Source organism: Anoplopoma fimbria, chromosome 20 (assembly GCF_027596085.1).
Source record: "Anoplopoma fimbria isolate UVic2021 breed Golden Eagle Sablefish chromosome 20, Afim_UVic_2022, whole genome shotgun sequence".
In the NCBI taxonomy this organism is placed as follows: Eukaryota; Metazoa; Chordata; class Actinopteri; order Perciformes; family Anoplopomatidae; genus Anoplopoma; species Anoplopoma fimbria.
In genome coordinates this window covers 1116500-1188588 of record NC_072468.1, presented here as the reverse complement: position 1 = coordinate 1188588, position 72089 = coordinate 1116500, and the positions used below count along the sequence as shown (strand labels likewise).

At 40.0% G+C, this 72089-nt stretch overlaps 2 protein-coding genes across 2 annotated transcripts; one reads left to right on the top strand and one right to left on the bottom strand.

The window, feature by feature from the left end:
* Window positions 1–9432: 9432 nt before the first annotated feature.
* twist1b (twist family bHLH transcription factor 1b) lies at window positions 9433–10839 on the top strand. The gene is made up of 2 exons (XM_054622034.1): window positions 9433–10243; window positions 10475–10839. The coding sequence occupies exon 1, from the start codon at window positions 9447–9449 to the stop codon at window positions 10215–10217; it is 771 nt and encodes a 256-aa protein (XP_054478009.1). The 5' UTR covers window positions 9433–9446; the 3' UTR covers window positions 10218–10243; window positions 10475–10839.
* A 22950-nt stretch (window positions 10840–33789) lies between these two features.
* hdac9b (histone deacetylase 9b) lies at window positions 33790–53953 on the bottom strand. The gene is made up of 11 exons (XM_054621528.1): window positions 53663–53953; window positions 46389–46630; window positions 45837–46020; window positions 44462–44585; window positions 44223–44344; window positions 39187–39318; window positions 38741–38856; window positions 37174–37296; window positions 36411–36588; window positions 36062–36276; window positions 33790–34266 (listed from the first exon to the last, which is right to left on the bottom strand). The coding sequence occupies exons 1-11, from the start codon at window positions 53769–53771 to the stop codon at window positions 33940–33942; spliced, it is 1872 nt and encodes a 623-aa protein (XP_054477503.1). The 5' UTR covers window positions 53772–53953; the 3' UTR covers window positions 33790–33939.
* Between the last annotated feature and the right edge of the window lie 18136 nt (window positions 53954–72089).

Genomic DNA, 72089 nt, shown 5'->3' with positions numbered 1-72089 from the left:
GATTTTTTGGCATTTGTTTTTTTAATAAATGTATTTCTGATGAACATAAACATGCTGCTATAAGTAAACATTCATGAGTCCAAACAGTTTGACTCTGATTTCTGAAGCCAACAGCCATGGGGGCATCCACAAATCACTGTAATGAACAGAAGCATTCCTCTGTCCTCTGGGGTATATAAGGCTTCATTTGGTTTGCCTGCATGATATATGTGGAGGGCAAGAAGTCATTTAGCTTTCAATTTATTAGCCTGGTGATTTATGCATGCTGCAAAAGGTAGTGTTGGTGTCTCCTACATCCCACCACTTTTTCCACACCCTCCTTCCCTTTCTCATTGCACCCTAATAATTTGGTAATAGATGATGTGTAAGAGGAGAAAGTTCAGCAACTAGAAAAGTCAGAAAGAAAGAACAAGGGCTCATAGTTTCTATAGTCGCACTTCATTTATCACTGGTGTTTTTGTCACTGAGTAAAGGATCAAATAATTAGACCACAGCAACCTGCACTATAGTTGGAGTCCATGTGCATTAGGAATAAAAGGAAACCCTACCATAAAACAGCAATTACAGCAGAATCTTGCGTAAATTATAAAATGGGAAACATAAATTACATTGATAGGTATACTGATGCACAATATGCCTGAAAACAAAGCCTTTTTTAACAATATAACCACGGATCTAAATTGTAAAAAAAAAGAAAAAAAAAAAAAAGAAAAAAAAAGGAAAAGTTTTGTAAACCCGTAATAGTTTGTGGGTTTCCAGTTTTAGCTGAAAATGTTTGTGGTGTATGTTACAAGGTGTTGATCGTTGCCCAGAGTTCAATGCCTTTCTGCTGACTAACAGTCTGCTTGGAGCCTCTTCCCATGACCACCGCTGGGAAGGAGGAAGCTCTGTTACCAAATGACTCACAGTGAAAAAAACAACCTGAAGTGTTTGGCAGCATTCAGAGCAGCTTTGTGAGTAATAACCATCCACATCCTTGGATTCCTCATTTTGCTCTACCTCAATCTCACTTTTTCCATCAACCAATCTAACAGAAACAAAATTGCGTCGTTGCAGAAGGGCACTGTAATCAAAAATAAACATTGGGGCTAATTTACAAGATATAAATTAGCCCCAATATTCATGATAAACATCTGAGAGAAGCATCTGCACGTCAGACCACAACAAAGTCCCTGATCCACTGAAATGGCGTTTCCGTCAGTGGAATAATAGCAAAGTCTTTCTACGTTTCCCCTCAGTTAGAAAGCTAGTTTATTTTTGTTGATGATCACATCCTATCTTGCAGAAAGAGGTTTTGTCAGGTGTGCCACGATAGTTTGGGGGAGGTGCAAAGAGCGTGTCTGCCGACAGGCCTGATGTACCAACCGTGACACTCCCAGTTCGTCAATAATCTAAAACACAGATGGAGGAGGTCTGGGAATGAGACTTGGGAATGTTAAGGATTGCAGCACAACATTTAGATGAGCACTTCACCACTGGGCTGTTTTCTTCTCAAAAAGTGCATAAATCTTACAACACAAGCTCCATTAACAGACTGCATTCCATCCTCAAATCTCTGGCCTATGGGCCATTATTATAAACTACTGGCTCCTGTATAAAGTATTACTCTGAAAACCTTTAGGGTAGCGAAAGAAGTATTTACACCCCTGGAAAAGGTAACAATCAAACAAAAATACTCCATTACTTGTACTCCTTGAACCTAAAATGACAAGCTCTGATAGAGTGCAACAGATAGGCTAGGCACAGGCTATTTGACTTAAAATTAAATGATTCCTTGCTCGATTTTAAACTAAAAATCACACATTAAACATATTACGCCTATTGTAGCTGCTATAGGGCCACACACTCCCTTAGAAGACTACAGTATTTCTTCAGATGTGGCGAAACCAGTGAATATCTATTTCTTGTTCACAACATATTGTACGGTGGCCCACAGAGCTCAGCGCACTGCAAATTACGAAAACACATGCAAATAGACAAAACCGAGAAAAAAAGCGAATCACAGAAACATCTTCAACAATCTGACAACACTTGGCTGCAAAAACAAACTCGAAAACGTGCTGCAAGGAAGTAGCACACACGACGGAAACTGTTTCCAGGGGACACTAAACAGTGCTGCACACGACTACCTTTGGCCAGACATGTTTTTTTTGTATTTTTAGCCCGCCAATTCAATAATCTGGGAAAATACATTCAATTAATTGTGAAACAGGTTAACTTTAAGTTTACAGACTATGGCTACTTTCAGAACTGTCGCCAAGTAACGATAAAGGTCGAAAATAATTTCAAAGTAGTTTAATTAATTGGTTTATAACAAAATAAATAATATTTTCAAATAGTTGTACAGCAACTACAGACACTACATTATAATGTCACTCAATATTAATCACAGTAGAAAATGAACTATTGACAAACCTTACGCCCAGGTGCTAAACAAACAAAAGGTGCGACGACTCCCTGCTGCTTTTGGGAGACACCGGCATTACTCTTTCAAAATCAAAGAACCGCCCTTTATAAAGTACCTGGCGAGGTACAAAGTATACAGCCTTAAGAAAACACATACGAAATGAACCAAACAACTGATTATAAGTATGCTGGACTATACCGAAGGTCGGACTCATTAATAATAATCCAGGGGCTCCCAAACTTCCTGCCTTTTTGTTTGTAATGGGATCATTTTACATCTTTGGTCAGAATAAATATGTAAATTGAAACATCTGATAAATTATGAGGGGAAATAAACTAATTTATCAATCAATCAATTAAAACATTATTTGTATAGCACCTTACATTGCAACAAGGCTGGGAAACATTGGTAAGTCTTTTAAAAAAAAGAAAATTGTATTTTGTAATTAAGTTTTTTTATTTAAATCTTAATCTTTAAAATTACTAATGACTCGAGTCATCAAATAAGTATAGTGGTGTAACAAGTAAACGTAGTGGATTAGTATAAAGTATAAAGTAACTCCAATGGAAATACTCATGTAAGAACATGTCATTTTTACTTAAGTAAATACTTTCCATCACAACCACAGATTCTTGTAGAATAAAGACACATTCCCGTTTCCTGCTATAACTTAAAGAATGTCCAGCAGATGGTGAGAGCAGCCAGAAGCTGCAGGTGTCTACACTTCACAACAGCAAGTAATGTCTTTAACAGATTTGAGCCATCAGTCAAATCACTTTTATCCTGATAGAGAAAATGTAAGACAAAACCTCAACTATAGTATGGTATTATATACTCTCGTTAATGCTTATCTAATTGGAAACATTGAAGGTTATAATCAAGCTGAATGACTTCACATCTTGAAGAGATCCCCAGCTGGGTGGCCGTGATCACACAACTTCCACATTGATGAGTGAAAGTAAACAACACCCTTAAAATCTACAGTCAGCTGAGGTAAATCCCTCAAAGAAGAGTGTCTTCTTCACCAATTTCTGTCAACCAAGAGGGAGAACAAGAGTACGCTGAAGGGTTCCCGTTCCAAAAACAACATAGCTGGAGAGGTAGCCTATTGTGTCCTGACAGATTGGTTGGACTGAAGGAGGAGGTGGCCTCTAACTGACGCACAGGGAGGAGCAGAGGTGAGCAGAAAATCTGGGGGAGTTGGGAACACAGCTGCGGTTCAGAGGAGAATTAGTGCCATTACTACCTTTCATAATACAGAATTTAGTGCCTGCAAAGGGTTGTTGGACTGGCTTTGAATTTATCATGCTGCATGCTTGTTGGGTGGATATGGAATAGGAAAAACATAAACCATCATATTTTTTATAAACCTTTGTCTATCTAATTTCTATCTATCTATCTATCTATCTATCTATCTATCTATCTATCTATCTATCTATCTATCTATCTATCTATCTATCTATCTATCTATCTATCTATCTATCTATCTATCTATCTATCTATCTATCTATCTATCTATGTTTTTTTTGGTTTGGAGAGGGGGTTTGGCAAAAGACGGGAGACCCTCCTTTGTCCTGATCACTCCCCAGGTCCTCGGCCCCACACCTCTGCCCATCATCCCCCCTGTTCGCTATTCATCCTCATGTGCAGCTGGAGCACTCTGTTTGACCTCCTCTCTCCTCACAGAGTCCTTATTAACAGGGACTGTGGTGGGACTCCTCGCAGCACTCGCGGTTAGAGTGAAGAACCACACTGGACTACTGACATTATGCTCATCACTCACATTCGTGCCCAAGTCTATGTGACATGGCACGTTACGCTGCTTTCCAACATTTGCTCTGCCAGGGTTATTACGCTGGGCTTTATGCCACAGATGAAGATAAACCCTGCTGTAATTCACAACAAAAGTTCTCCTTTTATTATTTCGTATTGGGAGCATGACTGATGACGTTCCAACCAGGTGGTCTTTGCCAAGTCATCTTGTCAGTTATGCTCAATTTATGAAACAATAAAATAAGAACTAGCCCATGGGAACATGACATGAATAGTTTCTGTTTTTCTTGTTTTCATGATTGCTATCCAGCATGCACCTGCAGAGCACTTTTGGATATGGATGTGCTCATGTGAAAAGACTCTGTCCATTCCACGCATGCCATCATTTACTGTAAGAGTTTTGCATGAAGGAATAGTTTTGAAACATGACCAGGAGTTGCCTCTGCTGTTATAATTAGTGTCAATGGTTATATTGTGTTGTGTATTTGAAAGCATGTTTACTATCATGACTTTTATATTATTATTAGCACATACAGTGCAGTCAGGAAAGTGACACATATTTGTCATCTTGTCTCTGTTCCCCAACATGTTTGATATGATAGTTAAGCAGTAAAATATGGTTAAAGTGCTGACCATCAGCTTTTATTTGAGGGCATTTACATCCACATCAGATGAACTGTGTGGGACTTGTGACCTATTTTCTTTTCAGTAAGCATTTCATCGAGACTATTTTATTGCCAGAAAATAGTTCCTATAAAAACAGTTGACAGCGAAGTCTGTGGATTATCAAGGGTAACTGGAGCATTGTTTCTGACAAGATTTGAGTTTCACAAAAGTCATATTTTAATGATATGAGCACCAAAAACCGAACTGCATTGTATAAGGGTGCCGACAGATATCACAAAAAAGATACCAAAACCAAACTGTCTTTATAGATACTACGTTTGTGATGTGGTCAAAATTACCTTTTAACTTTGTTGACTGGCAGTATAGTGTGTATAACATGCAGCCACAGTTACCATTGTTCACTGTTTTTTTCCTATCTAACATTCCTTTTACTGTATGTAGAAGCCTTTTTTCCCCCTATTATACTGTGGGCCTTTTTGTTATTTTTCTAGTATGTACTAGAACTCTGTTTAGTCTACCCTTATTTATATAAACAGGGTGGACAGAATATTAGAGACACCTCATAAACCAATACAATTTCAGCAGCACCACAAACCGCAGCCAAAATTAGGTTTGACTGTTCATCAATAGATGTATTCTCCCCCATGTAACAGTGACAAACGACAAATCCCATTTCCTTATGAGCAAGATGCAGCAATATCTCTTAACTCACAGCAACACCTGTCAAGCTCCTACAGTCCCGCCACAATATGATAAAGCTACTGTAACTCTGTGAACAGATATTTTCATTGCATGGGTCGGTGCACTGGTCTTCATGCTGCAGCAGCTTCAGTGAATGTGTGTGTGTGGTCTGCTGGGTGGCAGTGGGCTTTATAGGCAGCCAAAGGCATGGCTCAGTGGTCTCAACAATTAAGTTTTAGCAGTGGCTAGGGCACAAAATATATGAGCGGACATTCATCTTCATTGACAGGAAGTCAATGTTATGTGGCTTAAATGGAGAATTCAGTGACTCTCCGTGCTTTTGTTTTACTTTAAACATAGTTTGTGTTGTTGTTTTGTGAGTAAAGTTAGACCAGTGAGACACTTTCTCAAACACATTGAGGAAGGCTTATGTTTGTTTTGTGTGTGTGTGTGTGTGTGTGTGTGTGTGTGTGTGTGTGTGTGTGTGTGTGTGTGTGTGCGTGTGCGTGTGTGTGTGTGTGTGTGTGAAACAGAAATTGTACTGCTGGGATGCCAGTTCGTCCTCAGACCCCACATCTCCCTGAGCTTCCAAGCTGTGAAAACATTCTGGAGGTTTGTTGGTTCTTCGTGGCTAATAAGGTGTCATTGTGCGGTAGAGCTGTCTGATATCCCAGTCATTAGCACGACGTGAATAGATTTAACAGAACATCTATTACACCCACACACGTGCATACCAACACGTGCAGCTCTTCATGGGCCTTTCGCTCTACAAAAATCAATACCATTTATGAGATAAGATTCCAGTAAAGGGCAGGCTTTGCTCGGTTTTCTCTGACATGGTGAACTTGTGCTCTGCTACAGGAATACGGGACTTGAACCACCATTAGAACCTGCAACTTCAAAGCACTCTGCTTTCAAAGGCTTTATTCTACAGCTAACTTCAGGAGTCCTGGTTCCTATGTTTCCAGACAGCTTATAACGGCCTGTTTTCATCCTTACCCCCTGATTCAACACCCAAGATCCTGTCTAATCATGCACCTCTGGACTGCTGTTATCAGAAACCCCTGATATGATGTCTGGATTTCTCTACACAAGGGGACATTTTGAGACCTCGGCTGAGGAAACATGCTGTCATTCAGCTCTGCTGGTTGACCTTGTTAGTCCTGAGGGTTGATTAGAAGCTATCTGGGACTTGCTCTTTGAAGAACGCAGCCCCTGTCTTTTCTCATCCCATGCAGTTGATCCATCTTGGCGAGCTGGCACCACACTCATTGCGGTTAAAGTTTAATGGAGTGAACATGAGCATCGTGGTCAATTGTGGGAGCCTCGTACATGTGGAGGACTGTGGTTTGTTATTTCAATAGATATGAGTAGGCTGATAGAGAAACACTGCCTTCCAAGGCCCGAGCAGAGAAAATAGACAGGTCTCTGTGGATCTGGCTGTGGCTCAGGACTTAGAGAGTGAAAGCCTGAGTTGTCTGCCTTGATGTGACCTCTGGGACGGTGGTTAATGACGCTCCAGGTCGTTCATGACTGGTGTGTCAAGTTACATGAGTCAGAAATATACACTTGACTCTATCATAACACCAACTCACTACTCATTGATAAGGACAAAGGATTTTTTCTTCATCAATTATTAGCCAACGCTCCAGGCCGAGTGGACAGCAACGTCGGTTAATCACACCGCAACACCATCAGCGCTGTTTATCTCCTCTTCCTGTACTTGTAATTGTCAGGCCCTGACAGTCTGTGACTGACTGGTGAAGGTTTCGTCTTTATTAAAGATCAACACTGGAGGAGTTGTCCTCTGATGACATCATATATTCCCGAGAAGCAGCTGTGTTTTCTCAGAGTCACTTCAGCAGCAAAGAGCTGAACTCTGCAGAGCAATCTGCCAAGAAATGTAAATGAGGGAGTTGTTGCTAGCTTTTGCATCATTATCATTTTTAAAGTAAGGGATGATGGTGTTCCCTAATGGAAGAGGGGTCTAAGATTAGGACCAGGCCAACAAATTATCGCTGGATGGACTGTTTTATTGTTTTATTTGCTGTAATCATAAATGTGTCTCAACGAGAGAAAAACAACAAAAATAAAAAATCGATGTTATGATATGAGACTAGATATTGTCTTAGATTTTGAATAACCTGACATTGTAATTTGGCATAAATGATTTCCTTTCCTGGTTTTAAAGGCTGCATTACAGTAACGTGATATCATTTTCTTAACTTACCTTAGCTTGCCTTTACCCACTCAGTCATTATATCAACATTACTGATGAAATCGAATTTGGTAAATCTTTTATATAAGCACCAATGTTCAACTCTACAATATCGTTGAAATATCGATATCCAGGTTAGTCAAAAAATACCATGATAATTGATTCTCTCCATATTGACCATCCCTAGTTGCATGCCATCTCGCCTCATTACCTCTCACCTCTTGACTGTGTACCAGCACATTGGCCGAAGAAGTATGCAGATACATTTTCTCAAGGCTCGCTAAAAAAAGGACGCAGAATAACACATTGTTTGGTTAAAAGCTATCAAGATTAAACATCAAAATCAAATCTACTAAGTTGTTGTTACTTTTGTTACCAGATACAGGAGGAAAATGATGGCAAAATGATTCAGACAAGGTGGTTGGAGCTCCACCTGCTTACCTGTGAGGTGCAGCAGGTAGAGAGTGGTGGGGGCTGAGATCAGCACCATGGACAGGGCCAGCGAACAGGTACACTCACCTTAAAGAGGCTTCAGCTGCTCTTTTTCATGCGTTTCCAGTCAGCCTTGTCAGCTGCATACAGATAAATTACAAACTTTAAGATATGAAATTCCACCTTTACTTTGCAACATATTTATATAAATGAATGAGTAAAGATTTTGGAGCCAGAAAATGTTACAAATTTGACATTTTCTTTAGTGAAAACGTAAAATGTTACATTTAAACAAGCCTGTGTTTCACCTGGAACAATACTTCACTCTCAGGCCTCCATGAGGATGTAAATAGATGTTCGCTGGTGTTGCGACCTCTGACCCTGACTGCCCCCCTGTTTCCTGAACCAGATGCTGCTCCTGTGGACCACAGCCATCTCAACCTAAACAAAGTAATCCTCCACTAAACAAGATGGATATTGTATCGCCAACCTAGTAAATACCAGAGGGTCTTAAACACAGAGCTGCCCTTTCCTCATCTCTGACTAGAACCAACAGGGAATAATCAGTTATTTTATTGTTTTTATGGATGAACAAAGAAACATGAACTTTATTTAACCACAGTTTCCAAATATTTTATGTTAGGATTTATTACAGTATACAAAAAACATGCCCTCTTGTGGGGAATATAATTAAAGCAAGCAGCAATCCTCCTAGGAAAAGTTTGAAAATCTGCAATACTGGCTGCATGTCAAAAATGTAAGATCTGGATCATATGTTGCCTATATATAAAGGTCTTTTGATCTCACTTGGTTTAAGAAAGACTAGATGGAAACATAAATCCAAAGTCTGTGAGAGTTCGGTCTGCTGAGATACATCATTTAAGGTTGCACGATACTGTATGTGTCATCACATACAATTACTAAAGATTATAGCAAACGTGTAGCAGCAGTGATGTGACGGGACAATGGGCATTTTATTGTATTGATGACGGTTTGTTAGGGGATAATAAATACACATTGTTTGAACTTAGACGCACAAAAGCAAGGCTGTTACAATGTGTTCATTTAGATCATATTGTGCTGTTTTTTAAACGTGATTCGTTTCGGAGGCCCAATAGCACACATGCATAATGAGACAATTTACAGCTCGCTTTATGTGAACTTCTGATAAAAATCATATTTGAGTCATGATGATTTATATTATAATGTTTTTTTGTTTTTTTTTGTAATAATGATGTTAAATAACAGGTTCCTCAGTTGTCTCTTCTGACTCTGACTTGCTGTTAGGAGTTCCTGATAGTTCCTCGGATGCTCCCACCCCTTACGCTTCACGCAATTCATCTTCTCGACCAATCGTGTCCCTCCCCAAAAAGTTTACGCCATGCAGCCTATAAGAACTGCCTAAGTTTCTCAAGTATCAGAAAAAGACTTGTCCTCCCAGGAACCCATCTATGGATACTTTGGTGTCTCCAAAGCCACACAGACGCACAGGTGGACCAGCTCAGTGACTTCCATGAGAGGGGAAACCAGTTCTTGGACACTTTCTTGCCACCGTCTGCCCAAGTGGAGATGTCTGAGGAAAATCTGGGGGAAGAGTCGAGCAGCTCCCCGGTCTCTCCTGTGGACAGCCTGAGCAACAGCGAGGGGGAGTTGGACAGCAGACAGCCGAAGAGGTGTGGGAGGAAGAGGAGACCGAGCAGGAAAAACGGGGAGGACTCAGATAGCCCGACCCCTGGGAAAAGAGGGAAGAAGTCCAGCAGCAGCAGCCCCCAGTCGTTCGAGGACCTCCAGTCTCAGAGGGTCATGGCCAACGTCCGAGAGCGACAGAGGACTCAGTCTCTCAACGAGGCGTTCACATCTTTGAGGAAGATTATCCCCACTTTGCCTTCAGACAAACTCAGCAAAATACAGACCCTGAAACTTGCAGCCAGATACATCGACTTCCTCTACCAGGTGCTGCAGAGCGACGAGCTGGACGCCAAGATGTCAAGTTGTAGTTATGTGGCCCATGAGAGGCTCAGCTACGCCTTCTCAGTGTGGAGGATGGAGGGTGCCTGGTCCATGTCAACATCTCACTAACATCTGGAGAAATCATGCCCTAAATGGTAGGCTTGGGGGTTTTTTGGGGTTTTTTTTTCCAGTTTAAAAACGCATGATTCAAGTAAAATGTAAAAAAAAAATGAAGAAAATTGTTATTTAATGGATGTATCCAAAAATGATGCAACCAAAGTATGTCGTGGACTTCTCTGCACAGTTTAATAATAATAATAATAATAATAATAATAATAATAATAATAATAATAATAATAATAATGAATGCATTGTCTAACCTACAGGTGACTGCTGAATATCTACTTATCACATTCTGACGGGACAAATCTGGAGTCCAATGCTGGATACATGGGATCACTATTTAAACCAAAGACGGCAGAAGTTCTGGGGGATGATTTTTCTTTGCAGAGGCCCGACGTGTAGCTCCATACACTCCCATTCTGACGACGAATGCTGAAAATATTGTGTTGGTTTTTAAGGAAGAGACATTTCTAATGCATGTGTTGTTTCTGTGGAGGGTCAAAGTGTCAAAGCAGTTGTGAGACTGTCAACTGGTGGTGCAGCTCACATTATAGACTGTGTGGATCTAACCTGTGCAAAAAAAAAAATTCAGAATACATTTATTTATTTATTGGTGAAACGTGTTGCATTGAGGAATCGATCCTGTGTCTCAAATACAACATATATTCCTATTTTTTACTACTTTGTTGTTTGTAAATGTTTGTATATGTTTTGCATTAAAGAAAATGACCATTAAAGTGTTTGCCTTTGACTTTCTTTTTTTTTTTTTTTGCAAACTTAATTTAATTGTTCATGAGGCCAAAACATTTGGTGCGCAACGTAAATGTTACATTAGATTAAATAACTTGCATGCATGAATCACGTGGCCTGTACTTCACATCAGATTTAATGACAAAAGCTTCCACTTTATCTCCAGTCACTTGGGAAAACAGATGGAGTTATTATTGGCTTGAGCAAAAGCGTTGGGGGAAACATGCAGTGATTTTTTTTTATATATATATATATATATATATATTGTTACATATCCAAAAGTAAGAAAGAAAAATACATTTTTCTTGTCATTTATGACTTTAACTTTTTAAGACACAATTTAAACACGGGGAAAAGTATTATCGAAAAAAAAAAACTGCTTTAAAAAAACAGAGTTAGTCTGTATAAACGAAGTTAAGATTCCATTTTAATTAAAACTTTTAAAGCCTCGTACAGTCTCCAGTTCACTCTCCCTTTTCCTGGATGTGTTTACAGTTGGATGAAGGACCTGAGACTCACCATTATAAGTACATAAGTTACACTGGGGTCATGTCAACCTGCTGCTGGACCTTTGCTTCAGTCTCTCTTCTCCTGTAGAGGAATACAAACAACCAGATAAGTGTTGAGGATTTTACACATTTTGTCAAACTAACTCGTTTTTCAGTTTTTTTGCAGCATAACATTCATGATGACAAAAATGCAAAAAAATCATATATAGAATATTGGGATAATCTCTTGTGATTTTTAAGATATCCAACATAACAACCAACATATTCTCGATTATTGTTAATGAATAAACCTTTCACAGGCTGCTGTTATCGTGCTGTGATCTGGGAAAGTGTTTCTCACTGTCCAAATCAAAGTGTGTGCTCGTTTGAAGGTGTGTAATTGGCTTGCGAGGCATGTATGGAATTCCCAGATGTCTATGAAATGTAAGGAGGCCGTGGAGGTACAGGCTGCAGGTCTGCACATAGAGGCTATTCTCACTGAAATGTTCACACACACACACACACACACACACACACAGTCCAGATCAATAAACAGCGTTTCCTAAACCTTGATACAGTTGAGTTTTTACTCATTACCAGATAAATGTACAGAGCTTATAATAAGTTATATGTATCACAAAATAACTAACGTTTTATTCTTTTTTGAAACGTCCAGTGCTTATGCAATGCAATAGGTTAAAATAAGTTTCCTCTCCCTTTTTTTTAGGCAGAGAGGAGTTGGCAATTGACACGATGCAGAGGCACAGAATGAAACCTATTTAGAACAGATGTTAGTATTTTTTTTTTTAAAAAGTCACGTGAAACGAGCAGATGTTCAGACTGTGCAGAGAGCAACGCATTACTCTGCAGAGAGAGAGCTCGGAGGAGCATTGCTTCCACACAGACACGAACTGTGAGTCTGTAGTCCTACATTCAGATCCTCCATAGGCTTGATTAAAATGGATTAATAAAAGGGCCACCTGCAGGGAGGAACATGGAGCAGGCTGACCGGCAGAGACAAAGGTAGGCAGTGAGACAAAGGTGGGCCAGTCTGTGAGACTTGTGATTGTGTAAGATGTTGACTTGCTGTTTATTTTGCTGTAAGATTTGAGAAGATCAGGATGTTTTTTTAAAGCTTCAAACTCTATTGGGCCTACTGCCGTCGAAGGTCTTTGAAGTGTGTGTGTGTGTGTGTGTGTGTGTGTGTGTGTGTGTGTGTGTGTGTGTGTGTGTGTGTGTGTGTGTGTGTGTGTGTGGGAGGTAACTGAGAAATGGGAGAGAATTTATCATCCAGCTATTGGGAGGAAAAAACAGAAATGCATGACACATATAATCCCTGGACTGAGCCTGTATACGAGAACTGTTGTGTCATATCATGGAACGATAACTTGAATGATAATAAATAGATTAACTGCATTATATCAGATTACATTTGAGCATTTTCTCTATTTCTTTATTATCTGAGTAAAATGGTTCGATGTGTTCAAATGAATCATTTGCTCTCAATATCTTTATGCAGCTTAGAAAAAGTTAAACAGTCTGTAAGGTTCAAGAGATTTAACCAAAAGTTATTAAACAACTTCTATTATTAGATTAATTAGTAATACAAATAATATTAATAATGATAATAATCATTATTATTGTTGTTATTATTATAGCATAATATTGACAATGTATTAGGCTGTATGCGACTGGCCTAAAAATTCTAATTCTCGATTCTGTTTAGATTTTCTTTCAAAATAAAAGCTCTCGGGTTTGTAACCAAATATCGCAGTTCTTTCAGGTGTACCAGCAGCTGACAGGTGATATATCACGTCAGACATGTTCTTCATTAATTATATTAATATAACATTTTTCTAATTTACTATTTTAGCTTCCCGTTTTTGCCTCTTTTTAATTATGTCAAGTTTCATTACATTTTTTTTTATAAAAAAAAGATTTGCATTTAAAACATCTTTATTTGATTAGTTTTAAGTGCAGTTTACTTGAAATAATATGGTGTAACTGATAATAATGTAAGAGCCCGTTAGAATAATGTATATAACATTTATATAACAATTAATATTAACTCAAGAGGAAGTTAAGTTTGTTTAATGTTGTTGCAATAAAACGTTTATTTCTGAGCTCAACCGGTTTAGACTTTACGGCCATTTCCACAATTTTAAATGGAATTCCAGATTTTCCATTTTGGGTTTCAGTAAAAAAAAAAAAAGAAAGTCCTTTGGTTGGTATTCAGACGTTTTCAGGCTCACACTCAGTTTCATCCACACCTTTAACAATACCTCAGAAAGTGAAAATTAAAGCCAGGAGTAGCTGCTGAATGGAGATAAGATCAGAGGACAGGACTGTGCTTAAGGCAAGGAAACACAAGAGAGGCTGAACAGAAACAGTGCATACCTCCTGCATATGGAGTCTGCTGAGTCTTGAATACATTAACATCTAGAAGGCAGCTTTTTGTTGAGAGGGCATTTTATTTTATACACACATGAAAAGCCAGAGCAGTTGTGATCCACGAAAAAAAGAAATGAATCAAGTTGAAAGCAGCCATATTTGTCTTAAGGACAAAAACAAATCTAACTATTTTGGTGTGACAAACTTTGTTTCTTGAGAAAAAAGTTGAAGCAAACTAAATGCCAGGAAATACATTTGAAGACATACTTGGTTGGGAATGTGATGTGAATATAAAAAATAGATTATAAGACATAATCTTTGTGCCAGATGGCAGCTACAAGTACCTGTTAAAGGTCTGCTGACCTCATGCTGTAGAGAATAAGCAGCTACCAGCAGCTGCGCATATCTTTTCATATGACAGCCCCATGAGATCAGGCGTTAAATTATGAAAAACTGTGTGTCAAAGAATAAAACATGGGATATATCCACTTCATTTTTCATCAGATCACTGAAAGAGGAAGATGATGATGATACTTCTAATTGTTTTAACCTGTTTTGGTTTAAAGATTTAAAACTGAAACAGAAAAACAACCAGCATTGTCAGATTAATTGAGTTTCTTTGTCACCAGATTTGTGCAAAAACATTTATCTGTTTCAATACGAATCAATCAAAGCTTACATTTAACTGTATTTGTTAACACATATTTCAAGCTTAAAATGAGAATCCTGTTTTACATCAAAAACATCCAACCGAGGATGCCTTTTATTTCTGTTTTGCACAAGCACAGGTGTGTTTAATAGAATTCAGAGCTGGAAACTCACTTTCTATAAAATGCATCAGGACCAAAACATTCCCTGCTTCAGAACTATTATTTCTTATCATTTTTTAACAAATTTCAAAAGTTCAGAAAGTTTTACAGACAGTGTTTTTCTTCATCATCAAATCAAAACATATCTTCTGAAGTCACAGATAACACTCTTAATAACCAACTGCATGTTCTAGAGAGTTGTCGACTAACAAATCCGATCAGTGGGGAAACACGTAGGGAATCTTACTTTCAAAAGTATTTTCCCTGGAATATAAAACATTGAATTTCTATAAATCAGTTCTCTAATAGAGTATCTGTAACCTGGAATCAAGAGGAGAGGATACTTAATGCCAAAAAACATTTGATGTCTAAATGAGGTAGACACCTGCGCTGCACTTACTTGATTCTGAAACATAAAACAACAAAGAGGGCTGATTTGGTATTTGGCTTAAAAAGTATTTGGCAGATTTACTGATTAATACAGATCATCTCTAACTGCTTTTTTTTAATCTCTCATATTGCAAAAGACAAGACAAGAAAACTAGTGTTAGTCATATAATTTAGTATTTAGGAATGAATGTGAACTTGTAGAAAGAAGAACAAAAACCTCAGTAGTGAATTACACATTACTGAGGTTTAAAATAAATCTCCTTTTTTAAAATAAACATTAATTTGCAAACAAAATAAAGCTTAATGTCTGAAAAGTTGTGAGGCCCTCAAGGTAAATTAACATTATCAAATTTAGAACGTTGACACCAAACTTTTTCAGATATTTTGATAAAAGTTGACACTACAGGAGGAACTGTGCGCCTTTGGCTGTTTGAGAAAATGTTAAATGGAGGCTTGTTTAAATCTTTTTGAAGGCTTGGGGACCCGCACCATGTTTAAGTTGGCAAATTATAGATTTCAACTGAAAATGTGAAGCCTTAACAGGTCAGCGTTTCATCACAGCGAAAGGCACACCGGTCATGAAGAATGACGCCCTGATTAAGGCATGCGATGTGATCGTATCCAGGACCAGAGATGTCCTTTGAAACGCGTCCAAAGGGCGCAGAAAAGACGTGTGCACCTTGTGTTTAACCTTCGCTACGTGTGATGTGTGCCACCCAGGCTGCAGACAAGACACGGATCAGTGTGTTTTAGGGGGACGCACAATGATGTCACAGACAGGAAAAGGTTGGAAAAGACTTGGCACCTCTTGGGGTTGGCCAGATCCCCATTGGCTCAGCAGAAACGCTGGAATAATAAACAGGCAATCAGAAGGCAGCGTGAGCGTACACAAAGGCATTGCAAAACTTTGCAGATAATAAAAGCAGATTTTTCACCGGAGGGGTATGATTATTTGTGTTCTTCAGTTGTCCATAAATAGAGGGCCTCTCACAGGAAGTATAAACATACAGATGGAGTGGAGGGCAGTCGCAGTCCAACGTAGTGATTTCAAACATTCCTGTTTATGTTCAATCAAGATGGAGTATATAACTGTAGCCCCAGTTTGAGCATGAAACACAAAGGATTATTTTCTGAGGGGGAGAGAGAAAAAGAATACCTCACTATAGAATGTAAACTGTTTGATGAGCGTTTCACTTATAATGGAAACTGAACCACACATTTACTAAAGCTTAAAAAGCACATGCATCAGTTCTCTGAGTTAATTACACAACCCACTGTGAAAAGTTAAATATATTTATATAATTATAAATTCAATACCATTCTCTTATAATAGAAAAAATATATATATGTGATGTATGTAAAAGTTTTTTTAAAATTTCAACTGATTTAAAGTGATGTCTTCCTGGATGTGAAGGAAGGCAGAGCACAATTTGTCCCTTATTGAGGCGATGAGTGTATTGCCCCGGGGCTAATAGGGCTCTAATGATGCAGCTCCTGTCCCCGAGGGCTCTCCACCACTCCCCGGGTATTAATCCCATTGCCTTCATTAACCTGCTGGCCCACCAGTCCCACCAACGCTGGATATCGGGACTCTGACGTCACGCTGATAATTGATGGGTTGTTACCGAGAGTAACAATGATCTCTTTATTCACTCTGAACCATCTTAAGTAAAACTTAAACTTAATTAATGGACTTTTTCTTTGAAGATTCCTTTCATACTCCTCCCTCCTGCCTGTCATTGAAATTGAAGAATTTCTTCATTTTTTAACAAAATTCAAGAGGACTTTTACTCTTAAGTGGCTTTTTACAAATGTATAACAACACAGAAATTCTGCTAAAATCAAATATAGCATCAACAATATAGAACTGCTAATGTGAATACAAATTTGCATTCTGAACAACCAGCTGTGACGTTCAGAAGCCTTTTTAGAGTGAATGTGACATTTTATCTTGTAATTCAAGAACTTCTTTAATCCTCTTTTTGTTGCCATAAGTCACTGAGGAATAAAACGGCTATGGATTTGGGCAAGTTCTCACCTGGCTTTAATGTTCTTTACAACTTATGACTCATCATATGTTTCCTCACATCCCAACAGGACGACGGTACAGCACGCTGACTCTTCACACTTGTGTCAGGATCCTTCAGTCCACCGACAGAGGAGCCACCTGGTCAGATGACAAAGACAACGACATCAACAACAACAGTAACAATATGAAAAACAAGTTTGTTTGTTTTTGATACATATAAGAAGCTTTAAGCTATTAGTTTTATGTTTTTTTAGGTGATACAAAAATAGTTTTTAATGCTTACTATTAAAAACATTTTGTATTTCTCCGATTACAACTTATTTGTAATTCTGATGCATTACTTTATAGAACAACCAGACATCAATGTATTATTTTTATAATGGATTATCACTCCAGTTTGTGACCTTAGTGCTAAATCAAGTTCAAAGAGGGCTGCTGGTGTTTGACAGATAGTTTTTCATAAGGGCAGTGGGAGAACAGTGTGTTTGGTCAACCTCTGGCTCCCTCTTTGATTCGCAGCTCTCTGTGACCTCTGGCAGAGCGACACCACTTAAGGCCCTTCATTCAGCCACACTGGTCAGTCTGATAAGATCTGGGTGATAACTGACTTGACTTTCAATCTCTTTGGGTTTTTATTACTTGGCATTTTACACAATAGCCCTGCCTTTTTATATTCACAACTGCACATCAAGACAATCCTTTATAGAGAAGACACACTCTGGTAAAAGACAGAAATGAGATTAGAGAAATGTTATATGAATCAGTAAATGTGAGTGGTTGGATTCGTAACCAGTAAGACCACATAAGTCTATCACTGAAACATGCTTTCACCCAACCTTTATTCACTTCAACACTACGTGTCTAGATTTTTAGTATATGAATGATAATAAATTCACAGGCAGACTTACTGAATATACATTTTACTTGTTTTCTTTATATAGTTTGTTTGAGAGTTTAATTCAATTTATACCTGCAACATCACCGACTGCATGATTGTATGAAATCATGTTGTCTATGAGTTTAGTCGTTGACTTGTGTTTCTTTTGTATGTATTCATCCAAAGTAAATAAAACAGAAAATAAAGCTTAAATCTCTCTTGCAATGAATGCAATCCCTGCTTATCATTTGAGTGATTTGATGCAGGTGATTGGCAGCCATTCGTGATACCCTTTTAAAAATAAACGAACAACATGTTAAAGTATTTCAAGAGGCGTGTTCAGTTTTTTTTAACCAAATAGTCTGGTACCAGCGTACATTATCCGAGAGCAAAGAAATACATGTGGCCCATAAACTTTCCATGGAAGACGTCTGAACACAACTGGAAACCCATCAGGAAAAACAGCGCTGTGTTTACTTTGTATCACAAGTGTGTTATTATCACATTATAAGACCGAATAATGTATTGTGATTAGACTGCTTTTTTTAGGACCTAACTCAAAGAGTTAATAAAATAATTATCTTATGCAGGAGAACGGCTCATTATTTCTCAACGCATACAGATTCCTGTGCTTTTAAAAAAAAAAGTTCAGTGAGCATAACAACCAAAAAGCTAAAATGTACAGGTAATGTACAGAGAGGCTCTTTACTGTAGCCTTGACAAAATACTGTAGAAAGTTGGTAGTTTCAACTGTCCTTGGCAACATGTGTTTAGGTAAGTAATTCAAGAAATGTTTAACAAAAGAAAGGCCTGCCAAAGTATCGCTTGTGTTGCAATGAGTCACTTTTCTCAAACACGCATATGTCTGCCCTGCTGTATTCATGTTATGTGGTATTTTGGTTCGTTTCCCTGACCTTTAACACTTGCCCCAGAGAGATGCAAATGCCCAAAGAACATAATGGTTCCCTTCCTGTGTAAAAACTAGGCCGTAAAGGAAGATAATTAGGGTTGTCATGACAACAGGGTCCAGCAGGCTGACGGTGCCGTATTCGCTTGCAGAACTTCAAACGGTATCAAAGCTCCACCAGGGCTAGTACAGGAGCTCTGGTTTGAATTAGGGAGCGACTTCCACAGTCTCCCTTCAAATTCAAGATCAATATGGAACACCCCCTTCAAAAAAAAAGGAGAAAAGGAGAAAAGGGAGAAAAAGGGCCCAGCTAGTCCTCATCCAGACAGACCTAGAGATCTGGATTTCATTAGAGACAATCATCTTATCTGTTTCATCTCAGTGCTGCCCCAAGGGTTGGCAGGCAGACCAGTGGGCTCTTTGCAGTTTGAGAAAGCCTGCAGCCAGCCAGAGGCCTGTGGATCAGGTCATTAAAACACTCCTGCCCCTGCTGCTAGTGATAAAATATGTTCATGCTTTTGTAAATAGATTTTCTTTTTTCAACCCCACAGGACACAACTTTTCCACTCTGTTTATCCCACGATAAGGATGTCTAAAGTTGTGAGAGGAGTCAGCCAAAACATTGGTAGTTTTGTTCTCAGGTGAAGCTTTCGTGAGAATCTGCAGCTGTACTCCATCACCAACGTGGAGCCCGGTTGCTTCAGTGCTCCGGGCGTGTTAAGGCCGGTGTCACAGCGTATGGGACAGACACCTGTCAAAGCAGCATGTACAGTTAGAGCCTTAACAGGGCCAGTCTTTGCTGAAAGATGGGAACTCTAAATAAGAAATCGTGTCCGGTAGTTAAGCTCTCTAGCAGACTATAAAAAATACATTTTGGTAAATACAGTTATTGGCTTTAATGCCGAGAATTGGATGTGAAGAATTGATGCCACTTTCACGTCCCTCCATTCGATATGTACCGAGAGCCGGAATATAAATAAGCTTAATTTAGCATAAAATTGGTAAGAAGGGGAAAAAAACAAAAAGCCCTAAAGCCAACCCTGTCAGCTTTAAATTACATTTATATATAACAAATTTGAAGCAGAACATTTAATTTAAAAGGAACCTTATGCCACATGATTATTTTGCCTATTGTTTTATTTTTCTTAACACCTTTACGATTAACTGTTAATTAATCTGGCAATTCACAAATTGTTAATATTAAATATATTCTCTGCAAATAGTTAAATGACAATCAATTTGCAGCAATGTTTAATTACTGAGCTTTAGAGTTGCTGGTAGGCAGATTTTGTTATAATGGCCAGTCCCTTGTGTATAGTCCTTATGCTAAGCTAAGCTAACTAGCTGGCTGTAGTGCGATATTTACTTTGCAAACGCGAGAGTATTATCGATCTTCTCATCTAACTGGCTAGACAGCAAACAAGTGCATTTCCTAAAATGTCGAAATTATGTCTTCAAACTAAATGTCAAGCGTGCTCAGGCTCTGACGACCAGCACTTGTTTTCTTTGAGAGGCCAGAGGGGACAGTTTAGGTAATCTAGTAGGCTACAATTTGGCTAAGAAAATAGCTGCTTATTCAAGGAAGGGATGCCCTTTGTGGTTGAATGGGGGGAGTGGAACGGTGATGGCAAAGGAGCAGAGAGGGATATGAGGCCCATGCAGGACCTGGAGCTGAAATCGAGAGCCCTCCTCATCAGGGGTTAGGGATCATGGGCAGAGACTTCCCTTCATCACAGCCAAGCTGAGAAATGCAGAGGACAGCATGGGTCAACCCAGACAGCCCGCTGTGTGCTGTTACCATGGCAAACATCCCAAGGGCCAAAGAAAATAGATGACAAGTACAATAATATGAGGTGTAATCACGAAGGTCAGTTGCCTGCAATGTGCTGCCTCTACTTTCAAGGCCCCATATTCTCCAAAAGTGAAAAAAGTCAGTGTACATTAAGTGAAAATTACTCAGTAATGTGGTCATTTTTCCTCCATGCCTCTAGAAATCAGGAAACAGTTGAGGGACATGCTCTAGAGACTCTCTATGAGCAGCCATTGAGAGATTCCAGTCCACTTCCATTGGGAGATATTTACTTTCCGGCTCTTTGTACTGGGTGCCCTGCTGATGGAATCTAACATCCTCTTTAAGGGGAAATTTTATGACTTATTAACTGTCAACAGTTCATAACCTCCAAGGAGCTATTAAACGTCCTCCTGTGGTCACACCAGAAATGGCAGTGTTTGATTTGGACTGGGAAGATATTTGAATGTTTTTGCTCTTCTCCACCCTGCGTGCAAGGGCAACATAATACCCACATCGGCCTCAACATCAAATCATTTCATCAAGATAAGGATAATATTGTGTTTGTTTTTGTTTTGAAACGAAGTCACAGTGCGGATGCTTGTCTAAGAATACAGTTAATCAGTTAATGTTAGAAAAAACACAGAGAGGAGACAAATCAAGCAACTAGGAAAGCTTTGTGAAGATGCAACCCTGCAAATATTTAATCACCAATAAGCCAAAATACTATATCATAATATAATTTAATAGTCCTTCTCACAGCTGCAGGTGAATAACTGCAACATTAAGGCATAAAAAATTGCTTTCCTTTTCCACATTTTTTTTTCATTGAGCTATATCATAGTTATATTTGTACTTGAGAAATGGTGTCAGCGGTGCAACTAAATCATTTATCACCAGCCAAGAACAACCAGGATGAATAATTGAGTCCAGATGTAGCTGATTCAAGCTTGATACCAGGGTTCATTTCCTGTCTGTGCTTTGTAAGACAACCTATTACACCTCCCAGGCAGCTGCCGGGTTTGCTGGCCCAGCCTGAATATCAACACTCCTCAGGTGTCAGTGTAAGAATCACACAACACACACCAACGCTAGTGTCCTATTTTTAAGTCATATCCTGACGAATAGGGAGAGTTTATGCTGCAGTAAATGTATAAATGTGTGTCCTGTTTGATTATTTTTATTACATATTTATCCTGATGAACCGCAGGTGAAATGTAAATAAGAACATGTACTCGAATAAGTACAATTAAAACGTACCTGTACTTATCTTGAGTATCTCCATTTTGTGCTACTAGATACTTCTACTTCATAACATTTAAGGGACTATTATTGTTGATTTTACTCCACTAAATCATTTAAATGATTAAACGATATATCGTTGCTTGGAGATTTTACATATCAGCTGGTAAAATATGATGCATTGATACAGTTCAAATTAGCCGCTTAAACCTTTCAACCTTTAAGTAATAATAAGTCAGTAATTTAACACTGCTGCAAGCCTTACTGTCCCTTAATAAGTACTTTTACTTTTGATACTAAAAGTCAATTTTGTAATTCTTCTGTGCACCCTCTTTATGATATACATGCAGGACTTTTACTAAAGTTAAATATGTCAATATTTCTTTCTACACCACCGTTGTAACTAACTTCCTTTATCAGCAAACATGGCACGGTAGGATCGGGCATTCTACAGCTATCATTATCATAAAATGGAAAAACAAAATACAAAAGGACACAAACAGCGACCCACGCACATACACTTGCTTGCAGTAGCAGTTCTCTTGTTTATTTTATATGCTAAAGGGTCTGGGGGGCCATAACTCTCTGGCTGCCTTAAAAGCATTCTCTTCCGGCCCTTTGGCTCCCATGTGGTAGTAATTACGTTCTCTGGCTCGGACATGCAGGTGACTGACACTGAGTGACCACTCCTCAGCACTCATGCATGTGCTAATGAAGCAGAATTTCCTGGTTGTCTTTCTTTCTTTTTTTTTTACAAAGAGTGTTGGACCGCTTTGACAGTGACACTTACCAGTTATATAATATAGTGTATCTGTTGAGTGTTTTAGCAACTTGAACTTTGGTATTTTCAACTCTTTTTTTTTTTTTTTTTCACTGAAAAACCAGGTTATGCTCAGAGTGAAATGCAATTGCATGTTGCAGGTGGAAACTCTGCAGCCTTTCAAGCTGAGATTTGTTATTCATCCACTCGCTGAAATCTGTATCCATCCAGTCCAGCATGAATTGCATACAAGTTTCAAAACAAATAAACGCTAGCAGAGGAGGTTTCTATGTAAAAAAAATCAATCTGTGGAGGGATGTCAGAATTGTTAGGAAGAAAAGGTAAATAGTGAAGTTGAGGGGCCTGCAGACTTTAATGTAGTGTTTACATGTAATTAGTCTTTGCAGAATGAGATTCCTGACAGCGGGGCTGAGACGGCGTGGCATGATAAAATAAACTCTAAACAGGGCTGTCTCAAGACATCCTCCATCGACTATAAACCATGCTGGCCTCCACAGTCCTCAACCAAACCTCTCTAATTTTCAAAATGGGTGGTCGGATTTTTTCCACATCCCGCTCTCACTCTTTCTCTAGCTTTCCTTTCTGCATTTTTTACCTTCATCTTCTTCTCTCCCTTTGTTTGTTCTCTCTTTATTTATGCCACTCACTTCTTTGCATTTTTCCTCCATTTCTGTTTAGTTCCTCGCAGTGTTTGTCCCTCAACTTCCTGCTCCCTCCCATCCAGAGTGAACCCGGGTTGGAGCTACAACTTCCAGCTCTCCGCAGGCCCCTCCGGACCTCGAGTCGATGACACAGTCCACAGACATGCGTGCAGATGGGGCGACGACTGGGGCTCATTCAGAACTGTGTCACTGTCCACCTGAGCAAACAGAGTCTTGGGGAAGCAGAGAGAGAGAAAAAGAGAGAGGCGGGGGAGAAACTGGTAAGGAGACTAGGAACCAATTTGCGAGGGAGGGCTGGCAGAGTGACAGCCAATGTAAAATAACATTAGTCTTCCGCTTTGGAGCCAAGTGAGCGCTCCTTCTGGACACAACTCCGCTTCAGTGTTGCTTCTTATTCTTTAATTTTTTCTTCTCCTCTCTTTTTCTTGCATGGAGCTCCCTCCAATGGAAACACATTCCTGTCATGCCTCACTGCTGCTCCCTGTTTAGATTTCTCATTACAAACAGCATTACACGCATGGGCTGGAGCTGGCCGGAGCACAAGCCGGGGAGAGGCCGGGGACCTCAGTCCTCTACAGCTTCCAGGAGAGAGATGAAGGTGCTGGAGAATTAAAAATACAAAAAACTGAATCATAGATGCTAACTTTTTACATCCATTAGCTCTGAGCATAAGAGAAAACGAGCTGAAATGTATATCCATCATGGGAAGAAAAGGTTTTTATTCTAAATTGAACTTGCACTGAACTCGAAACATTCTAACGGCCTTCTCTTGCTGCTAAACTTCAAATAAAACTAAAGAAAGAAAGAAAGAAACCTTGGGAAATTTAAAAATCTTTCCATTGATATTAAACTGTCACCAGTACCGCCAGTTCATCTTTTGATTTTGAAACTTCCCTGTTATGTTGGTATATGATGAACGCCCAATTTCCATCTAGACGATTTATGATTATGAAGTAGAGCTGCCTCACAGGATACCAGCACTTTATGGAAAGCAGGCCTCCTTCTTTCTCTCCGCTTCTCTCTCATCTCTGTCCAAGTGCAGCACCAGAGAGCCGGAGCTGCCATGACTCCTCAGGCTGTCTGTGTATTGTTGATGGACACCTGACTGTTTCTATTAGCGTGAAAAACTGGGGTTACAACATACTACCTGTGCAAACATGATGCGGAGGAGAAGAGTGTAACGCAGTTATCGCTCAAGAACGGCTTGGTATCAGTAATCATCAAGGATTTCTTACTTCTTAGGGATAGAAGTGAGTTTTTCTCAAATATCAGCCAGTGAAATAAGGCATAACCTAAGCATATAAATCACTATGGATTCTGCCCAATATAGAGCCAAATATTTTCCGCCTGAAACATTTCCAAAATCCCACACAGCGACAACCCTTCATCTTCATCAAGCCACAAAGCTGATGAGCATTCTGATTTTTGAACCATTTTTATCAAGAAAACAGACAGTCGTGATGTGTTAGACCCATTGTCTCGTGCCAGAAGGAGTTTCGCAGACAATCTGCTATCAATTTATTCAAATCCATGGAATTACACTCTGATCTGCGGCCAAGATATAAGTGATAACAGTGGACAAGATCTTTTGAAGAAGAAGATGTGGACACTCTTTCAAAAGAGGCTGTATGTTGTCTTTCATGTATATATGAAGTGATTTTTATACAGTGATATTTATGTTCTTTTAACATTTTCTGAGTTGTCGATGATGTATTCCGATGACTAACCGCTAGCCTGACTCAGCCTACTAGCACCTTCAAACAGATCAAATAAATGACATATTCATTTTTAGAGGCAGATTTTTATCTTTGGACAGAACTAGCCGTTTGCCTCTGTTTCCAGTCATTGTGCTAAGGTAAGCTAAGTGGCTTTTAGCAGTAGCGTCATATTTACCATATAAACATGGGAGCAATATCAACCTCCTCATATAACTGCCAGCCAGAAAGCAAATTAGGTATTCACTAAAATGATGAGCTTTCCCAGTCCCTAAAACGGACCGCATTGCACAAATTCACATATGTAAACAGTTGTGTAATATTTGAGGTTTATTTTCAGTCACTAATAAAGAGGCTCTGGAGGAAATTCCCCTCCAACTTTGTCCAACTTTGCCTCCAGAAGCCAGCGCTGGGACCAGGAATGAGAGAAAGTCCAGGCCACCTGTTTCCCACTCACTTTTACTACACTCTTGTCATAATGCAGGCTTGGTCATGGCAGATTAACACCAGGCCATATGAGGTGGCAGTGCCAGCTGAACTCTAAAACATGAGGGGAACTGCCATTAACTTCATTTGTGGCATCCTATGCATTTAAATCACACCATCCCCTCCTGTAGATGGTGATTTCCCCACTTTGTCAAAAGAAATGCTCTGTCACGACTCTTAGCAACAGCGTGGGCACACATTCCCGTCTGGTCGGGTAACACATTCTTACATTACATTGGTGGTGCGTTATGTTCAGTCAACAACGTGCCTACACTGAGCTGTTCTGTTGAAACTGTGATGTAGCACTGTGGATCTGTCACAGAGCTGTTTCACAGTCTGGCCTCTACCCAAACCAGTCACACAACATGAAACTGTTTAGTCCATTCCTAGTTATGAATTATGTGAATTATACAGTGACTCTGACTGTACTGACTTCTAAAACTTCTCATATATTGTTCAGAAATGTTTACTTCATGCTCCCTCTGGATTCCACTGTGGTTTCACACAGCGGAGATAAACAACTTTAACCAAGTGAAGTAAAAAAATAAATACACGGCAGCCTTAATTTGATTTGTCTCCTGGAAGAACAGATCCATAATTTATTCCATATATCAGGCTTTTTATTTACAAACTTCAAATTTGAAACATTAAACAACTATTGAGAATTTTTCAGTTTCACAAAATCTCAACACAAGGTCCAATTTACCTTTTTTGTGCTGTAAGTATGTAAGTAAATTGGACATATATTGAGCTTTTTTTTGTCAAATTGCTGCATCAGTCGGACCCATTATGTGTGTTGTCATTCTTAAACTTGTTGAGCAGATCATTCAATTTTATATTTTAGTATTAAATGATAAGTCCATAGTTTCAAAAAACAATCAGATTTACAGGACGATTGAAAACACAGCTAACATTTATTTATGAAAATATAAACTCATGGGAGAAGATGGTACACCTACGTTTAGTCTGACAGATAAGCCTAAGGTAAGGCCAAAAGCTGGGGTCGCAACAGTAGTTAGTAACACCAGATCCAAAAGTCCCTAAATGTAGCGAGAACGTCACACACAAGTCGGCAACACTGAAAACCTGTTTCATCAAACCTCCCCTCCAAAGCTTCTCCTCCAAAATGATCATTATGAACATAAACATTTCAAAATTACCGTTAACAACGAACATGGCTATTGTTAGTACTCACAGCCGTGAAGAAGACTCAGTTGACGAGCAATGTGTGCACGAGCAAGGTGCGCGCAGATGGGCTGGCAGGCAGGTAGACCGGCAGGTAGCCGCCCAATCATTGCATCACTGTCCTGGCACAGCCACAGGTGTCAGATTATTTTTCTTTTTTGAAGCATTTGATTTAATGATGACTGTCAGGTTGTATAAGAATTTCAACAAATGTAACAGAAAACATAACATTTAAAAAAACTGTTTAAAGAAAGTATGCATATCAATGAATAACTTAGACTATGATATTTCACAATGTAACAGTACATTTAACATGAGACAGGCCACAGGCGTCAGGCGTATCCTCCAGTGTATTTGAGTGATGACGTTATTTGGAAATTGCACAGATGAGCAAACATGGCAGCATCAACGTTAATGGAGCTTGGAGCAGCTTTTCTGTCTCCGACCTGCTACTCAGTTGCACCAACATGTGCCTCATGTATCCACACACAGACGATTCCCAGTGAGATTAACCTGTGATATAGTGCTGCGGGATCTCCCATGCATGCAGATGCCCCGGGGACCTTTTCAGGGGCCCTCCATTTTATTCTCTCAATATATAGTGATAATGAGAGAGCCCTTAAACCCTCCTTGAAAAATATTTCCCCGGAGCAATGCTCCCTCAGGCTGCATTCCTACACTATCTTCTGTCTTAAATCTCCTCTTAAAAATTATAAATAAACCACAGCATAAGAAATTTGTCCTGCTTTCCATAATATGGGCAACGTGTTTTTGAATGAATATGTGTTGAATGATCATTTATTTAAGTGACTATATTATTGTTATTAAGTGGTTAGAATTTGACGTAGATCTGAATATGTTTTTGAGAACAATTTTCTTTGAAGAGGGAGGTTATTATGTGGTGTTTCTCTCGGACCATCATTATTGGCTTACTGTGTTTCCCTCATGATTTGGTCCCTAGGTAATACATTGCATTTTCCGTGCCATATAGATCATGAGACAAACCCCAGTGGTCCAGGGTCAGAAGCCACAAATGGCAACATTTTAGGAGAATTGAGCTTGAGCTCAAAATGGTCTCTTGGCACATGCTCGGAGAAGAAATCACAAGTCTTACGAGCCTTTAGGGTGTCATTTTGCCTGGCGGTGCATTCAGGCAACACTTACAAACACGTCCTGTCCAACAAGCTGAGAGCAGCAGACTTGCTTTATGGGCTCTGGATTGAACGTTGTGAGGGAGGTAGGCACGTAAAAGTGCCTGGTCGCAGGAATCAAAGAGAGGAGGCGGCATCTCAGGAGCACCGGAGCCCCACTGATGGGATTCTCTCAGACAGCAGAGGCCAAGTTTGCCCGTCCCCATCTCCCCTTAGTGGAGAGGCCACTTCCCTGGGCCACTGTGGTTCCTCAGTATCACCTATCAGCCAGGTCAATCAGTGGCTGAGATAAAGCAGTTCCTCAGGCCGGATGGTCTTTGAACACAGCAGGGGCAGAACTCCCCCAGGTCTCTTATCTCATTAAACTTGAAAAGGTATATTAATCCTTGAAAGGCTAAGATAACAGTATGGATAACACAAGTCAGAGAGACTGACAATAAAATAAACGCTATCTTTGTTGTGTCATCAATGTTTCATCTCAGGAGACAAGAAGGGATGTGGAATTCTTCTTTCGCTCTTGAAAAAATGTCTCTCTGTTTTAGGTTGACTCACATGAAGTGTGAAACAACACATTACATAAGTATGCAAGTCTTTGAAATTCTTACTGAACAAATCCAGCATTACTTTTGTAATATAGTTTGATGTATTAATCATATAAAGTACATGATTTTATGTGATATGACAGGCACACAAGGCATCAAAAAAAGAAATCTGGGCCTCACAGAAATCACAGGCCACAAAGTATCAAGCAGACATGAGACGACTGCACACCCATCTGACATCAGTCCTTTGATTTCTCTTTTCTTTTTTGTGGTTCACTTTTTCACACAAAACAGTCTCATCGGTTTGCTGCCAGCGCTGAACTGTCCTGCACCCTGAGCCCGGTTAACAGCACATGGAAAGAAAAACACCACGTTGAGCTACTAGATGCCAGGTTCACACAAATCTTGACATGCACATAAGAAAGCTGGAAAATTTTGTTAATGTTCTGTTTTATCCCTTGGTTATCTTCAACTCTGGTGCGCAGGCTTTGAAATGTTTATCAAAGAAATGACTTCCTCACCTCGACTTATGAAGCAAACATATTTACATACACTTTGTCAAACTCTAACATCTGACGACAAATAATAAAACCAAACTAATGTAATTTGTTGCATCAAACACATTCTTCTTAATAGCCTTATGACATGAATAGAATTGAGCTCCCTCAACATCACTTTGTAATCTCATTGTGAAGAAGACCACAGTGATAAATGTTTAAGGTCGTTATTTATTACATGGCACTTTTTTGAACTTGTTCATTTTTAATCATGGCAGCAAAGGTTATATATCACAATGTTGGTAATATACCACTACTTTGCTATTTGTATGCCTACAATATTGGGACTGAGTAAAATAAAGTATAGCAACAAGGCTTCACCTCCACCGGCGCCAATCATCTGCATATCAGTTCAGAAGAAGAAGAACTCTGAGTTAGCAGCTACTGAGCTACTGTCCATCCATCCGTTCTCTATATCTTCTTATTCTTAATCACGGTTCATCTTTATAGATGGAAACACTGATGCAATGAACTTCCTTTTCCAGTGAATTTCTACAAAAAAATTTATTTCTGTGTGTCCTAGCACCTAGTAATTATCAGAGATTAAAAGGGAGAACATATTAAATCATATAAAATGTGCTCCATTGTGATTCAACAGCTTGGAAGAGCACTTTGTATATTAAAGTGTTTACATACATTCTTCTACACTTACATTCTTTGTTTTCTTTGTTACTGTAAAATGACCTAAACTGGTTTTCCTCCAACTGAATTATGTTATTAAGTGTTAACTGGAAAACTGTGGCTTTGCTTGGTCAGGATGTCAAGGGCTGTAAGAGTTCAACTCTGTGTGATTTACTCTGCAGGTGTATTCTCTGAACTCTCCTTACATTTATTTTGCTATAACTCTAACTCTACTGTGCTCATATTATTATTAGTTGGGGAAAGATAGCATTTAAAAGCTATTTGCCCCTGACGCAAATCCATCAACAAATCCTACACAACTTATCTATGTCCTATATATACTGTCATAACTTTATTTGAACTTTGAACTTATTGGAATCCAACTCGAGGTGGACAAAGCCTGTTGTGAAACTGTGTTCAGTTACCTTATGGTGCTCCAGAATAAGTTGCCTTTTCAGGATGCCTGGTGTTTGAGGGTTAATCTGGATCTTGCATTACTGTTTCTAGAAATACTAAAACTGGCCATGTTTTTATTACTGCCTCTGTTGGTCAGGTGACTAGCAGTGAATAGCAAGTGAGCTGTAAATTTCACTGTGGAGCTGACCTGCTCAGGTTGATAATGTTGATGTCAATACACCATGAGAGGTATAGGTAAGTATATATAAAGAGCATGTTTTTTTTTCTGGATGAAGCAATGTTTTTCATATTAACTTTGATAGTTAGCAACTGATGACAGAAGTCAAAACTCAGAGAAGATGGATAGTACAAGTGAATGCACTATGAGATAAAGTGGGAAAACAAATGTTAAACATTTGTCATTTTCAAATTTGAGACCTGTCATCTTGTGGTTTAGTATTCTCCTTAGAGGTTATGGTGTAATGTGCAGAGCATGTATTTACCATGATGCTGAAACGATAAATCTCCAGCCAACAGCGTGAGCTTCACAGTTACATCATTCAACCAGTGGAGGGATCTGCAGTCTGAGGATTGATGCCTTTTTCTCTTTTCAATCAATAGTTAGAGTTGTCAGTGGCAATCACCCTGTGTAAATCAGATGGCTACAGAAGGATGAACAAGCAGAAGGGAGCCATGTTTGGCAATGGAAGTTGCAGGAAGACTAAAATCTTGAGTGAGTTTTGAAAGAAGAGACAATTTGATCATATAACTTAGTTTAAAATAAAAATATAGATTTATTTATTGGCAAGGATCCATCTTTTGACATTCTCAGCTATGAAATAATCTTGAAAAGGTTGAGATGCATCATATGTAGAAATCTGACACGATAAATTTAGCTTAGTACGTGAGGGTTTTGCTCTGTCTATTTCATGTCAAAACATCCCATTATTTCGTATTTTGGCAGGGGTTTTGTGTTTCTTTATGATCCTCGTGAATCAGAAATTAAGCCATTGGATTTGACGCATTGAGATTTTAAACTCTACAAAGTCATCATTGCCATCATCTATAACATATTATTGCATGTATGTGCACACTGAATCCAAATGGTTAGTTTTTATAACACTTTATGTGAAAACAAATCATGCCTCACATAGAGTCGGATCCATTAAGAGTATATAGGTAGGTCGTTCCTACTTCCTTACACCTTTAAAAATGCTTGTTTGCTTTTACAACTGGCTCTGTGGGCAGCTGGGGAGGGGCAGCGCAGATGGATTTGGGCTTCGTTATTTTTTCTGCCTTTGTAACAGCTCATTTAAAATCACAAGAGCCTGAAGCCCAAGACTGATGGAATCTACTTAAGAAAGAGTCAGTGTCTAATTTAAGTCAAATACTTCCTAATGCAAAGTAACTCTACACCTTTGTGAAAATACCTTAGGAGCTCTCATGAAAACATTCCAATAAGTTTGTTCAAAAAGATTTGTTTTATATAATACCTATAATATTTGTTTTATATAATACCTATAATACCTGTCCTATTAAAGGCTTGAGCCATCATGTACAATGTGTAGCAAAGAGCAGGCAATGTAACTTTCTATGACCATATCTTGGTCACCATTGTCATTTGAAAGATGTCCTCAGAGTGGCGTTTTGCAGAGAGCAACATTAGACCACGAGTGAACTTTTCCAGTCCCATCATTGCGTGTATAGCATATCAGGCCAGTCCAATGAACTAAGCTTGCTGTGAAATTGCTTAAGCTTGGTTTGAAAGTATCTGCGCAAGTAATATATCACCCTCTCGCAGCTCACCTTATCTTGACTGCTCTAAGACTGCCACAAGAAGCCTTGCTTGCTAACTTCAAAGACATGTTTTGAAAGCCTCTTAAGCTCCCTTTAAAGGGTTACAAAGATCCCCTGAAAATAAAGAGCTGGGTTATAGGACCTAGTGTGGGAAAAGCAAGCTGGGCTAATGATTTAGGCAGCCCATTCGAGATGATGTTGACAAAGTATTAAGGGTATAATTTGTAAATTAAAAAACAAGCTTTTCACAAGACTTAATGGAGTATGGTGTTTTTTGCTTTCTGTCCTATGCATGCAGCTTCTTTATGCGATGTACATATGTATAAATAATCTGCAAAAGAACGTCAGATGTAAATTAACTTTATTTTAAAAAAGAACGGTTTATCACACAAGGCAAGAAAGAGAAGAAATGCAAACTGCTATGAACAGACCACAGGATTCCCCAACCCCTCTCCACCGCCCCCCCACTGGCAGCAAAGGGGTTCTTGTTACAACCAAATCAAAAGGAGCAAGACAACAAGACTCACATTGTTCTGATTGTGTTTACGTACACTAAAAACATTAAAACCGGACAATCTGAATGTACAGTATTAGACAGACGGTTTTGATTTTCACATGAAACCAAACAGAACCTGATACTAGCATTTTTTTTTTTACATTTAGTGGACGGTACAAATGAAACAGGAAGGTTTACGGCTAAGCAGAACATTTGATTGATCACTTTAAGACAGACTGTACATGTCGCGATGGGCACTTTCAGGGGAAAACAGGCTCGAAAAAAAAAATAAAAATAAGAAGAAGCAAGGTTCTGTCTGGGCTTTTTTTTATTTTATTGAGGTAACATCAAACCTGCATGTTGAGGTAAGCATGCCACGAGGGAATACGTAGGAAGCGATTCCCTTTAAAAGGGACTCCCTTAACCATATCCCCACTCACTTTGTAATTCGCCTTGACAGTAAATCAATTCTCAGGCCTGGCCCCTTGGACTCCTCCAACCCTAGGTCCTCCTCTCTCAACATTCCTGCACACATGAATCACTCCAACTCCTGGCTTCTAGAAGGCATTTCCTGCCCGGCCCTCTCTCTCTTTCTCTCTGTCTGACTCCTCTGCTGAAAGCTGGGCAGGAACCCGCCGAGCTTTGATTTGGACCCAGAGGGAGAGAGGGAGGAGAGCTGGGCTTAACACAGAGCCCTGGCTCCGGGACCGCTCCGAGAGAGAGAGAGAGAGAGAGAGAGAGGCATGGAGACACAGGGTGTGTTTGGAGATGCTTGCACACCCAAGCGGGGGATTTAGCGCTTTGTCTTTCAAATTGCAATATGAGCAGTGGACCATATTCCAATGGCAATATCGCTCTTAGTGCAAAAGTCTGCCCTAAGGGAGAGTCCTCAGTTAGGATTTAAGTATACATTCTCTCTAAGACAGATGTTCATTACTGTTTCAGTTCTGAGACCACTTAACATGGAAGATCATCACAGATATTTGAGAAGAGCGAGTATGTAGTGTGTCAAATACTTCAACAAACTCTATGATAACTCTGAAAGTGGATAGAAGAGCATTCAAATGTTTCATGGCAAAAATGTACACAATGGGAACATAAGTTGGCTCTTCAAAGCGGTACACCTGTTTAACATTCCCTCTAGAAATCATCCTTGATGCAGAATCCACAGTATTTGTACATACAGCTTTTTGTCAGTTGAGCGGACTCTATAGATCAAAGCAGCTCTTAAAAAGAACGGTCTAAATTGTCTTCATATTATATACACAAAAGTGAAACGTACATATTTTACAGAGATCACTACACAAAGATCACAAACGGAGAGTCTTAGAGTGTGGGCTGCAGCTGACTGAAAAGGGGTCATATGTTGTGACAGTGAGAGCTGGCCTACTGTGCAATGGCTGCTGTGTGTGTGTGTGTGTGTGTGTGTGTGTGTGTGTGTGTGTGTGTGTGTGTGTGTGTGTGTGTGTGTGTGTGTGTGTGTGTGTGTGTGTGTGTGTGTGTGTGTGTGTGTGTGTGTGTGTGTGTGTGTGTGTGTGTGTGTGTGTGTGTGTGTGTGTGTGTGTGTGTGTGTGTGTGTGTAAACTGAAGGGATGTAGATGCACATGTTTGTAGAGACTTGTTTATTTGCGAATGTTGCAAGTGTGTGATCTCATCCTCTTCCCTTCTCAGATCATGGCTCTTATCACCAGTCGTCCTTTGACCTGGTGGAGATAGGTGCTCTGCTCCGGCTCTAAGCCCTGATTGGTCAGGGCCTCGTCTTCACTATCAACCGGCTCCTCCTTGACCCTGATGACCCCGTAGTGAGCTTCGGGGAGCTCGCCACTGGAGCCACTGCTGCTGCTCAGTGTGTGCTTCCGGATGACTCCTCCAGGGGGCAGCCGGTCCTCCTGCATGCTCTCCGTCAGCTCCCTGTGCTGATCCTCCTGCTCTTCCTCCGATTCCTGCAGGTGTGCACTGGGCTGACGTAACTGCTCAATGGACTTGGACAGCAGCTGCAAAACACATTGGGTCCACATTAATGGACGATATCCTGCAGCCAATGATTTTTAACAAATCATGCATTCATCAGAGCAAAGCAAAAAAAATATCCAATGAGAGTTCTACCACATGAACAACATTAGGCATGGAAGTACAGCCAAAATTAGCAGCAAAACAGTGATTATCTGCCTATTCATAGCAGTTTATAATTCAAACTTTCTTCATGTTGAAAAAACAAACGAAACAAACTGTGAGGGAAACAGTTTAGAATATCTTGCCTATGTTAAACTGTGTTTTCTCATGTAAATTGTGGCTAGTATGTTTTATCTTACTTATATTAAAAACCTATAAATCAATCACAAACAGTTCATTTGTATTTACAGTTGCAGCTGTCTTTGTTGGGGACATCAAAGCAGGTTAAAAATCAACTTTAAAGGGTGAGATAGAGCAAAATAATGATTTGTTACCAGGTAGAGAGGCATGTCAGTTGAAATCCAACATATCAGAGGAACTCTATGCAGAAGGATGTTTTAGTCGCTCGCAGTATTGCTAAATCAGAACTAATTTAATGGTGCTATAATTTGATTAGTCTGCCACAAGAGGGCTCCAAGAGCAGGAGCGCCTACCCTCGCTGGTAACCGACAACAATACTGTCTACAGAATGTAGGTCCTATATAAATATCCTGTCAGCTATAAGAATTACCCTTATTAGCTTGGCATGAGTAAACACTGTCCATACCACTTCCTAAAATCCCTAAGCTCTTTTAGCTTCCCATTAGTGCCCCCTACTGTTGCAGGCACTGAAGGACGTTTATAAACAACCGTAGTGGAGCCTCTGCTAGGAAATTAATTAGGGCAATGTTTCAGAGATCCCTCTCAATAAACACTGAGGGCTCATCCCTGATTAGTGGCCATTTATAACCTCCACTTAAAGAGGCTTTACTTGCGATCTCATTGGCCTGAGTGATCAGAGCAGGACACGCTTATGTGTTGCCAGACAAGATGTTGCAATTATTCCAAAGCTCTTTTCAAATCAAATCAACTTCACGGGGTACTTTTCAATAATTACAGCTGATATTAAAACTAATTTCAGTTGCTGGACGCTGACACATGTTACTTATTTTTTTGGTTTTATAGAGGAACTCAAACTAAAGCTATACATCTGTACTGTACATCTCAATAAGTGCTTGTGGTGCTTTGTGCTTTTTATGATTTCTAGGTAAGAGTTGCTCTATGGTTCCCATGGCCCAGCGTTGGGACACATCAGTATGTGAGCTCACACAATGCTGCCTTTCACAGTGTCTGCCACCTCACACACGTCCCTCACCAGAATAATTACACTCTGTATATAGCGAGGTCACCTTGGCCAGCTAACAGAAACACAAATATTGCCACAGAGGAACAAAATGTATTCTGGGCAGTTTTTCGTTCATTTGAACTTAGCTGAATTGAATTTCACAGAGTTAGCATGTGAACAGCACCGATGCCTTAAGCTATGATAACAGAATTAGTGCATGGGAAGCATTTCTTCCCCATTTGAAGTCAGTCAGAAGTTCTTTGCTTCGCAGAAATAACAGGATTCCAGGGAAGAACAGACAACAGCCCGGGTCTCTAACCCTGAGCTTCCACAGATGCTTTTACAAATGCTATAAATAGATCAGCATTTGTGAGTTAAAATGATTAAATCAGACCCCCTGCAGTAAAATGAGACCTCCTGAGGCCTAGAAAGGAAAAGAGAATGCTGCGAAAAGCAATTCTGAAAGTCAGAATCCTCCCCTGTGATTTGAATATTGATGAACAGCACAATACCTTGTTTATGTGGATCTGCTGCTGGTACTGTTTCTGTTTCTCCAGGAAGTGCTGGTGTTGCTGCTGGATGACAAGTTGGGCCAGTGTGTTCTGAGGCAGCGGCGCTGACTGGGTCCTGTTCAAGGGCCGGTGTTTTGGTAGTTTAGGCCGACTGCTGGAGGGGCGATCCTTCATGGCCAGAGGAGACTGAGGGTGGGAGGACATGGTGCCCTGGCCTTGAAAAAAACAACCAAAACTGTTAATATGTTTCTTTTAAAGTCATATTGTACATAACTTTAATTTATAGCATAACAATATGTACTGTAGTGTCAGGTAATGTAATGTGTGACATAAAATAGTGCAGTCTTACCAGAGGAGAGCATCTTCTGCTGCCTCATCTGCTCCTTCTGCAGGAGGTGTTGTAGGAGGGCCTGGTGACTCGGGCTCACTTTAGACTCGAGGCCTGTCTGAAGGGGCACAGGGCCCAGCAGGTGCCCAGGCAGCCCATGCTTAATTTCTGTCGATCTGTCCCCCAACCCCATGGCGGCCTGAGAGAAGAAATTGGGATGATACAGTAATCGTTATTCTTTAATTCACACTACATATGCTGTGCATTAGGCTCTTTACTGATAATCATTTGTAGGAAGTGTAACATTTCATTTTAACAAGCCAAATTCAATACTATCAACATTTTTCTGTGAATGAAAATAAGTCTTGTGGCTGCAAATCAGGCAATGATGAAATCAGAGAACATCAATGGTAAGAGGTGATGAACAGGCCTCTGTGGAATGTACCACAGAGCTAAAAGATGATATATCATGTGCTGTGTTATCAGGAGTTGCACTTGAATGGACTTGGTCTTTTTAAAAGCTGTGATAAATGAGGTAATAGGGGAAGATAAGAGCAGGCCTGACACAAGACACTGCGGAACAATATTTATCTAAGAGCGATAAAATCATTTGGGGCCACAGGTCAGTGACCTGTGGTCTCACAGGGAACTCTGACAGCCCCTGATGCCATGTTTTACAACAAAAGAAAAACTAAACCTTTGAAAAAAGAAAAAACGCAATATTTTATTTAATGTAAAGCAAACAAAGTTATCTAAGAATATCAAATAAAAAATTTGTACTCACACTTATGGGTGAGGATGCAGTTGAAAGCCCCAAAGAGATGTTGGGTAAAGAGGGAGAAGTGTATAAGCTCAGCATCGACACAGAGCCCTCAGGTCGGAATAATCTCGGTTGTGAAGGCCATCTCTACATGAAAAACACAAGACAGAGGAAAGACAGAGAGATTTAGGAGAAGGCGACAGATTTAGAAATCCCACTATGGACCATTTCAAAAGGCAACATGAGCAGTGGTATAAGTGTTAATGCACTATGACGAACAACAGCCTTCTGTGCTCCAGAAGAAAAGGTATGAGTTTTTGTAATAGAAGATATAAAGGAGTGGCAGGCAGCAAAAGTTTCCTGGAGCTTCACAGAATGGCACCAGTGAGGTTGATATGCTATTATAAAACACTGCAAACCGCTCCACCCTCAGTTTTTTCAGCCCCCAATCGGCCTGCTGCCTGTTCCTACTCCCTGGTCTCCACCCTCAGGCTACTCTCTCAGAGAACATCAGCACTGGGGCATACTTCCTGTACCCAGCAGAGCAGCGCACCAGCATGTGGTTTTGGAACAGCCATGTTTATCCTTCCAACCCCTACCAGTACTCAGTGACCTGTATGTGGATATCCGGCCCATATTTGACCCAGGGGACCCGTTCCCTCTGAAAAAGGATACCCAATGTAACGGTGCACAAACATGCCTTGCTTTTGCAACAGGCATGAGGTCCACAGGCAGCCCCACTGTCCACCAATGACTTTCATGAGAGCCTCAGCTTGGGCCGATACAATAGCAATCATGTGTGTTTGTGTTGTTAGCATGTGGGTGTCTTTGGCTACTAGTGCCTGGGATATCAATTAAGCACAGTTTGTCTGTTTCCCCAAGCCCCAACCTTCAGCCCGATGTCAGGGCGTCTCCCCCTTCTCTGTGTCGCTGGACATCCCTGGGAGAGTAAACAGCGACGGTTAAGGAAAACACAGCTGCTCTGTTAAGATTGTTCAGAGATGTGTCATATCTGCCACCCTCTATAATGGTCTGCTTTGTGAGCTGGGTTCAAGGGGAGCTCTGGTCAGTAACTCAGCCATGAATCTATTGGGAAACTCCTACGAACAACTCAAAAGAGGCATGCCGCCAAGCCAATGACAGGACTACAATGACAAGCCAACAGCAACCTTACAGCCAAACTAAAGATGTTGTTTTTTTTGGCAAAACATAAAACTGATTGTACAGCACATCTGGAAGAAAAATGTTGGATAGAAAAATAAAATGTGCAGCATTCATTTCTTCTGTTGTTTTTTTGCACTACATAATGTGTCATCTTTACGCAAGCAAACTTGGGGTAATCAGACATGTGGGTCAAACTGTGCCTCTTTAATGTCAGTGTGGGGAGTCATTTCCAATGGAGTGTAACAGACAGAGGACAACTGGCTGTTTTTATAGCTGCAAGCAGGAGGGCAGACAGGCGTTTGGTACCCTGACAGAAAAAGTATAGTTTTTATATCCAAAGGATTTGCATGCAGAATAACATCAACAGTAAGACTTCTGCTTCATATTTTGGCAAATCAATAGCAGTGCTGATGATTAGTCAACATACCTCAGTTTTTGTGGTAGTAGGCAGAGAGGAGGGTCCATTTTCAGCCCCCAAGGCACTGGAGGCCCCTATGGGAGAGCTGGGGCCGGAGCCAGGGGCACTGTTAGTGGGCGTAGAGTCTACGAAACATCAAGGAGTTAGACACAGTATGCATGCTCACACTCTACACACAACACACATACACAGAGGCTTGGCACAACAGCTGCAGCCTCACAACAGTTTAATGTGTACGGTCATGGCTGCCTGATTACAATGGTCTTTGTTACATCAAAAATCCTATCACCATAATATGCTACTGAATTGCAAAATGGCTGATCATTATGCTGCGATGTAACAATAACACTCTAGAACAGGCTTGTATTGTTTTCAGAGAACACTTTAGACAGCAGATAACAAATTTTCCGCACATGTTGTAACAGGGAAAAAGAAAACTCAACAATATAACATACCCATTAGCTCCAGAGCTCTCTTCTTGTATGGAGTCATGATGTTTCCATCTCTTCTCTTGAGCATCGGGCTGCTCCTCCTCTCTGCTACCTTCTGCTTCAGTCTGGATCGTACCTTCAGGTTGGGCTCGGAGGCTAAAATAGAGGGAGCAGACATTTTTTATGTAAGTTTCAATTCACATTATTTGGATACAAAAAAGGAGCCCCATCACATGGAGACAAATGACGCAATCATGAGAGTGTGCTTGGACTATTTTTATAGAGTCAAACAGTGTGCTTTTATACAGCCTGAGTGAAATTAACATTCTCAAAGAAAACAGTGACATCGTAAAATATGAGAATACTAAAAGAGAAATAAGGAGACTATAAATCAGTTAAAAAAGGAGAAATGTTGACATGCTTCGACATGTAACAATTTCAGTTTAAGTGAAATTCAGAGCATGTTTAAAATAGATTAAACGAGTCAGGATTGGGCCCATTTCCACCTCATCTGGACTAAATTATGTTGAGCAACACACAGGCTCTAAGTGAAATAGTCCGCTACCTGCCGCCCTGGTGACCACAGTCTGATACAGTAGCAACAGTTAAAATAACACAAAAACATGGCAGATGTTTCAAGCTCACCCCACACCCCCTCCTCCTAATGCAAAACAGAGATACCCAAATACACAGTCCGAACGAACACACTCCAAGGTCTCACACACACACACACACACACACACACACACACACACACACACACACACACACACACACACACACACACACACACACACACACACACACACACACAGGCCTATACTGATCCAGGCCTACAAATTCAGTCCATCACTGTTAATAGAAATGCTGATGCAATATTCTTCACAATAGACATATTGCTTTCAAATTTCTCAACTAGTATTAATGCTGGGTTTAAAGTGAAACAAAAATTTGCATTTTATTTCACTTTAAATTATTAAATTGTTTTTTAAACCTCAATCTAACCACGGTTTATTTAATGAGCAAATATGCTCTTTTCCAGGAACGCCCCACTCCACACACACACTACACACAACAGATGATTGACATCTCTGAAGTACCAAAACAAAGCCTAGTTTGATGACATTACATTTAAAAGGTTGAATAAAGCGGGGAGAATAGCACAATAAAGAATTATTCAAATTGTGGGATTAACACAAAAATGTAACTACTTAACAGGGGCATAACCAGAAACTAATTAAAATTGTCTTTATTTTCCCTTTAATTTGGTGATATGATTCCACAACTGAGAAGATGTACAATATGTATAATAACTATAGATTAGGCTAGAGTTATATAATATATAATATAACAGACAGATGACCGTCTTGCAAAATGTATAGTTACTTCACAAGGAAAAAAACTGAACAGTGTTTCAAAAATCATGACATATTATATAATGCAAACAATGCATTGAGCTGCAATGAGGTTGAATCCAGACAAGGAAATAATCTTTAACAATGTAAGCACCTATTATGTAAATGCAAGTGAATGCTTTTGTGCCTGACTGTTGAGTCGTGCTCATGTCTAGTCCCAGTGACAGTGACTCACTAGGTCAACACGTCTCATCTGGACTTCCCATCAACCCTGTGGACACGAAATCACATAGCCAGCGTCACACACTCAAATAAACAAGCAGACCAAAAGCTGCTCTTTTGACTGAAAGCCAGAGCACAAAGCTGTATTAAAGTTATGTAAACCTGTTACACAATAGCCAACCTGTTTCAATTATTTATCTCAAATCCATAATTAAATAGGTCTATTGCGATGTGTACAACATACAGCTATCCATAGGGAAGAGGGGCTATGACGTGGGAGCACTGCAGGGAGGAGGAGAGGGAGCGGTGATGGGGGCACAGCGGGGAGAGTGGGCTACATGCTGCTATTTCTGGCTTTTGTCAAAAGCAGCAAAACCTCTTCCCTAATACGTGGCACAGACCTCTAATCCTGTGGGTGTGAGGTAGAATGAAAGAGAGCGAGGGAGGAAGAAAAGAGGCAGGAGAGATAAATGGAGAGAAAATGCTGCTGGGAGTCGTATGAAGCTGCTTCACGCCCTGCTGCCTTGATTGCTTTCTATTTTTACACACTGCTGCCACCAAGCTACGCATCCCAATTGGTCGCTACGGGAACGCCAGACAGCACCTCGGGAACAAACACTTTCTCACTGGTCTCCATGGAAAAAAATGCCCTGATGCACAGCGCAACAGGAGCCAATGATAGTTGCTGCAGAGCACATACACTGAACACCTGGGTCACTTCTGCTCCAGCTTGTCAGTAAACGAAAACATACAGTAATGGCGCCAATATACTAGAGCCATAAATCAATCACCTTATTACATCTGAAAGTGGTGCCGCAGGGGTAATGGCTGTGCAAGTGAATGTGTTATGCTATCTCCGCTTAATCAGAAATCTTAACTCTGCCGTCACTGTAGGTGTCCGTGTCCATTAGAGCCTGGACCTGGACAGATGGCTGTGTGGAAAGCTGAGGTGTGCGTTCTGTACATAAAGAGCCCGCTATGCATTTTTCTGACATTCTGGTTTAAAGTGGTCCTGAAATTGATGAATTAATGGTCAGTGTTTGCTGTTCCTTTAACAACATAAACGCTTTAACGCAAAGCTAAGTTAGTCCTTCAGATTTGATATAATCTGTGTCTTAAAATCAGCAAGTTAAATTCTTTCATTTATGTTTCTATTTTCTTTACAAGATCAGATAATATTCTTATAATTTTCCACACACACACTTTACTTTGATATATATGGAATTCTTTTTTCAAACTCTTTCCTGCACCTGCTCAATGCACACATTTGGTAACCGGGTCAAGACCACGGAGGGTTTTGTACTTCTTACTGCTAAGCTGCAACTATTCTTGCCACAGACTATCGCATGCCCTCCGGCCACTCTATTCTTGGCCCCAGGAAACAAAGAGGATATATAGCGAGTAAACAAGTTAATTATGTGAAATTCTTTTAACTGCTTTTTGAATGGGTGAAGTAAAGCCAAGGGCATTACAGCTAAACTTCGTTGTAAGGATGACATAAATATTAATGGGACAACTAATCATAAATATCATAGCACAGATTGTTCCTTTAATGGGATATTTATAGGACTTACAGATCCATAGACGAAATAGTTATTATAATGTCTATACCTGAACGTAACAACTAGTTTGCTTAAAATAGATTCAAGCTATTTTTCAATTCAACTTTAAAAGATACGTATTGTACACCAAGCTACCACGTGATATGCAATATATATTACATGTACATCATAAAACTCATTGTAAACCTCAACCAAAAAAAGATGGTGCTCAGCCCTCCGGCCAAATCAGTGGTGCAGTGGGGAGTCCAACGTGGAGCATTCGAGTCATCTCCACTTTGTTTTGAGAGAGCTATCTTTGTTTAAACAAACAGTCCTGTTGAGGTTCATCCTGCCTGTGCCCGTCTTAACTCTCTAACACCTGCCAATCAGCTATCAGTGACAGCTCGTGGCTCAGGGAACAACACTACCTTTGTGTGTCCCCCTCGGGTGCCAAGCCCTCAGAGGATCTTAATAAAGACAGACAGGAAGTGGGGGAGGAAGGCCTAAGCAGGAAATGACCACATATAGATTCAGGAATCCGAAGAGCAAGAAATAGTTTTTATCAGTGCAACAGAGGCAGGCACAGAAATGGAGAGATGATTTTACCATGAATTAGAGGATGAAAATGTTGAAACTGAAATGTAATCCGTCCAGTTATTTGTTTAAACCTACGTCTTTGTATTCACAGTTAAAGGCAAACAATGCTAACATGTACGGTTCCTCTGTTATTTTACAAAACTCATCAAGCAACTCCTTTCCTTATGGGTCTAAAGACATGTCCGAGAAAAGTAAATATATATTTACAAAAGGCATTTCTCTGTTCTGAAGATGGTGTGATTGCAATAGTTACACTAGTACACTAAGTAAAAGCTCTCAAAGCTTTCATTTACCTTTCTGATATTTAGTCTTGCCATGCACTGACTTTATTTTACAAGATGTAATTCCTTTGCCTGATCTCTAAATTGTGTATACATGCAACATGACAAGGCTGCAGTTAAATAACTCAACAAGTATAATTGTTTTCCAATGTAATTAAAAGAGACAGAGAAAGGAAAAGAACATAATGTAATTTGGTGACCTCATTGCAGATTTATGAAGTATTTAGCTTAGCGAGCTCGTGCAAACCAAGAGGCAGGAATTATTCTTATTTATATAAGCATCCCCAAAGGATTGCTCAAACTTTAAACCAACAAACCTGAGCTGCTTTTTGGTGGGAACCTGTGTCTTTTCAAAATAGCGCTTAAAGCCAATAACTCAGGAGAAATTAATCCGCTTTAATTCTCCCATTACCCACTAAAACGCTCAAAGAGGCCTTGGAATTTGGTTTATTATTGTAACATAGGGACAAATGTAGTTCCTTTAAAATAATGGCAAGGTAATTTCAGAACAAATAACACTAATTCAAATTTTAACTTGTGAAGTGAAAACATACAATTAAACTGTGTCGTTACGTGTGTGTTTGAGAGTAATCCAAATAGGAATAGGGAAGGTTTAAGTTACTTTTCTGGCATGCGTCACCTCTTGTATAAGATTTGGTGTAGAGCCCTGAAGGTATGAGGAGGAAGGGCTGGGGTCCTAATGAGCCTAACTGATGTTATTAGCAGGTCATCAGCAACCTCAGGAAATACTCCATGGGTACACCGACCTCTTGATTGACAAGGGTCAAAGAGACACACTGTATTTATAACGCAGCGTGGTAAATGGAAAATGACTAATACAAGGCAACATCTTAAAGCTGCCTTTATGTATGAAGCTTTATGTATGCTTGTATACATGTATATTTGCATTTTTATGTCTTTGCAGTGTGTGTGTGTGTGTGTGTGTGTGTGTGTGTGTGTGTGTGTGTGTGTGTGTGTGTGTGTGTGTGTGTGTGTGTGTGTGTGTGTGTGTGTGTGTGTGTGTGTGTGTGTGTGTGTGTGTGTGAGTATGCATATTAACAAACCTGTCTTTCTCAAGGGGAAGTCGTCCTTGCTCTCTATGGGTGATGGCAGAGTATACTGGCAGGTGGGGGATGTGCCGCCCAGAGGTGGAGAGCTTTGGTCCAGGGATGTGTGGTGAGAGGACCTAATCACGTAAAAAAAACATCAAAATTATGATGTAGATTATATTTCTATGTGATTTGAATATATTATCTGTATTTGTATCACACTCTTTCAGGCTAAAACAACAGAAAATACTTACGTGTACCAGAGTTTTTGGTGGTGGATGAAAGAATGATTGACTCCATTGATGGAAGGGTCCTTTGCTGATTTGCTCAACAGAAACTCTTGGAGTTTCTGCTTCACCTCGGTACTTGCCACAGCCCCTGTGAGGCCAAAAGACGGAACCAACAGGATTGGGGTTACCCTAGGGCTATGACTCATGTTATATTACTGCCTCTAAGGAATCACACTTTAATCATAGTGTAACAGATTCCAACAGTAAGTTAATTCCTGTAACACAAATAACTTACTGGAGTTCAAACCTTTATGTACCTTAATTCATTTTTTTCCTATTTTATTTCTACAGATTGAGTTTACAAAAGCTCCCCGGCAGCCACAAAATATATGTATGAAGATCTCCCCCTAGTGGTCTAAGAGCACTATATTAGTTTCAACTGCTAAAGTGATACTGCAGAGAGATGTTCTTTCCTATTGGACGGTTACACAGTTGCAGGTCACAGTTTCGAATTACCTGACCTGACAAAGTCATAAATATCTCTATTATTAGCTATAAGGTAAAAACAGAAATGAAATACTATATCCGAATCTATTTTCATCGTGCTATTGAAAGACATTTTCTCCTAAACTCTAAGCTTAAATGTAACTGGCTAACCGTATGTCATCAGTTGCATGTACTTGTTAAATACCATGTCATCACCATCATCATTATTATACTGTCGGATATTAACATAAATGGCCTCACCACTGGATATTTAGAAACCTTGGCAAATACAATCTAACATATCTACTTGACTAAATACAACATTTTTGTTTGTTTTATCTTGGAGGTCTGATCCTCTAACACTTTAATTGTGTTATTTTGAATTCAGCAACTTGTAGGTAGTTTTGTCAAATATTATGAGGGCGTTTCATTAAAGTGTAGTAAATATATTGATGTGGACCCCAGGATGAGTAGCTATTGCTATCACAAAATCAAAATGAACAATCTAACATCAGGCTAAGGGAGTTATAAACACCCCTTTTATTTCAATAACATAGAATGTTATGGCGCAATTATGACTAATATGCCTACAAAGGCTCTATTGATCCTCTAAACTGCAACTGCCACATGACTTGAAGGCTATTAACTTGTGATAATGATAATTATTGAACATATATGAAACAATGTGAATATATGAGTGGAACATTCAGCTACAGTAAAGCATTCACATCCAGCTGTGTTATGTATATTTTGCTTAGACCCCACTCTATGGTAATGCATTAAAAGAATATTGGAAAAGGCGAGGGTAACGATTTGGGGCCCCATGATAACTGTTGCCTCAGGGCCCTCAAAATACCTAATTCCACCCCTGATGGTTAAGGAGATGGTGATGATGGCGGTTTCAAGCTCTTACCCTCTCTGGAGCGCTCCTTGCCCCTGAGGATCAGGCTGGAAACATGCTGCTCTCTCCGATTCCTCTCCTGCTCCTTCTCCTGCTGGCTCTGCTGCTGCTGCTGCTGCTGCTGCTGCTGCTCAAAACGACGCTCCTTCTCTGCAAGTTCCTGCTGCTGTTTCATGGCCTGGAGTTCGTGCTGGAGCTGAGGAAAAAATGCACGCCTAAACTCAGTATGAAGAGAGCACACTGACAAATACGTTTTTATAACTACAGTGGCTTATGTGAGCTTCTGTACTTACTATTTTCCTGTGATGTACTATTCTGTACTTGTCTGTAAGAACAAAACTCACACTGTTCTGTAATGTTTTTCTCAGCACCCTGCCTTGCTGTGCTGACTTGTTTCTTCTTTTCTGCACTCTGTGATGTTGTCCTGAGCCATAATGTTTTTCACTGATCTGCAGTATGCCATGCTGTGTTGTGTTCTACTGTTTTGTACACTGTGCTGATGTGCTGAGCCACTGGGTACACTGCTGTGCTGTCCTCCATACAACTGTTCTGTGCAATGCTGACCTTGAGGTGCTCTTGGAGCTGAGCCTGGTGCTGACGGGTCAACTTCTCATGCTGCTTCTGGAACTCGCTGATTAGTAGCTGCTTCTGGATCTGCTGCTGCTTCTGAATTAGGAGCAGCTCCTGCTGCAGCTGCCTCTCCCACAGTCCCGGGTCAGAGCCTGACCCTAGCATCCTCAGATCTGTACGCAGGTCCAACGGTGATAAAGACTCCACAGCCAATGGCACGTCTGGCTTAATGTCCACTGTGGCCCAGAGAGGGTAGAGCAGAGAGAATAAAAGAGAGAAAGAGATTGGTCAGTCCCTTTATTGCACCTTTATCTGTATCAATTCAAATTATGCCAACAGAGGTGGCTGTTTAGAGTAAATTTGTATACTGCTGCAGTACAAAACATTTGGTTCAGAGTAAGGTTCAGGAGGGAAATTAAGATTCTGAATAAGAGACTTCCAGTTTTAAAAAAGAAAAAAAGAATGAGCGGGGAAAAAGGAAGAGCACAGCTTTCTCTCTCATGATTCTCACAAACCTGCAATTATAATAGTTTCTATAAACAAACATGGGATCACATCCGTCAGCATCGTCTACTTGGAGCAGCTGTATAGCAGACTCAATAGACATTTGGCACGAGATGTTGAAGTGGTCATTTAAAGCATTTCAATTAATCTTATCTTCCCACTGTTTGATAAACAAGTCAAGGGAGTCCTTCAACCAGAACACCATGCAGCTTTCCCTTGTTAACATAAATGATTTAATGCAAAGTAGTATGAGCCTGGAACCCGCATACGCTTGTGAATTCATGTTCCTGTGATCTTTCCATCTCTGTTCATGAGTGCAGACGCTGCAATGCATGCATCTGTAAGCACTGCCTTAGTCTTTGACAACTACCTCCTTTATAAGTAATTGCCGGATACAAAGTGAGAGGGCATCCCTTTGGTCTCCAAGCTCTATATATAGGTTATTCCACAGAGAAAATCGATTGCCAGTTAAGAACATAGCAGACAGGGCTACTTCATCTCTCTATTCCAAAGAGGATGATTAGTGATTGTACAACATTTGCCTTTATCTCTTTTTATGCTTGTTCTCAACCTCTCAACTGTATTTAGTTGAATAATCTTTGCTACAGTAAGAACACTTTTTCTTTTAACACAATTACATCTGTGAACTGTTTCAGATATAAAAAATGTTTTATTTAGGCCTGTATTTGATCAGTAATTAAATAAAAATGTCAAAATGACATTTGAGTTATGCTGATCATGAAGTGACATTCAAGGAAGGGTACGCATTGTCCAGACTGTATAATGTCTCTTCCATTTTGAGACCAGAGAAATATTCAAACCTACTTAAAATTCCAGTGGCTGGAGGGAGATTTATTGAGTGCATTCATTGCTGTAATCTTCTCAAGGGTCACCATTGAGGGGAACAAATACAAGCAATGTTACTACACCACCTGTTCTTTGGAAGCACGAGAGAAAACTAGCACGTTACAATTTATATGTTCACATAAACAACCTTGCTGCAGTCCTGTCATGCATTTATCCTCATAAACTATAATGAAATGCCAATAAAAAGGAGTTTAAACCTGCCAAAAGAAGCAGCGTCAGTCTACAGTAGCCATCAATTAAGCAGAAGTGCCCTCCTGTTCACTGATGCCGTGAAGCTCACTGGCGCCCATTTGTTTTGTCATGTAGCCTGTTTTTCATTGCCACCATTCCATGTGTATGCGGCGGTGATGATTATAAATAGAAACATAAAAGCAAGTGGCGCAATCCTGGTCTGTGACAACCCCCACACCCTAGTATCCACCACCCTAACTTGCCGCTGCCATGGCAACGCTGGCGACGTAATTATGTCTCCCCATCCTGCGGATATCGAGTCTCACTGCATGTCATCTCTTGCCTACAGTGGCAATGTGACATGTTGACTATTATATCAGCTTTTCAGCTCTTATATAAGAAAGGAGTCCCCTAGACGAGAGAGACAGAGAGAAAGCATTACAAAAACCTCAAACACACACACACACACACACACACACACAAACACACACTGCAGAGATTCAGTGGCTAAGTGATAACTTGTCTTAAAACATGTTCAAAGAGTGAAGACAGCTAAAGGGGACTCCCGTACTGTAATTTCTTTTTCCTGTGTTCTAAAAACAGCACCCATGAAATGACAGAGGAGGGCAACGGCTCGGCAGGCGCAGAGAACAGGCACCTGTAGAACAGACCCGTCTCTCCTGACAGGGAATATTAATCTTAGCTTGTAAGTACTTAACAAAGGACTCTTCTGTAGCGGGCGCTGTTCCAGGGGCATGAGGAGAACCTGTGAACCATTGAAGGGCTCAGAGAGTCAGACAGCCCTAGTGCTACTTTTGCCTAATGGACCTAAATATAGCAACAAAAAACACCTGCTGCCTTTGGAGAATTCACCACTAAGATATCTAATTAATCTCATATTTCATTCTGTACCCTCACTGTGACTGGCATTAAGGATCTCCACTTTGATCTGCACATCAAGCTGAGCCTCCATCAGAAAAATCTCAGAGAGTGGTTTAACAGGAGGGGAAGGGGGGAGGAGGAGGAGGAGGAGGAGGAGGAGGAGGAGGAAGATGAGGAGGAGGAGGAGGGGTGTGAAAGCTTAAGCCTCCTTTGATAGCCAAGACTGTATGAAATGGCCTTTGAGGAAACCAAGACAACCTAATGGGCCTTTTCCACTCATGTCCACTGTCTGTCCACTGTGTTGGCAAAAGATGATGCTGAATGGAATGACAATGTTGAAGAAACATAATAAGGTCCTAAAGGTAGTCAGGCATTTTCAAGGAAACTACCGAATGAATAATTTACAACTTAGGTTCCTCATGATTGACATTATTCTCTGGGCTGATTGAAACATAGAAAAGGTCAAAATATGCCTCTGGCTATGTACTTAACTCAACCAAAGAATACATTAGACATGTGTATCAACTGCCACAAAAATATAGTTGCATGTTTCAGTCAAATGCACTCTGAAACTACCTGAAACTCTAATTTGCTGTTTCTATATTACAAAAATACTCCTGAGGCAGAGGAGAATACGGAACCACCAGTAACTATGGCTAATTATAAATGCTTTTCTGAGCAGGATCTTAATATAGACAATGTGCGAAAGACTGTCACAGTTGCGAGGCCGCCTGCTCAATTTAACGGGGGCAAAAATAAAAGCGCAGTGTTGCATTTATATAACTTTCGGGTGACTTTTTGAAACGATCACTCGCAAACAAGAGCCTGCCTCATGTTCAGTGGTCCTATAGCCCCATTTACCATCATGACCCTTGTTATGAATACTTCTTTTAGGTGAAAGTGGGGTGCTTCCTGATTGGTGGGAAGTGCACAGACGTGTCTCTAGGCACTGGTAAACAAGAGATTTATGAATGACAGGTCCCAAATTTGTTTTTAGCACAAGGGAGCAACAAGCACCCTGCCCCATGCCCAAATTCCTCCCTGTGGAGGGCCTGCCAAGAGGGGATAGGGTGACTCATAGCCTGTGACCAAACTCCCACTGCAGCGTCGCACCGCCAGTGTCCCCAAAGTGTTTATTTCTATAACCGATCTGCCTCTCATTAGCCTTGGTGGTGGTTAGAGTGACAATCACAGCCTTAATTTGAGATGTTGGATGGCTGTCTTTTTTTGCCTCAGGCCACATTAACAGGCTTCCCACCCCGGAGAGAGAATAGACACACATCGGCAGTGACATTACTACTACATGTGAGGAGTATGAAATACACAGATACATAGTTGAAAATATTATTATGATTAGCCATTGTGCAGGCTCATGTTGGACTTTTAGTTTTAAAGAGTACCTGGGCATTTCAAAAAAAATAATTTCCCCCTTGCATATAAAATGATAAGAAATTTGAGAAAGGAGTTATTAACATTGTAACATTGCTTTAGCACACCAAACACATTTTTTTCGTGTCGATGAACTGTTTCACAGGTTATTAAAGAAGCCCTGCGGTGTTTTAATAAAACTTAAGTTATGTTTCCAATCAAAAATATTCATTAGAGGTGTTTTCAGTAATAATAATGAACATGTTGAATACTTACTGTGAAACCTGAAGTTTAACCAGAAAAATCTGAATATTTAATTGATGAAAAAAATTGTGTCAAATATGATTATGGTTAAGTAACCTGATTTTCACAGATTTTCCTCATAACTGCTTTTTGGCTTGAACAAATTAAGTTTCCATTTGTTTCCCAGTAGAACATATTACTATGTTAAAAGGAAAAGTGTAGAGAGCGTCTTAACCCAATGTGATACTGAACATGGATCACGTTATATTGTGTATATTTATAATTTAAAAAAAGATATGGCCCACTTTGTGTTTACACTTTGTACATGTTGTATGTTGCATGCATTCAGTGTGCACTTGAGATTGTTGCTGATCTAAATCCCCTGTCTGACAGTATAAATAGAAGCAGAGATACAGAAGATGTTTGAGGGCAAAAATAAGCTGATGCTTGGGACTGCAATGTGGCGCTGGATCTCTCATTAAGTGCCTTGTTATTTTGAGCAGCTGGCATGTCTAAAGCAAGAAAACAGGTCTTTATTTTTAAAACTCAGGCTCGTCCTTGCAGCTGAGCCAGAGCTGCGGCTTGCAGGCTATCTGCTAAAGAAAGAGGGCTGAGCTGAACCACCACGGGCCGTTCGCTGAGGGGAGCCAGGGGTCCAGTTGTGTCCTGTCCTGCCATCATGCCAATCCATCTCACAAAACAACACACCAAACGGTGTATATAAAATCTCTATCCAAGCAAAATAAATAAATAAAAAAAAGTCCCTCTGACAAGACTTTATCATTGTCCTCTCCTCTGTGGACAACATTGGCATCAGATTCATCATAAATCAATCACAAAGAGTCAATAGCCTTAATGCTTTGAGCAAGAGCAGTCACTCCAGCCAGAGATAATGATCCCTTATCATCACTGATAAAACACAAGCCAGAAACCGTGCTCTTCTAAATAATGTGTATGAGGAAAAACAGAAAAAAAACATGCAAAAATATAATGTATTTTTAGTTGGGATTTCTGTTCAACACGCTCTTCACCTTACTTTAACCAACGGTTTAAAAATATTAAGTTACTCATTTTTATATGAGCAACTCTTAAGCAATACTGAAACAAAATCTTATATTCATTTTTGTTATTTTTGCACGGCCTCTTTAGTGGTGATCACTTGTAAAACATATGGTGAGGCCACCTGAATGGATACAGGATAGAGACAAGGGGACTTGAAAAGAGCAGCCGTGTTATTATCTGAGAGGTCCCTATTGAAGGGAGCTTGCGTAAAATTGACCATATTTTGCACTTGGGGGAAAGTAATTCGTTTTCCCTTGTTGGAGAGCCCATTGGAAAGCCGTTTTTGTCAGAACATTGATGTTACTGACAATAATCAAAACAAATGTGGGATTATGCCCTTTAGTTACATGTTCCACTTGAAATGTAACAACAAAGAGGTATCGTATAAAATGTCAAGAAGTTTGCTTTAGAAAACAATTCACAAAGAAGCTATTCAGTTGACACAAGGATCACTTCTCAAATAATAATCTTATTAATATTCTAAAACATAAATACACAGCACATAATAAACCCATCCCGGGGTCTGTTTTAAAGACAATGTGTCTGCTTGACCAACAACACTCACATGGCATCCAGTAAACTCATGCAAAGGCAATTCTGGAGTTGCAATTTTTAGACAGATAATGTTAGTCACTGTCTAGTGATTTACTATAAAAAATGGAAAGAACAAATTAAACAGGCAAATGACAGAATTCTCTATAAATATCTGTTCCAAACCGCTGTTATATCAGGAGCATGCCGAGATGGAACGATAACGCACAGACGCCTAATCTTAGCGGGCTAATGCCATAAGCTGAAAATAACTCACCTAAGAATAGCTGACCCACAGAATAAGCAAGGAGCCCGAATTCAGGCGCTCGGTCTATCTGTTGTTTGGTTCACAGGCCGCTAAAGCAGAAGAAGAAAGCCTCTTCTGCTGCTCCTGTAGCCTGATAGTCAAATAGCATGCTCTATTGACAGAGATCAGACATGGAATGTGTCATCTCCCTGTCATCCCCCCGTCTTATTTTTAAATCTCCTCACGTTTTTAGCCCACTGCCTCTGGATGTTTTCAGTCATCTGCTTTGCTTGCCTGAAGTCAGGCTGAGGGTTGTGTTGTTTTGTTTGTTTGTTTTTTTATGTCAGAGTTTTGACTTTTTTTTTACAGTTTAATAGTCAATCCAAAATATCTAAATGCACATTTAACAATTAGTTTGAATTACTCAACATAATCTTGTCCCCTTTTGCTGTTGTCTAATTGTAGATACTGCAGTGACAACTCAAAGGTCACAATACACTTTTCAGTCAATTAAGCACTCACATGACTTAATCGTTTCTCATTACAGATGGTTATCAGTAACCCACATGATAACGTTTTCACAAAGCACAATGCCTCAACTGTGACGTATTTTCCAGAGACAATTTTCACATTTTATCAATAGCTACATGCTGAAAAGGTGTGACTCATCCCGAGTGAATAGATGTTACTCATACTGATGTCAGCCATGTCCTCTTCAATTCAATTCTCAGGTCAGAAATAGAACAGTCAATGTCTGTGGTAAATATCCTGAGAGAAACCTTTCAGTTGTGCTTTCAGTATTTCTGTCACAGTTTTTCCTGTTCCCTGAAAAGTGCACGCTGACATGTAAGCTCGCAAAACACAACATCCCTTTCATGTTCACAGTGACTCATTTCAGGCAAATAGAGGCAAATAGTGTTTACACAGTTCCTCAATTTAGTAAGAAAAACAACACTCTATGCATGTTAAATATGTTAAGAAAAACGGCAATTGTTAACTCTTCACAAGGCATCTTTTAACACAGATTAAGTTAACAATCCAACTGAGAGAGACAATTCACAGAGCAGCATTCACTATCACAAGAGCAAATACCTTGATTCAGGAAGAAGCGCCTGATCCTACCACGCTGCTGTGCTGAGAAGCTTTGACTTCTCTTTTTCACACAGAATGAGAGACTGGTTGAGCGCAAAGAGTTGGGAGTACGTGAGAGAGGGAGAGAGAGACAGAGTGAATGAGTGCGAGAGAGGCACAGGCGATGTAAAATAGAGGAGAACTAAGAAGAGATTCAGAGATAGAGGAAAAGCAGGGGGTGGAATGCAAAGAGGGAGGGAAAAGAGGGATAAAAAAACTGAGATTCCTCAAAAGGAGAAGAAACGCCGGGCTGTGTGATCACCTGAGTTGTTCACGTTGTGCATCTTGCTCTGGTTGGGGAGCTGCTGGTGTCCAACGCGCCTTTCTGTTGTGGAGAAACTTGACTCGCCCTCGTAAATCGTCTGCAGCATACTCCACTCAGCGCTAAGGTCTCATTGCAAGCCTAGCGTTTCCTGTCACCAAGAGCCACCCCTTAGCCACTCAGGGGAGAGACCACGACAACAAGCAACTCTCTCCCTTCCTCTGCCTCCTCCTCTGATAAACCACTCTCCCCGTAGAGCAATAACACAAACTGCACCCTCTCTCTGCAGGGGCTGCCACTCTACCGTGCCTGCTTCAATCTGGTCCAAGCACTAACACAGTTTTAGAAGAAGATGGCTAAGTCCAGCTTCTTTTTCTTCTTATCTGCCGTCTCTCCCTATTCCTTTGCAGTCTATGGCTTTTTTCTTCCCTCCTCAACAAAGTGTCTGAGCAGAGACTGAGAAAAATGTAAAGCTGAGTTGCTAGGAAAGCTGTGAACTGAGCGCCGAGCACCTCGCTGAGGCAGTAATGCAAGCAAGGGAGGGAGCAAGCTTCATTTGCATGTGAATCAACAACTGCGTGGCCCACAGGTGACAGAAATAGAACAATGGCCAGCCCTGGCTAAAAATAGGTCAGGCGAGGCGCGGGGATTGGAGCAGCATTGATGCGTTTAAAAATACCACACCAAACACAGCTGTCTTCTTCTGCTCCTGCCAGAAGGCATGTCTCCTGACTCCCTCTCTGCAGATGGAGGCTTCATTCTTCTCTCTCTCTCTCTCTCTCTCTCTCTCTTTTGATTTGTTGAACCAGTCTCTCTCACTCACTCTATTTATGTCTGCATTTTGTTCTCTCAGGTACATGGGTGGAATGATCCATTTCTGCCTTGATGTGCTAAAAAGAGGCACATGTAACGCTCACCTCTGTGCAGTATATGATATGTCAAAGGTTTCCGCGGGGTTTGTCGTTTATATGATTCACAAAAACACAAAAATAGTGAACTGATATTTTTTTGGGAAAAAAAATACAAATGGCAATAGCATTTAGGTCAAAATCTGCATGTGTGACAAAAACGCTACAAGATGTGTTAAGTCAAGCCGGACACCAAATGAACACTGCGTTCATTTAAGACTCGGAGTGTAAGCGCTCTGTATTAGCAAGGTGAGTGTATGCCTGTGTGTGGGGTTCAGTGTGTATCCAGGGCAGTACTGCTGCTCAGGAAGCATGCTTACAACTAGCCAAGGAAGCCAACTGTAAGATGCCATGACAGCATGATCGCAATTACATAAACCTCTCAAACTGTGTCAAGAACACTTCCTTATGATTACACATCCCATTTCCTTGAAACACACTTGATACTGTATAAAGCAGGGATTTTCAAATGTACAAACAAAACACTACAGTAGAGAACTTGAATGTTGAATTTTGAGCACAAAGTAGCTATATAGTAGGACTTTTTTAATTAATATTACATTCCCAAAGTGGCCAAGAACTGTAGGGAATATAATCTGACTCCAGCCAATAAAAGTCAAGTCAAATGTTCTATCTGACCACTGATGCAGGGCTGGGTTTGTGGCCAAGCAGCCTGTGCCTTTAAATTTTTCATCTTCCTTCATAATTTGACCTGTCCCCCAGCCAGGGGCGTGGAGCCAGCACAGCTATTTTTAGGTCCTGAGCTCTGACGACTTGGCTAGAGAGACATGGAGAAGGAGTTTTACTGTGTTGTTTCAGCTGGACAAACATTTAACCCCTCAATCCTTTTATCACAGCACAACTACGAAGCCAAGAAGGAAATGCACAGCTTGCAGGCTCGCCCCAGACATAAAACAACTCTGAAGCTAATGGAGGATGATGTGCTGCTTGATTATTCATAAAGAGAAGCAAGATAAATCTTACATTTGCTTTGATCCCTAACTACTTCTCTGTAATCTCAAAACATTTTTTTATCTATACAAAATATTTTTCATATTTGTTTACTCTATGCTATAGCTGATTTTTGTAAATATAGAGGGAGGGAGTCATGAAACATCTATCATAAAATGATTACTCCAATCTCCCCTTAGTGACACAATTCAGTTGAACAGATTTGGCAAACTCCTAATCTTTACAAATTAGTTTTGGCAGTCAAATTGGGTAAGATAGTGTGAGAGACAACAAGCATTCAAGTCCAAGGTAATGATGGCTAAAGACCCAGAGCTCCATCTGTCACAGTATCTATCAGAGCAGGCAAGCTCTGACCCTGCTGATCTGAAAATGAGCATAATTGATCAAAAGAGGAAGTAAGGCCGTCACATGAATGACAATGATCACTATAATGGAATCCCTATTTATATGAAATGACAATGTGATTTTTTTCCTGGACCTCATTTTGCAATCTTCCTGTGATGGGGATTTTTCACTATTACACAATAAAAATACTTTATGCTGCAAACCATTTTTGCCGTTATATTCTAATCATTCATGGATTAGTTTTAAATAATCTATATGTTTCTTATTTGTTTGTAAAGTGGTTGTTCGCAGAATGTTATGCACAATATTTATAGATTTGTCCTTTATTTTCTCTTGTACAAGAAATAAAAATCCTTTGTCTGCACTTGTGTACAAATGAATAATGAGTTCCGGAAAAAATAACCTTGGTCAACCTGACCTACTGCTCCTAAAAAAAACAAAAAAACAGAGACATTTCACTGGGATTGGTTAGCAGCGATTAACCTACACTTTTTATTTATAACTAGCTTCCTGTAGGCTGATGAGGGATTGTGGGATTGGAAATAGCTCCATCCAATAGGCAGGGTTCAGTAAACCTGCAATGTGGCAAGCCCATTATAGCTCCGACTGCGTCACTGGCGGCCTTTGTCTACTTTAGTCCTATTAAAGCATTTAAGTGTGAACGTCAGTGTCCCTGCTGGAGAGCCACTCCGCTCTGCTCTCGGGGGCATTGGCTTGACTGTCTGTCACCTCTCTCATATCAAACACAAACTGTGTGTGTGCTCAAGCGTCTGTGTACCTGCATGTGTGTATGTTTTGTCATCAGAGCACTGACATGGAGTGGGAGAATATTAAAGATGAGGGAACAAGTGGGCCAGAGCAGTGAAGTGACCCTAGCACTTTTTCAAACTTAAATGAAAGGCCATTATAGATATCAGTAAACACAAACCCGTCCACACACACAACACACACGACATGTTATTTACTTAGACTTAGCCAATTTAAATATTCTATTCTTACTAGAAATAAAACAAAGAGATTATTCCCGTCATGGTACCTCAGCTCTTTCCATTTCATTTGGAGAAACCGCAGCCATAATCTGGGTACACTTTTTTTCCTACTAAATAAGCCTACTCACATTACCACAATTACTGTACCAGTTACAAATCAACTCCCAAGCTCTGTGGCTTAATCACCATGGCACTGCTGCCTTGTGACACACTGTGCATGATGAAACCCAGCAGGAAGGCAAACTTGAGAAGGAAGGGAACTTAAGTGTTGCAAGAAATAGGAGGGGTGGACAAACACAGTTCCTTATAACTAATTTGATCCCGCTAGAAAATTATTTTGATCCCCATAATAACGGGTGATCCATGTGTGGGAGGGAATGAGTCACCTATGTATTTTTTTCTGTGTTCTCTGAACTTTAAAGTCCCCATGTATCTTAGAGGGAGGTTGTCAATTGTGAAATAAACTCATCCTAGAGTGCCTCTCCTAGTGATCTTACATAATCTTAATTATTTGATATGTTCACAAGAATCTGTTTTAATCTAATTAGTCCTATCCACCTCACAGACATCTTACCTATTGCTTGTCTTCCTACCTGTGTGGATGCAGAGTTTCATCATGTCACCCTGCGAGGATTGTGGCGGATGTGATCATTGTCAGGTGCTCCGTTCTCCAGTCAGTGGGGATGTTCCTCCCAAGAGAGGGGCTGCATACTAACAGCAACTTCTGACGTAACAATGCAGCTCAATGTCCCTGAGTTTCTTCTCTCTAGGGGCCACCCCAGAGCTCTAGGGGCAGCGCTGGTACAGGAGGGAAATTACCTCTCCACACCAATTACCTCAATGCCCGCCATCTTACTTACATCAGCCTTGGATGAGTCACCATTTCCAACTGTGAAAGAGTTTCTAGATCAATTCAGGGAGTGAGGCCATGGCATAATGCTGCCCCAGTCTCTGCATGTGGAGTACAGCATGCTCTATTAGCACCCAGGCACAGACATTTTACCTGCTAAAAGCCATAGGTAAAGTTTTGAGACTTCAAACAGCCCATTTTCCCTTCACCTTGCGGTCAGTCTCATAAAAGCACAAAGGCATTACAACTGTTGATTTGATGGTAAAATCCAATTAGCCTGTACATCTGGATGTGCTATGTGAGTGTGTTTCCCCACTAATGATTTAGGCGCTCATGTTTTTATTGGGTTACTCTGTCTGGCGTCCTGCGGTATTTCCTGTTGGACATTCAGGGTGATATAGAATGCACTTAACAGGTTAGATCAAATAACATGAAAAGCATTTAAAGGCAGTCATGTTTGGTACTTAATCTTGAAACATTGCCAGCAAAGTTTTGAAATGGAGCTAATGCCACTGATGAATGGAGCCCATGCAGCTTTATGTGTTTCTCTTGGTCGAGAGGCCGGATATGAAAAAGATTAAGATGGTGTTCTTCAAAAAGAGAGATGAATCACCATCTATCCTTAAAGGTAAAAAGAAAAACTTTCAGGAAAAGGTGTTCATTCATCTGCTGCGAACCCTCTATCTGAGATGTGAGAAACAGGTTGAATCATAACAGAGTTTCAAAAAGTAAAAAACACAATTTCAAAGCAACAACTTATTGTGCGTTGACCTTGAGATGAGATTACTTTCTAACTTTGAATAGATCCCTGATGCCGTGCCTTGATCTGTTGCCATAGGCTTTCTAAAAATAGATACGGAGCACAAAGGCACGCTGGAAACAGAGGGCAGCTCTCACTATTTTTACTGATCAATGTGCTCATCTCTGTTGGAAACCATTGATCCACTGTTTGTATCAAATTGACCATGTTGTTGTTGTACGTCGAACCTACATTCAATCATTCGGCCCTACCTTCAAGCCCACTTTATGTTCTACATTGTCAACCTTGCCCAGCACCTTCTCTCAAACTAACACGCAACTATTGATCTTTCAATAACACACCGAAAAGCTTAGCATTGATTAGAGCCTTTGAAAGATTATTCTTAATGCAAGCTGGCATTTTAGTGAGCTAATAACCATTAACATGACGTAGGATTAAGAGGAAACTTTTTTAAACCAAAGTGAAAAATAATTGCATCGGCATAGGCTGCCAATCAGGATGTGTGCAAGGTGGATGTTGACAGATTTAAACTGATGTTAATCAGTTTAAATCTTTTTTTTAATCTAAATGTAAAAAAAGAAAAAATTGCGATAGTAAGCTATATCAATATTTTTGTACAGCCCTATTCTTTATAACCTTGGTCGCACAGCAGAGAAGTAGGCGGCCCCAGCAAACCCAGGTAGTACGCAACTGAACTGGGTAGAGTCATGGCCTAACCCTGAAAGGGTCAAAAAGAAAAGCAGTAGACACCATGTACACCACATTACCTGGGACATCAAGGAGCACGGGGACATGTAGGTTTATCAAGGCCAGACAGGGGGTCAGCTGCAACACAACTGACACATTCCCACCCTTTTCCCTAGCCCTGTGTCGTTCCAGCGAGCACAGAGCATGAAAAGGAGCCCGACATGTTCAAGAGATAGAACCTGTGAACGGACCAGACATCGAACATGACGCCCCCGTACATGTGTTCTTGACACCCTACGTACAAAGCCCACCTCACTGCCACGCTGCATGTAGAGTGTGTGCGGAGGGTCTCTTCCTGCCTATAGGTTTGGTAGATGCACTCACAAATCCAACCCATCAGGCATTTCTTGGATAGGGCTTTACCAGCCACACCATCTCCAAAGCACATGAATAGCTGTTCAGTGTGTCTGAAGGGGGGCCGTGAGTTCAATGTAACATGCCAACCATGTGAGTCACTTCTGCCTACCATGGAGCCGTGCGGCGACACGGAGCTACCAGAATGACTGACAACTGCTCCTGCCTCACCCTCTGCATCAAGAGAGGGGTGAGGCTGAGGGCGTAAAGGAGCTTTTCTTGGCATTGGCACATCTGCAAATGTGTCTGATCGTCCTACTGTGCCAGGGAGAACCATAGCAGACAGTGGGTGTTGCAATATTTGACCAACAGATCCATTTCCGCTTTTCCAAAACCGTGGTACAGTTGTTGGTCCTCAAACACACAAACCCAAAGAGACACATGTGACTTTATGGAATCAAGCCAAATTTAGCTGACCTTAGAAAATCCCTGGGGGATTAATAAAAACAAAGGTTCTCTGTTCAGAGGCATCCTTCCAATCCACATCCTGCCAGTCGAGCCAATATATGAGTGGATAATCATAGCATCATTCCTAGTGCCTTGGAGCTATTATCTTATGATGATAACAAAATATATATTTTTGGGACAACCAATACCAATGAAACAGAATTTATGAGGCTTGTTTGTCATTTGACAAATTACAGCACTGTTATGTCAGCCGTTTTCAACCAAGTACCAGATTTCCTATTTAAACGGGCAAATCTCACTTCAGTGACCTACATATAATAAGCAGAGGAAATAACAGCATAACAAAACAAAACTGAGGTTGTTTAATAGGTTATGCTTACAGCTTGACTTTTATTCTGGATTTGTCAATGACCTTTAAAGACCCAAGCAAAATTCATTCATGGCTTTTAAAGGAAATCAAGTTTACTATGGGAAGGGTGGGCTGACGCTTATTGTCCAAGCCACTTCCACCTACGCCACCACTTCTTTACTTTACCACAGCACAGTCACAGTTCTCGCCTCCTGTGGTGTCTCAAAGGTCTCGGTCTCAACAATACCACTGAAAAATAGCTCTTCCTCTGATTATTAAGGTAGTGCTATGCATCCCGGAAAATGTCCCACAGTGCACCCACCACTGCTGTTACAATGTTAATGTCTGGGCTGCTCCATATGCATAAACCTGGGGGGGGGGGGGGCTTCAGATGTATTTTTAAACGCTTTGCTACGGTGACCTTGAGTAACTGGATTTTATTACAACTTCATATCTACATTTTTTTCAGCATAGTGACAAGTTTTACCCCGATGAGCTATCACATCCTTATACAGTGGATGTCTGGCACTGGAACTGGCCTATATTACGCAAACACCCAAGTATATCAAAAAGACAATGTTATACAGTTGCAATTCCTACGTGAGTGCCTAAACAACTCAAACAGCTCCCTATTTCCTTTTTCTCCTGAGAGGCAAAAGCATTGTTCAGAGGTCATCCAATTTTGTTTGGTGGGAAAATAATAGTAGCAGTTTCCATATTAATGTAAGTTTCCACTAAAACCCCTGTCTTTTTTACATTTTAGATTTGTTAAATCCTTTTTATATCACAGTGACAGATGTGTGTTGTATTGTGGTTTGTGTCATTGCATGGGTTGTAATAATAGAATAAAAGAACACATTACAAATTCTTTATCCGTCTTTTTGTCTCTACAATCAATTCTCCTGTTTGCGAGTTTCATCAGCCTAATTCAGGCCGGAAAGAAAAGATATAACTAACGCAGCAGGACTTTTAATTGTGGGACACTGTCCAGGCAGGGTAAAACCCCTGGTGGATCCTTCAGCAACAGTGCACCCTGCAGGTTGATTAAAACAGGAAGAAGAAAGGAAGAAACCATGAACGGCTAGAAATGCTAGAGATATTACTGTGAAACTCCATGGAGCAGGAAGACAAACATTCTGACTCACAACAAACACTTTGCTGAAGCAACTGGACAGCACAGAGGTCCAAGGAGAAGAGACACTGTAAAAATACAAATCAAGACACTCATTCTGCAAACAAATATACATGCCCAGACAAACTAACACTCACATGCATACAATTCCACACAGCAATGCCACCATGCTGTGCTTGGGAGTGGCTGCAGCGTTCCTGACCTCTGTCTTTCATCTTGGATCCAATAACCAAACTGACTTTTCAACCCAGCCCCTTCAAAAACACAGGGCCTAACAAGCTTTGGCTGGCTCTTTCAAAACACACTCAGAAATTACCAGCACAAAACAAAAAACGGTGTCAACTGTGTGATCTCCTCAAAGCCGTGTGAAAAATCAAAAGATGAAACTAAGTTGAGAACGTGCACCTTTCCTTTTGAAGTACAAAGTAGGGATAGTCCTCCCTTTAAATGAGCAAAATAGACGAAAAGAGAGATGAAAAAGACTTCAGGCATCCTTCCCATCTTCATTCTTTTTTTTTGTCTGCTCGCTGTTAAAAGATGCCATTCATTGATGTTAATCATGAATAAAACTTAATTTTCCAGTCAAAAGAGAAGCCTTGCTTTTTGGAAACCTTACATTCTGTTAGCAGCTTTCCTGAGATAATGCCACTGAAAGATAAAAGGCAGACTTTACAAAATGCTGTAAGGTTGTCACCTCACCACATTTTTCTGTTAACGTAACAGATGGGCTGGTAACCCTTTCACACCTATCTGGCCATAGAGCCCTTCACGAGGGCTCTGCTCTTAGATATCCAGCCAGTGTGTCTAATCTCTGTGTAATTCCTGGATCCGTTTGTTCTGCACATTTCACGCAAAGTGGGGAGGGGTTGCGGCCATGACCTCCTGCAGTCCAATAACTCATAGGATGAGCTGAGAGAGTTGGCAAGTACCTACAGATGAAAGGTAACAACAAAGAGATGTTTAGCATGCGAATGGCAGCACAGTCAGGGCCACAGAGGATGATGGGATGGCATGGAGGGACAACTAATGGGCCCTTGAAGTCTAAAGTTGGTCTGTTTCTGCCATCAAGGAAAACGGCCGCACCCAGATTCCAGGATCGAGTTAGGGCAGGGGCACATCCCATGACGCTTGTCAATGGGCACACTGACAGACAGAATAGCAGGTGGGTATGTAGATATATTAGATAGTTAGTAGATAGGCAAGAAACATATTTTAGGTTAAAAAAAAAAAAAGAACTATGAAAAATAGTAGGCCTTTAAAAATGTTCAACTGAAGAACTTACAGAAGAATGAAAAATGCAAATGGAAGTCATAAATATGTGGCTTTAGCAAAAAGCACATGAATCTACCGTGAACATTTGAAGCGGGAGCCTTAAATCTCACAATTTTTCATCCACACAAGAGGCCGCTCAAAGACATGAATGATTCATCTCTTCATCTCCATTTGGACAGGAAGTGAAAACAAATGGAGGTAGGTCCCCCCAGAGAGCCCCGGGGTCTACGGTGGGGCTGGATGAACAACACTGAGAACACCAGGCTCTGTGTCTTAGCTGCAACAGGAGCCAGATCCCCCCTCTGGGCTGCTGTTCACCTCTCTATCTTTATACAGAGAAAATATTCCTCACACATATACCACTACCTACTCCTTTATTCACCAACAGCAACAGCTCTAACTCTGCTGTGTGAACACATCTGACTTTTTTAAGCTGCAGGTGAGCTGGAGGAGAGACATTATCAGGTTGGTTTAAGGATTGATTCAAATGTTTTATGCGTATGCAATTGAACAGCTTTAAACAGAGTTGCTGTTAATGACAAACAAAAAAAAGAATAGAAACAACAAACACTATGAGTGTGGGTGAGGAAAAACATATCTATGTCCTAGTTTTGTGGCACCTGGGCTACTTTCAGATTGTCTGTACAATGTCTGCACAGCTGAACTCTTGCTTCCACTGGAGCAAAAGCAGCCAAAAACAGAAAAGAATGTGAGAATGTGACTCTTCATTTATTTTTCATGACAGATGAGGTCCAGTACTACACTCATGCTTCTGTTTAACCTCAAAACACATACAACACACACAAAAAAGAGACTAATCAAAAACAGAACTTTGGTGGGATAAATATAGAGTATAAAGTTAAATTTCTTGCATTTCAGGGGGAAAAATACAATTGCTAAGAGTTTTTGGGCTTCAAGTGGACTGAGAAAATAGCATCATGAATTAGGTAAATAGCTGTTCAGCAGTGGTTCCCAGGCAGATAAACTGATCTCAGCTGATTTCTAACATCTTAACCTGCCTATGACAATTTGTCCTGTTCTTATGGGTATATTGTGTGGATTATAGTAATGGTAATCTGTTGTTCTGAGCCTTTCATGTGATAATGACAGTGTTGTATTTCAACACATTCAATTGCTAGTTTTATCCTGCCATTTAAGCTTCCTGTACCGTACCGATGCAGAGAACATAACAATGAGCCACTGCAGAACAGAGACCAGCACCTTCCTCTGGGCATCAACAACACCCCTCCTCCCACAAAAACTCACTGACCCAAACCCATTTTTTCCAGTCTAAGAGAAATGTCAAGTCCAGACCTAGAACTCGTCTCTTTGAAGGGAACATAGCTGCCAAATATAGCCTGCTAGCCTCTGCGCCTCCTGACATATATCAGGCTCTACGGGTTCTGCTAACGGTGGTTAAATTTGGCTGACTGCCATGTAGTCACTTACTATTAAGCATCATAACTATACAAAGAAAATTATAACCAAGCAATGGAGTGTGCACTGTTGCCTGGTTACCTAATGCCATGTTGGGGATTCATCTTGTTATGGAACAGAAAACACTTACAGCGAGAGCCAATAATAGATCCTGGACCACACAAAAAAATAGTTTAAGGTGTCAACAAGCATGAACATGAAGCTGAGAAACATAGTATGAGAGATGTACATTTAGGAACAAATCTCACTTCTTAATGTGTGATTTTAATGATTTTGACAGTTTTTCTGTGATTGCAACCACTGTGGAAATTACATAATTATTATTCAGCTGCTATTTTTTAGGTGATTTGATGGATAGAATGAGAGCCTATTTCCATGTGTGAAATCCAGCTAAAGAACACATTATGCAGACTGGCACTGGGTGCTTGGTACTAATTTAAAAAGCTGTTTTTAAGTCTTTTGGATCATTTTGAATTACACAAATTTCCCCCTCCAAAGGAATATGTGGATCATGACAAAATTGCTAGCTAACAAACTGATTTTTTTCCTATCACTGCATTACAAAGACATACAAACTAAGTACCTTGTAATGGTCCATGCTCATGGCTGGTTTTAATATAGCGTTTCTTCATGCAAAATGAAAACATTACATTTAGGCTAAACATTCTATCTACATAAATCAGAAAATGTCACCATAGGATACAACACATAATGAGTTTGCTCTTTTGGGCATCATATATTTACATGTAATTGCCTTCTTTATACAGAATGGGTCATCATATGTAGTCTATTATGAGCTTTGTTACTTTTATTTATGTCCAATTATGTCTTACAGTATGACTTTCTCGAGCTCCACAAACTCATTTAATTGTAAAGCAACATCAGACTATCTGTTGTTGTATTCACTGAGAGAGGTAAAGGTCACAAAATCATTGCACTTTGCAATATATCCTCTCCTTAATACATTACTTATAACAGCTATACTCTTGTAACCCCAAACTCATGATAAGGTATTTATATATTCTGAGGCTAATGCAATGAAACTGTTAAGTGCTTTTAAAGTGTTAAAAAAATAAACATAGAAGGGCTCCGTGTTAAAACAAGCTGTCAGTGTGAGATTTATTATGAACTATTAATGCATTATGACATTTTCTGTCATAGATGTCAAATACAATTGAACTCAGTTTTATTTTCGGGAGACATGATTTCATTTATGAAGGTTCTTGGCGTCTCAATAATAACATACCACCCTGTTTGGTTTAGGCCTCCGCCAATACATGAAAAATAAAGATACTACACCATGAGAAACTGGCTTCATATGTGCTTAGAAAGCAGGTGTCCACATATCGAAGCAGAATCTACTATGAACTATTAATTTAAATACTACAATGTACTGACAATATAGCTCCTTCACAAAGAAAATAATCCTATTGCTATTCCGCCATCTGTCTGTCAATTATCAATGTATGTTTTAAACAAATTGTCACACTGGTACACTTGTACACAGACACCTATGAACTGTACACAGCAACGTTCATATACACACATTGTTTTTCCTACAATTCCTTTGGGCCACTTTCATGCAGAAGATTGGCTCAATCATTCTGTCATGTCATACTTTACGTCACCCGGGAAAAATTCTTCCTCTATATGGAACTGAAATTTCTGCTGCGTGACATGAAGGCTGCATTCACACTGTCATGGTCAGTCAAGAATGGCACACACAAACACAGGAAACAAATCCACAGTGACAAAACGTTATTCGTCACTTTCATCACTTTAGTTGTGAAAAAAGGAAAAGGCATTGCATTCTCTCCGCTTTGATGAACAGCTCACTCTCACCTCTTATGTCATCTCTGCTAGTAGCTGACTGATTATTCGGTGGCGGTGTCTATAGAACATTTTACAGGCACAAATTTGCCAGATGCCAACTTTAGGACTATAATAATCCACTATAGCTAGCATGCATTACACAGCGGGATGCCATGCAGCATGCTGCTTGTGTGAATGCTGCTTGCCAATTGTATAGTCCAACATGCCAACTTATCGGGTCCAGTGAATAATTCACAGATGCCTGCCAAGATTTGTTCTATCGAAAAACATTTTGTCTCATTAACACATTCATTGGTACTATGAAATTATGTGTTAGGCTAAGTGTAAGGTGCTGTTAAAATGACTTTCTCTCCCTGACACAGCTCAGATGGTACCTGCCCCCTCAAGCCATCTGAGTAGTGCAGACATCTGTGAGCATTAACCTGCCAAGAACAAGTCCAATGTAAAAATATTATAAATATTCTGAAATGGAAAGATGGCTGAAGGGTCATTTGGAGCGGCCGTGAAAGGTTCCCATGTCAAGTATAAAAAATATTTTGTTGCTGTCTAAGTGAAAATGCCAGGTGTACACTGGAGGGTCTCTGGTTCATGTGTTTTCATATTACCTTGGTCAGTGAAGATTGAAATGCTGTCACCGAATCGCACCTGTGGAAAGAGCACTGGTCATCAAAGCCATCATACAAGAGCCATTTTAAATGTAAGACATCTGCTGAATGTTTTTGTTGACATTATGTCCAGCAAAACAACTGAGAATCAAACTAACTTTATACTATAAACCTCATTGCAACAGCGACACTGTCAATTTACTTTCATTTCTGGCATCTAAATACATATTTAAGAGAAAGAAAATAGGCTCCTTTCTTTTGACTCTATCGAGGCATGTTCATGTCTTTGTCTGTTTGTGTTTGCAGTTTTGAAAACACAAAATACCCAGGAGCAGCTCTAATTTCAAAGATGTATTTGTCTCATACAATGTACACGGATCGGTGTGCAGTTTAATGCACCATTGTAGTACATTCAAATAGAGAAAAATTATACAGGCTTTTATTTTTATAGAAACATTTTATAGGTTCAATGAATGCAAAACAAAAGAAGAAAAACAAAGGAGCAAAAAGCAAAAGTATACTATACAGTTCAACGTTAAGAATGTAGTTAAAAAGTGCATATGGGACATAGGATATGAAATATTCCACAATATGGTGCATAATGCAGGACAAAATGTGATATAGACATCGTAAAGGATAGAGATACAGTAGTAAAAAGTTAGATGTACTCAGTTGTGAAAAGTAAGTAAATTTACTGCAGGTGCAATTTTGAGGTAGTTCATTGAGTGTTTCCATTTTGTGCTACTGTTACACTTCTGCTGTACTACATTGCATGAGGAAAATAAAAGTATTACATTTATCTTGCAACTATAGTTTAGCTCAGATTGAGGTTTTTTCATTCAAAACATAGACTTATATAACCACTAAAAGGGGCCATTCGGCATTATGAGTGTATTTACTTTGATGGCAGGACTTTTACTTTGAATACAGTATTGTGTGGTATACTGAATGATCTAAAAGGTTATTCCACTATTGGATATACTGTTAAGCATCTCTGAGAATTATATAAGTAGAGGGTGGTAGTGTGCTGGGATGTTTTTATAAGTAGGCTATTTACGGCTATAATTATTGGACTGGACTCACAGTTGTTCAAATATACATCACACTCCTCGTCCCAATAGATTGTTATATCCTATTCAGGTTATTATTTAAATATTAGTCAAGTCAAGTCATATGCCTTTGACAAGGTGTGATGCAGCCTTAGGTAATTACCAGCTCTTTTAGTATGGACATCCACACTTAAACCACGTTTGTCTAAGTCTATTTATAGGAGGCGGTCTGCACTACAATACCCTATGTGATGGAAATAAAAACAATATAATGATAAAATTGAAAAAAAATAAATAAATAAGACCGTTATGGTGTTGTTTGTGTCGAATGACTTTATTATAACCATGTAGCTAGCCCTAACCACGGAGGGGGGCGCTATACTATATATATATATATATATATATATATATATATATATATATATATATATATATATATATATATATAGGCTTATAACAGCTAGGCTTAATATAAATGAACTATTTGCATTTAATGTTTAGTTGAGGCTAAAGCTGCAGTTTAATGATTTAATGCATTTATAAGTATTGCTTAACATCACGTTAGTTCATCATTTAAAAAAGCCTCATGAATTATTCTTAGCTTAGACACCAGTTTTAACTTAACCTAACACACTGTTTTGAAACACACTGTCATTTGCATGCATGTGTCGAATGTGTTCCGATGTTACTCACATACTGAAACATCAGTGGTACCTTGAGGACAGGTAGAAGGTTGGACGGGAGTGCTGCTGCTCAGATTGGAGGACTTGCAGGATGAAATGCAATAAGTGTCTTGTGTATGACGACCGAGCTATAAATAGTCTTAACTTGGTCGAAAGAGGGGATGATTCAAAACACTAGCCAAGGTAGAGGAGACTGGACGCTCTGTCCTCCGGTGAGGTGATGGAGAGACTGTGTCCTCAGCAAGTCCATCCATCTGAAGAATTGAGCCTAATCTGGTTATAACTCTCCCTGTGGTACAATATCCTATCACATCTTTAGTGCTCAAATAATAAACTTGCATGTTTATACTTCTTACTCGATTATAAAAATGTATTTTTCTCCTTTTTATAATTTTAAACTGTCCTCCCTTACATTATAATATTAATAGATGATTGCACCAGGAATGATGATAATAGGGGTATGGTACACTCGAGTAGCTCACTGCTTGTTAAGGAGCTATTATATCTCTTGTTATTGCATAACCTGTGACAGCTGCATCTACTGTACCGACAACAGTTCTCACTGATGCGCCTCCTAAAAATAGCACCTGTAGCCTCCACAAGACCATTAAAGACCATTACAATGGAAACACTGCCATCTACTGGTCGTTCTAGTCATTGTCATCACATTGGACTCAGATGGGACTTTGACTGGGGCAAAGTGTTTAGCCTTGTTGTCACATCAGTTACAGCTGTGGGTGCAATAAAAAAATATATATTTTTTATAAATGTATGAATTGATTTATTGTTATATGCCCAGTGGTTTAGCACACACCCAGACAAGGTTTTAAAATTGGGTGAATCAAATAATTTTTCATTGCACTGGGTTCATCACTTCAAAGCCAAGAGGGAACAATAAGCTGTGAACCTACAAACTGAGCACTTTGTCCCTCAGTGGTTACATAACTGCCTTCTGGCAGGGAATTTGGTAAAACAGGGAGATGTTTTTATCTGAATCAAGCGCAACACCCGTGCGATTATCACAGATTCTTATGCAGATTTGTCATGTCATAAATCTACAGCTGTCCACAGTCTCACATTTTTATTTGTCACTTCAAAGCATTCTTCAGTGGCTCTCCTCAGTTTACTGTTTGGCCCGAAGATAAATGTCTTCCCTTTAGTAGTAGAACAAAGTACCTTATCTCATTTTTGTGCACCTGTTTCCCACATCACTGCCCAATGTGTTTAGATGTTTGGATACATCCTCATTCATTTTGACCATGTTCCCCATAGATATAAATGCTTTTTGAAAAATGTTGAGCCTTGTCCCATTTCGGTTAATTCATTACTCTACCTACTCTTAGACTTTTAGGAGACAGTACCTGGTTCTACATCAGTACTCTAGGAACAGTGGTGGGAAGCTGTGAGCTGAAATGCTCTCTCCTCACATCTCCCCTCTGTCTGACAGCAGCTGTGAATGACCCAGTGGGTGACACCACTTTCATCCCAGGACCCCGACTGTCCAGCTGTTTGCTATCCCTCATCCTGTCGGCTGGACAGACAGGGGCAGAGTCCAGCATCGAGTAATCTAAGGCATGATCCTGCATGCATGTCTGTGGCTGTGTCATTGCTGTGCAGGCCCACAGCTGGCACCTGGACGCTAAGGGTCATGTCTCCTCTCAGAAAACTGTCTGTCTGGTCACTTTTTATTATTTCTTTTCATGTTACTACGTCATTCTGTTTTGGTGGGAGGACCTAGCAACTGGTGCTTAGGATTTTTTGTCTATAGCAAAGAATAAAAATGTTTTCATTAGATTAAATAATTTGGTAAAGGAACCAACAAAAGTTTTAAAAAGTTCCAGTAGAAAGCACAGAAGGTCAAGCACAATACATACTTATTTTTGTTTCCCTCTCTATTTCTGTCTCTCTCTCTCTCTCTTCTTCCACACACAGACACACACACACACACACACACACACACACACACACACACACACACACACACACACACACACACACACACACACACACACACACACACACATACACACAAAGGTCCCTGTAAACAAGAGGGGTCAGGGTGCTGTTTTTAAGGGGGTTGCAGATTGTTGAGGTATGCGAGTATGCATCTGTTTTCTCCATTTATGCATTTACTCCTTTGTCCACTGTTTCTCCTCCTCTTAACTTAATTTGTGGGAACCTCTCTTTACCTCAGCCGCCACAAGTAATGATTCCTGGTTTGGTTACTGTGGCCTTCACAGGGCTTAGGAACAGATCCAGGAGGATTACCCCCAGCAAATGCAACCAACCTACACCCAAAATCATCAACATAGCTGCCACAACCTTTTCCCACTCCCCTCTCCATGTATCCAGTGCCTTGAAATATGAGACTAGCCTGGAAAGTTGCCTGGTGAACATAATCCACATTCTTTTTCTAAGACCCCCACTACCACCCTCCTCACAAAACTGTCCTACTTTGCCATACTGCTTTGTTTTATTTCTTTATTTCACCAAAATGCCTCTTGGTGGAGAGTTATCACATGAAGTAATGTGCCCTGCCTGACACCTTGAGACACATAGATTAAGTGGTTTCAAAAGAAAAAAGTTTCACTGTGTTTGTAATACTGTAGATGTTACATTTTATCAGTATGCTACATTAACATTGTTCTTGTTTTATTTCTATACTGAGCTGTTGATGCTGAATAACTGCTCCAAAAATCAAATAACATTCAGTGATGTGATCTGACTGTAAAGTAGCTTTTACACATTTCTTCAACATTATAATATAGCAGAAGATTGCTAAATTGCTGCACTGTTAACTTTTGAATATCAGTATACTGACTCTATGACAAATCACTAAGTCACAGAGTGCACCATAAACAGACTGTTTTGTGTTCAATTTGTGGCACTCTTCCATAATGTCACCCCTTCCAGTACAGTCTGTGGTATTTTCACCACACAGAGGACATTACTGTCCCAAATCATCAGCTGGTATGGCTTTAACATTCCATGAGCGATTCTACGGACACCCTAATTTTCAAGATTATTAGTGAATGCACTTCTTCTCCTCAAATTTTCTATAAAGTAAATTTAATCCACATTATCAATTTTATCATAAGAATAGGTTGCATAAGTCACACAAGTCAATAATGCTCTTAAATTCAGCCTGCATCTCTTAAATATGCCTAAATTAAAGATTCAGGTTTATGTATCGTATTTGTATTTGTAATTTAAGCCCTTATTCAATGTGACGCACATCAGCTACTTTCAAAGCCTGATTGCAGTTGAAGGGCAGATCACTAGAGGGCCATGTTCCACCACATTTTGGTGTTAGTTTACAGGTCCTTTAAAACCCAACAACCTGTGAGATTGAACTCACTTTAAATTACAGACAACGGACCTATACTGTCTTTTTGTCTCACAATAAACCCATATGATATTCCCAAGAGTTTAGTAGTCAGCAGATAGAAGCATTATTAAACCTGTAGTGTGAGTAGGCCTATGTGGTCTATGTTTTGCATTTCCACCATCTATTATTATTATATTCCTTTATTGATCCCCATGGGGGAAATTCAAGTGTTGCAGCAGCTCAACTACACAGACACAGACAATAAATACACATACTATACAACTACACAGACAATAAATACACATACTATACAACTACACAGACAATAAATACACATACTATACAACTACACAGACAATAAATACACATACTATACTATATACAACTACACATACAATAAATACAC

Excerpts from the sequence above, each read along its gene's own strand:
- twist1b (XM_054622034.1), top strand. The coding sequence starts at position 9,447 with ATGCTCCCACCCCTTACGCTTCACGCAATTCATCTTCTCGACCAATCG.
- hdac9b (XM_054621528.1), bottom strand. The coding sequence starts at position 53,771 with ATGCTGCAGACGATTTACGAGGGCGAGTCAAGTTTCTCCACAACAGAA. Across the intron at positions 44,345-44,461 it reads CACCAAAAACTCTGGTACAC|GTCCTCTCACCACACATCCC; the intron begins GTAAGTATTTTC and ends TTACGTGATTAG. Across the intron at positions 38,857-39,186 it reads GAGAGCTCTGGAGCTAATGG|ACTCTACGCCCACTAACAGT; the intron begins GTATGTTATATT and ends GATGTTTCGTAG.